At 41.6% G+C, this 72,089-nt stretch overlaps 1 protein-coding gene across 1 annotated transcript; it reads left to right on the top strand.

Annotated features, from left to right (window-relative positions):
• Positions 1–19,392: 19,392 nt before the first annotated feature.
• OPRK1 (opioid receptor kappa 1) lies at positions 19,393–53,855 on the top strand. Its single transcript, XM_024206176.1, has 4 exons — positions 19,393–19,456; positions 19,974–20,298; positions 45,020–45,372; positions 53,323–53,855. The coding sequence occupies exons 2-4, from the start codon at positions 20,033–20,035 to the stop codon at positions 53,853–53,855; spliced, it is 1,152 nt and encodes a 383-aa protein (XP_024061944.1). The 5' UTR covers positions 19,393–19,456; positions 19,974–20,032.
• The last annotated feature ends 18,234 nt before the right edge of the window (positions 53,856–72,089 follow it).

The raw sequence follows: 72,089 nt of genomic DNA, 5'->3' as shown, positions 1-72,089 counted from the left end.
GGAAAGCTGCCCCGGCTTCTTATCCAGGCTCCCAGGGAAGCGGTGGAGGATGAAGCTAAGCCTTGTTCCTGCTTTGGTTATCTTTTGTCTTGATACTGCCTCCTCCTCTTCCTTTTCTGGCAGCCCTCTTGTGTCCATTCTCTCCAAAATGCTTCAGCTAATAACATTTTCCACTACTGCTGCTCCAATCTCTGTCACCCAACTTTTAAAATTATTTCCCCCTTTCTACATTACTGTCATCTTGAAGCACAGGAAATTTCCATGCATCTCTCTTTCTCATTAGCCTCAATGGAATGGACATTTTGAGATCAGAATTTACCTGCTAATAGAGTTGGTCAAAAATTTCGGACAGAACCATTTTCTGTTGGAAAATGCTGATTTGACTAAATCAAAACACTTTGTGGGAATGTATCTACTGTTTTGTAAAAAATTGGACATGAAATTATAATAAAGTTGAAATGTTTTTACTTTTATAATATTATAATTTATTTTTATATATACTGTAATATATAAATAAATTTACAATTAGGACTATATTGTAACAAAAAGTTTAAAAAATCAACTAAACATTTTAATATGGTTGTTTTGATGTTTCCAAATAAAATATCTGGCAAATTTTGTTTCATGGGAAATTTTGATATTTCGACCTTGTTCCAATTTAGGATGAAAGGGAATTTCAAAATGTCAATTTCCCAGAGATCGGAAATTCAGCCTCCAGACCAGCTCTACCTGGACAATAACAGGTTTGTAGTTTTAATCTTCCTTTTGATCTCTGATGGAAAGTTTTATGTAATTTTCATGATGCAGATCATGTTATCGTTGGTAGTGATAGCTTATTAACTCCATAGGTGTAGGATGCTTAGAATTTGAGCACTATATATCAAGTTTCTGTGTGCATTCTTTTATTTGATGCAGTTTCTAGTTCTAGCTTCATTAGATACAAGTTATTCCATTCCCTTACAGGTCTCCATCTTCATCACTGCCCCTGCTTGGTTCAGACTAATTATCAGAGGCATAATGCTGTATTTTATTATCTTCAAATGGCAGACAGAAATGGGATAGATGTGATGTATGACTATTTTCTTCCAAAGTTTTGCAAATTTATGGTATGATAAATTGTGCAAAAAAATTAGTTTTCCAAATAGGAGAGCATTGTTAAAACAGCATTTATCTACTTGACGCAGTGCATTTTTGTCAATCCTTAACTGTCACAACATTTTGTAATAAAGGCATTCTCTGGTCGTTATGTGTTGATTAACCACAATATGGTGCTCAACATTTTTTCTTATAGATAAGGAAAACGTCTCCTCTCTAGCATATATATAAATTGGATGCAGTATAACGTTAGCTTAATACATTACATTTCAGATTAGCTATAAAAATTTCACTGGCTATTGCAAACTAAGTGATTTTTCCATCTTTGGTAGTATAAAGGCAATGTCAGCAGAGGCGTCCCCCCTCCAGAGTGAGTTTAAAAACTTTATTCAGTGTTGTTTATAAGCGAAGCAGCCTTGGAAATTAAAATGTTTCCTTACCAAATTTATTTTCCTCTGACACTTATTCACGCTGGTTCATGATTGTAGGGCTTGTTATGAGCACTGGCATGCCCGCATAATTTTCTTTTCAAATTCAGGGTGCTGAAAAACTGTTCTATTAATAATTGTAATAGCACAGAGGCAGTTTACCAAACACTTCTAATGAAAAGTGCTCTCAATATAGATGCCAGTGTGTTAGCTATAAAATGGTTTGTCATAAGGAGGAGAAAAAGGTAGCAAACAATAGAATTGGATATTAAGAGTGAAGTATAGACAATTTCAATCACTTCTTGCACTTGCTCATGGTATTTTTCTTGAGTAGCTTAAATAATTCAAAGGATGAGATCATCTTCTCTTAGAAGTTTTATCTGCAGATTTTATTTTCTTCTTTAAAAACAGAAACATAGTTTAATGTAAGTTTCCTTAAAAGTTGTAAGCATTGACAATTAAAGGTGAAATCCTGGGTCTATTAAGTTAATAGGAGTTTTGCCATTGACTTTGGTGAGGCCGGGATTTCATCTTACATTTTACTAGCATTGGTATTTCAAGCTACTTGAATATTAACTTACTTATGAAATAATAATTGTATTCTGGACTAAATAAATTCCAAGGCCAAAGTCCAAGTCTTTTATGAGAAATAAACTCCAAAGCGAAAGCCAGGGTGTTTCTTAGGCCCAGAAAGATTTATGATTGAGTTAAAAGGGTCACCTGTTAATTTCAGTGTAACAACAAAGAAATATCATTAATTTTAGCATGGTAGTCCCTAAAAGCCAGGATTCCATTGCGTTAGGCACTATGCAAACATAGAACAGAGATGGTCTTTGCCTCACAAAGCTGACAACCTGAGAATAAACTAAGAGATGGATGCAACAGACAGATTGGGGTAACACATGGAAGCAATGAGATGACACCAGTCATCATGATAAGCAATGGTCCCAGCATACCAGCTGCCTAACCACTGCTGAGTTTTTGTAGCCATCCTGGCAGAAAATTTTTTTAAGGCAGGCTTTGAAAGAGGATGATGAGGTAGTTTTGTGGCTATTTACTGGTAGCTCCTCCTTAGCATAAGGGGCAGCACGGGAGAAAGCATGAAGGTGCTTTTTGACAAATGTTACCGCTGAGCAATTAAGATTGGCTTCATTTGCAGAATGAAGGTCTGAGATGTATGGTGAGGATAGGCTGTGAAGGCCTCAGAAGTGATGACAAGTTGTTTGTGGTTAACAAGGTGAGGAAGCGGAAGCTAGTGGAGGGATGCAAAGAGAGGGGGCTTATAAGGTTAAAGCAATGAGCCAGAAACATGATCTTTGCAACAGCATTTTGAATGGCTATAAGTGGAACAAAATGGGATTTATCAAAGACAGAGAAGACGAGTCTACAGTAGTCAAGTCATGTGATGATCAGGACCTGAATGAGAGATTTAGTTGTATGGATGGAGAAAAAAGGCTAACTCCTAGAGATGTTACACAGGAAGAACTAGGGAGATATAGAAATACTCCTCTTTTACTCTTGCACTTTGCTGGCTACCATATATCCCTGTGAACTGTTTGGCTGCTGCCCTCAGTACTCGATAGCCCCATGCCTTAGTTTGGGAAATAACTGGACAGTGATTATGCAAATCCCTACACTATTTGTGATTGGTTGAGGATTATTCTTAGCTAGAGTCTATGGATTTGCTTTTGGATGGCTATTGAAAATAACAGTACAGTAATTATTAATATTACACTACCCTGAGCTTCTGAGAATTGCATAGCTAAGACATAAGCCCCAAACCAACAAAGCACTTAGGATAACTATAACCTAACTATAATCTTTAATGTGACTACTCACAAGTTTATGTTAAACAGGTGCTTTCCTGGATCAGGACCTATGTGTATAACTGGGATTGCCATTAAAAGTCCACATTTCCCTGCAGGTGCTACATAGTTAAGACAGGAAACCTTATCCTTACCTGCAGTGCCTGTTGTTTCAAACCCTGAGTGCTCAGCATTGGTTTACCATTGATTTACCATTGAAATTAGGCGAATGCATGCTACGTGCTTTGGAAGATCCCACTCATTGTGGCTGTTCCCTGCACAGGGGGGTCTCCTCATGACTTCTTCCCTGCCTTATACACCTTGCAGGGCCAAACGTCATCTGACCGACCTTAAAGTTCTTTTGTAATTTAGATATTTTTTAGCTATTGGCAACTTGGCTTTACAGGCAGAGGGGAAAGATAGTACTAATAAAAATGTCTAAAGCTCTCTAAAATTATCAAAAATAATTGTAGTATAGTAATATAGATGGCATAAATAAAATACATGTGTGATAGTATAAAGGTTTTATTGGGGATAACTTGCTTACCTCACAAGTTTAGGATGACTGCAGTATTCAGATGAATTATAAATCCCATTTGTGTGCCAGTAAAACCATAGAACAAATGGAAAATGGGTGCACAGCAACAATTAATTATAATTGTTGCTCTTGTTCAAGGGATCAGAAAATGATATGCTCAAAAACAGATGCGGTAGCATAGATAAAGAGTGAAACATACCCTTTCTGTAGGGTGCAAAAGAAGAGAAGAAACACTAATAATAATAAAAAGTAGAGGACTGATACCAATAGAATTCTGTGATATGAACAAGGGGAACAAGTGGTCCTTTGGACCCATCTAGTTAAAATCCACTTTCGGAAATAAAAGATGTTTTATGCATCCATCTCCAGTTCTAGGAGGAGGATTACATAGCCAATTGTTTGAAACTGAAGACATGGCTGTGGAGCCAATTGTATTTACTGCATATAACAGAAAGAACTGTTTGATGGAATGGTAAGGCCTACAGTTTGAACCTTCCTCAGTAGGGTGAGTTTTAATTTGTTGGCAGTACTTTATGTCTATGGGAAACTATAACAAAAAGTACCACCAACAAATTAAAATGTATATGTATCAATGTCTGTATATCTCCTATTCGAGGAGGAGGATTACATAGCCAATTGTTTGAAACTTTATAGTCCCGTAATCTTTTCAATGTAACATTCTTTATTTCCTGAAACTACCTAGTTGCACTGAAAAGATTACCTGACTAGGAACACTTTGAGGGTTTACTAGCTATTCCATGGATGGAGTTCATACACTGTAGTAGATCTTTTCTCAGCCTCACAGGAGTACAAAAGTTTTCCTGTGATTTAGATTTGATAAACAGATCACACATGATCATTTTGTCCAGGAAATGAAAGGAGACCTAGAAAACTTAACATCTTGTCTAGCTTTTTATAGTTATCAAAAGCAAAGTACATTGAGATTCTTAGATGGAAGATACTATGGAAGTGGTTGTTGTTATTATTATTATTATTATATTTTACTATTACTACTTAACAAATTTTGGTTTGTTGAAACAACAATATTTTTTAGACTGCTGGATGAGACATTAGTCAGCCTCCAGCAGTGTTATCATTCAATTTCTTACACTATTCTCATGCAATCTAATCAATAATTCTTCTTGTTATAAAAATACAGAATCAGCAACAAGCAATTCATGAATTTTATGACATAGCTAAATTTCCATTAGTCTTGGGATTTATAGATTGCACACTCATCCCCTTTCATGCTCCTGCACAGAACAAAAGCATATTCAGAATATGAAAGCTATTAACTTCCTGAATATGCAGGTGATGTAAAATGCCAAGGATAAAAGATTCCACAGGGATTGGTGTTGGGCTCAGTTTTATTTCAAATTCTTATTCATGATCTGGAAGAAGAGGAAAAAGGCCATTATTTAAAGCCCCTATTCCTGCTAACCTTTGCTAACACAGGAAATACTTACTCATGTATGTAGTCCCATTGACCTCAAGTGGACTATCAGTGTGAGTAAGGATTGAGCCCTAAATTTGGCAATGATACTAACAATGGGAAACATTTCAACATTTCAAATACCAGTGTGGGAAGTGAAATGATATGGAGTATTTAAGACAGGCCAGACATATGGTTAGGGACCGGAGAGGCAAAGTATATTAGACATGGGTCTGAAAGGAAGCAGATCCTACATTCTAATTCCGACTCTGGCAATAGACTTCTTCTATAGCTTTAGTTAAGTCTTAACATTTCTGCCTTGGTATCCCCATCTTACAGGAGTGTTGTGGTGATTTAAGCAGTTTGTAAAGCACTATCTATGTGCCAAAATTAATCAGAAAGCACAAAAAGGAAAAAAAAAAAAGCTCCAGTGATCAGGAATCATGCTTCTTCCTTCTTCCCACTCCCAGTTTGTTTGGACAATTTTCCTTTGCAAAACTCATTTAAATGTTGGCACTGATGCACAGACCCTAGGATGAGCAGTTGGGCTCTATTTCTGCAGCAGAAGCTGAGGAGTTGGGGAGATATCTCCACTGTAGCGCGCACTGTGTGTAACATGAGTCAGTTAAGTTTGAGTCAGTTGAGTTTGGCGTATATCCCAGAGAATCCTCTTGCTTCCCCTATGGTGTGTATAAGTTGCTTATGCATTTTACAGGCTTGATCAAAATGATAAGGCTAGCTCTTCTTTTAATATTAATGATTTGTTATGAATCTTGGTCTAAGAAGAGTTGTTCCTAATCTGGATATGGTAACATCTGATAAAAGATTCTCCAGTGGCTATATCTGCAGGTGAAACATGGAAAAAAAAGACTGGTCTTAACTGATATATATGGCTAATTAAATGATGTGCACCTCTTCAAAAAAACATCTGCTTGATAGAGATAAATTCTCAGCCTATTTCAAAAGGAATTATCTTCAGCATTGTCTATTAGCAGTAACAGTTACATTGTACCTAAATTTGTAGTAGTGGCTGGCTTTAGAAAAAGTTCACTAAAGTAATTGGACTTAGGAAAGTTCATAGCTAAATATTTATTGCATTCCTGAATAATTTCCTCTTTAAGCTATGAAATGCTTACAGTTGATTGGCATAACACACTAATCCTGGGTCATAAAAGGATAGCTACAGAATAGGAATTAAAGGGGTAATAGATGTTTCAGGAAGACTTGTGCTTTAAATGAAAGGTAAAAAAATTAAGACAAAGCAAACAGGAATAATGCTTATGTCAGGTAAATCATGCTCAATGAAGGATTAAGCTAACAAGCTTTCATATTAATCACACAGCCAAAGTGCTATAGGCAACAAAGTCTGCTTTTTGAACCATAGTGCTGGTTAGCAATTATACAGAAAAATGGCTTATCAGAGCATACAGTTACTGACAAGCTTCCATGGCAACATTTGTGAAAAAGAACCTTAACCTAAACAGAACTTGCTTATATGAATGAAACATTTCCAATGTTTATGGAACTGAGATAGCCTCCGAAGCAAGGATGGAAACTAGTGGCAACCATGGTTATTTTTGTTGCTACTGCTACGTGAGATGAAAAATCTAATGGTGATGACAAGTACTTATAAGCTTTTTTTCCATGGCACTTTCAGTAACTCAGCAAAATGGCTCTTTAGGAGAACAAATATTGCAATCTTAGGTCCCATTCCAGCTCTTATTGAAGACAAAGTGGTCTGAGCAGGGGCTGCTATCTGATTTGATCTATTTGCAGTACATTCACCACTGTATTATTCAGGTAACATACAAAATGTAGAGTAGTATCACTTGTTTGGAAAAGGACCAGACTCTACTTCTCCCTCATTCTACTTTGTATTCTTAAGGGGGATTATTCTTGGTGGTGTTTGGCAATTTTCAGACCATTCTGTAGTCACCATTATTGAGGGAAGGCTTATGCAAAAAGATGTCTTGCATTGTTCCCTAACACTGGTAAGACAAAGACTCATTCTGATATCTCAGTGGTCCTCAAAGATTTCAGGTTCCCCCCGTTACTCCTGTCTGCGTCTCCCCCTGGAGCAGGGCCATGGCTCCCGGGGGGAGAAAGGAAGAACGTGGACAGAGGTAAGGGGGTCAATGCTGGGGCCGCAGCTGGGGATGGGTCTGGAGCCGAGGCTGGGGTCAGTGCCAGGGCTGGAGCTGGGGACAGAGCGGGTGTCAAGGTTCTTTCCCCACTCTGAACTTTAGAGTACAGATATGGGGACCTGCATGTGAACCTCTAAACTGAATTAACAGCTTAGATCTGGTTTTGCTGCCACCACTCCCAAATATTAACTCCCTTCCCTGGGTAGCCTTGAGAGACTTCTCCACCAATTCCTAGTGAGTCCAGATCCAATTCCCTTGGATCTTAAAACAAGGAAAAATCAATCAGGTTCTTAAAAAGAAGGCTTTTAATTAAAGAAAGAAAGGTAAAAAATCATCTCTGTAAAATCAGGATGGAAAATAACTTTACAGGGTAATCAGATCCAAAGAGCCCAGAGGAACACCCTCTAGCCTTAAGTTCAAAGTTACAGCAAACAGAGGTAAACCCTCTAGCAAAAGGTATATTTACAAGTTGAGAAAACAAAGATAAACCTAACATGCCTTGCCTGGCTGTTACTTACAAGTTTGAAATATGAGAGACTTGTTCAGAAAGATTTGGAGAGCATGGATTGATGTCTGGTCCCTCTTAGTCCCAAGAACGAACAACCCCCAAAACAAAGAGCACAAACAAAAGCCTTCCCCCCACCAAGATTTGAAAGTATCTTGTCGCCTTATTGGTCTTTTGGGTCAGGTGTCAGACAGGTTACCTGAGCTTCTTAACCCTTTACAGGTAAAAGGATTTTGGTGTCTCTGGCCAGGAGGGATTTTATAGTATTGTACACAGGAGGACTGTTACCCTTCCCTTTATAGTTATGACAGCGGGGCTAGGTGGTGCTCCCTCTCGCCCCCCCCCAAACCTTCCTCCAAGCCCCCCCGGGGAATGCGCCCCACCATTTGGGGACCACTGTGATATCTGTACAGGGAATTTCACAGATAAGGTTCTAAAACGGAGATATTTATGCTCTTTGGCACCCAGAATTTACCTTGAGGATATCAGTCACAATCTCCTAATAAATTTCTGTTGATATGCTAGGGTGTGGAAGTAGCAGCAGCTTTTGAAATGACTAGTTTGTAGGTCACTGAGGGCTTTGAAGATTAGAACTGGTACCCAGTGTTGCCAACTCTCATGATTTTGTCATGAATCTCATGATAATTGTTTTCCTCACAGTCCCAGCTCCTGGAATCAAGTGGATATGTAACAATTTTTAGCCTTCGTTCTTAAAGAAAAAGAGAGTTTCTAGCCCTTGTGGCTGTGGAGAAAGCTTCAAAATGTGATCCCAGCAGACCCTAAAGCCTGAAAAAGAAGGCAAATAAAAAGAACACCAAATTTATTCTTTTTACATAATCTCATGATTTTAAAGCTAATCTCATGATTTTTGGTGTGCCTGGCTCCTGATTTTTTGAATGTTTGGGGTTGGTAATATTGGATACCAGAAGTGTAATGAGAATTAGATAAGTTGGCAGAAGGATGCTCCTTTCCATTTATATAGAGCAAAGATTTTACGTTGCTCAAGAAATATTTTGCTGTTGTTTTTAACCCAATAGAAGGTCTTAGATTCATCAGCATGGCCAGATTGACCAGTGTGGCTCCAGTTATCTCAGAGACATTCTCAGCCCTATTATGACTGTTACATTTTTATTTAACATCATAAATTATAAACATAGTACTTAAAAGTACCATAATTGTGTCTGGATTTGTTGTTGGCTGATAGCTCAGCAGAGCAAATTTAATCCAAATAGGTTTTGAAGCTGGACACATCTTGATAAGCTTAAAACAGAGACTCTAATTACTCTAAAACTGCCATATGAATTTATGTCATTGAATAGAACTTTAACATTTAGCAAAATGACAGTAAATGCCATTTAAAAACCACAGCCCAAATTTTCACATTTGGATGCCTAACAGAAGATACCCAAATCCATGTTTAAGCACCTAAATAAATAGCTTGTTAGTATCATCTCTTAAATTGAAACTGTTAAGTTTTCTCACGGTTTACTGAGTCTATCAACAGTCTAGCCTGAGACACTAAACCCTTTGGGGAAGGAACCTGATCTTTATATCTGCCTGTAAAGCATCAGGAAGTTTCACTATATTTTTAATAAATAACATTAATCTTCAGGGAATAAACTACTGTTAGAATTTTATTGCCTTCTCAAATAATTGTCTGTTTGATATATCACAGCTACAAATAAATAGTTTTCATAGAATCATAGAAGATTAGGGTAGGAAGAGATCTCAAGAGATCATCTAGTCCAACCCCCTGCTCAAAGCAGGACCAACACCATCTAAATCATCCCAGCCAGGGCTTTGTCAAGCCAGGCCTTAAAAATCTCTAACGATGGAGATTCCACCAGCTCCCTAGGTAACCCATTCCAGTGCTTCACCACCCTCCTAGTGAAATAATTTTTCCTAATATCCAACCTAGACCTCCCCCACTGCAACTTGAGACCATTGCTCCTTGTTCTGTCATCTGCCACCACTGAGAACAGCTGAGCTCCATCCTCTTTGGAACCCCCATTCAGGTAGTTGAAGGCAGCTATCAAATTCCCCCTCCCCCACACTCTTTTCTTCTGCAGACTTAATAAGCCCACTTCCCTCAGCCTCTCCTTATAAGTCATGTGCCCCAGCCCCCTAATCATTTTCGTTGCCCTCCACTGGACTCTCTCCAGTTTGTCCACATCCTTTCTGTAGTGGGGGGGCCCAAAACTGGACTCAATAGTGGCCTCACCAGTGCCGAATAGAGGGGAATAATCACTTCCCTCGATCTGCTGGCAATGCGCCTACTAAAGTAGCCCAATATGCCGTTAGCCTTCTTGGCAGGAAGGGCACACTGTTGACTCATATCCAGCTTCTCATCCACTGTAATCCCCAGGTCCTTTTCTGCAGAACTGTCAGTTAGCCAGTCGATCCCCAGCCTGTAGCAGTGCATGAGATTCTTCCGTCCTAAGTGCAGGACTCTGCACTTGTTCTTGTTGAACCTCATCAAATTTTGTTTGGCCCTATCCTCCAATTTGTCTAGGTTTTGTCCAGACAGACTGGATAACCATAACTGAGCTCATACATGGCATGGGTCTTTGATGTTTTTCAGTTGTATTAATGTTTTCAACTTCATTGTCTAAATATGTTAATCTGTGTCTCTAGATGACTTCAGGGAACTTGGAAGGGTGCAGTAGGAGAAAAATGTCTAAGTAGGGTGACCAAATAGCAAGTGTGAAAAACTGGGACACTTTGTGTGTGTGTGTGTGTGTGTGTGTGTGTGTGTGTGTGTGTGTGTGTGTGTGTGTGTGTGTGTGTGTGTGGAGCGGGGGACAGGCGGCAATATAGTTGCATATATAAGACAAAACCCCTAATATCCAGACATTGGTCACTCTATGTCTAAGTGATCTTCTCAGAGATCCTTCCTGTCCTGCAAGTGAAGGAAGACACAGGAGGAAAAAAGACCCCAAATAGTTTTTAAAAGGTCCCTCTCTCAGCAGGGAAGAGACATAGTTGAGGGAAACAGACTGACACCCAGACCCGAGAGGTTTAGAATGCCTAAGAATGAGAGGCCTGCCTAGGGGCTCTCCCAAGGGATGATAAACCTCTAGGTAAGATAGGTATGAATGTAGACTTTTTGTTATTTTAACAATTCATTTTCTCTTAAGTTTTGCTTTATTCCTACTGTTAAGATTCAACAATACTTTGGTTTAAGAAGGCTGTCTGATCGCAGTATTCACCATTGATCACAAGCTCCAGAAGGCAAGAACCACAGGTGCTAAACCCAGTCAGACCTGCTTGGGCAGTATGATTGAGCCCAGGGCCCAGTGTAGGAGTGGGAGAATCAGGAGAGGAGAGGTAAAGGCTCAAGGTCTGAGACCTGAGTGGGTGCACCCGGAGAGAAGATGTAAACTGTAACACTGCCATTTTAGCTCATTTTACAAAAGTAACTTTACAGTCAGTGAACATCTCTCCAATACTATTTCTTGTGTAATTTTTTTTTATTTTGAAAGTTTTAATGCTAAGGGATACATGATTCCCTATTGCCTCCTTTGGGCACTGACTACCTGACAGGCAGCTGGACTGATGTTCTGCTGAACTGGGGGTGAGAGGCAAAATTTACAGAGCATGTGGTAGAGATGGAAGTGGGGAATGCAGTGGTTAGCTTTTAAATTAGATGGGGCTTGACCTTCTTGGCTATAATGTATATATCTTTATACAATGAAAACCATTTGTTTTCTTTTTCTTCTTCATTATATAATTTGTTTTTTGCATGAAGTTTGCTTTGCCTTGGCAACTCTTTCCACTTTTGTAGCATGATTTCCTTCTGCTTGAGTTGCCCATATAATTTTCTATAGTTTTGTTAATATGAAGTTTCCCATTATCTCTTTCAGAATCTCACTGCAAACTTACAGCCAAATTCAGCCATATACAGTAGTACCTTACATCATTAGTCTCATGATTTAATGAGACTGCTCATCAAGTAAGATACTACTCAGAGTGAATAATGGTAGCATAATTTGGCCTTAGTAATTTACATGATCCATTTAGTTGCTTGCTAATGTGATCATCTCCAGCATACACAAATGTCGTTTTTAGCTTTTCTTTAAGTGATTGACAAATTGATCATAGTCCCATTTTCTTCTTGCATCATTTGTCTAAACAAATGTCTGTCACATTGGCACATTTACATATGCTGCAAAACAGTAATATGCTTTTCAGACTCGTTTCCATAATTACAGTTAATTTCAGTATCCATAATGGGATCAAATATATCTTTAATAGGCAAACTTCACAGTGTAACACTGCACACCAGCGGTTTGTCTGTGGCTCATATACAGAGTTGACATATCTCCTTCTATGTTTTTTTCATCTTCTGATGTTGCCAATTCACATGTATAATCAAACAGCTCCATTATTACAAGGCCGCAGTGTTTGTAGATAGATATTAAGGTTTGAGCATAAGCCTTTCTGTCACTTAGTGTTGGAGTACTTAAAATATAATTAGGCACACAATTAATGACCATTATTCATTTGCAGATTGCAGTCGTATTTATGGTTAGCATCCCTATGATAGATACATATTGTAGCACCTACACCCTCTGCTGTTTGTATTGAATATAGCTATTAAAATGATTAAATTTACTTTGCTTTCTTTATTCTTCACTTCAGAGAGTGAATTGGAGTACATCCTGTGCCAGCTTTGTTACAGTATTTGTGTGCATGAGGACAATGAGAATTAAGATTTCAGGACCAGGACCAAGCCCCTATGTGGCTATCAGACCCTAACATCTTTTTCTCATTTGGTGGTATTCCTCAAATACTGCCGTTTCCCCCTGCATGCTAAAGTTTCAGTTATGTATTTTTCCTTCCCTTAAATGATACTTGTTTTGCATATTGTGTGCTGCTGGGTTAGTGTCAATGCAGTTTTATAAAACCTTGGAATTCAGTTTGAGTTGTGTGTCTGAAGTACCAGTGATTGCAAAGTCACACTGAATCTTAGCTCTTTACTGATGGCACTACTTGCAGTGTTTATTGTTTTGGTATCACTGATTTTTTTTAAAAAAAAAAGTAATTCGCTCAAAATTTCTCCCCATCCCAACACTTCATGCAAGTCTCAATATCTTTGACCTGCATTGGTGATCCTGCTTGATTCCATTCCCTCTTAGAATCAAGCATGCTCTTTGTGGTGTCAAGTAAACAACTTTGTTGTTATGTGTGTATATCATTAATTAGTTAACAATTAAGATGTAAAGAGCAAGGCAATGGCACAAGAGAACAAGGAAGTGGGAGAAGCTCAGGCTTTATGAGTTGTGAGTTGCCCATGCAGAGTCAATGTATTTTTCCTGTAACCAACAGACAGATGGTGATTTGAATAAAATTGCTATTTCTTGGTAGTCTTTTTTTTTCCAGCATCTGGTATACTCACTCCATCTTATCTGTTCCTTATTTCTGTCAGATATTGGAAAAGCAAGTAAACAATCTAAGCCTGATGAAAAAGAGACTAAGAAGCACACTGATGACACAGTAGTCTAAAACACCCAAAATCTCTCTTGGTGGTTTCTGTTTAAACTTAATTCAACAAGAAAAGAAACAAGACTGAGTCTTCTGGAGTCCAATAGCTGAAATCCATCTGGGAAGAATAGTAGTCATTTTAGTAGACAGCCTGCACAACTCAGGGATCTTTCCAAAAGAAATTAACAGAACTATTTTGAGGTTATTTTTGACTGTGAAGCCCAGCAGTGACTTCTACAGCATCTCAAGTTCTACAATACAGAAGTCTGCTGAGAGATCAAATAGTATCAGCACCAGCAGCTGACCTCTCTCTGTTCTCCTGAGCAGATTATGAACCACTGACACTAACATTATTGCCATATCTTGTCCAGGTCTATATCCTACTTGATTGGAAACCAAGGAATTGGAGGATATCAGATGCTGTTGGAGTTGGTCAAACATTACCTTCCCAATGGCCTTCCTCAAAAGGAGTGGTTAGATACCAGACCATAATTAGGAGAACATTAAGGACAAGAAATGGTTTCCTGAGCATCCTTGACCACAGGTTGAGAAGTTGCTCTCTTTAAGGAAGGCACTAAAAATCTCTGCCAGTAAAGGGTTCAGGTATTCTCAGTAGGCTTCCAGCAGCCATGAAGATTTTGGATGCAAACCACAGGTGGCTGACTGCAGCTCTTCTGGAGCATTAGAACCTCTAGTAGCAGAAATTGGATGAAAGTCAATCAGGGAAGGAGGTGCATTTGCTCCCTCCTGCTTTCATATTGTTACCATAGATCCTGTGAGATTGCCCTGAATCTGGTTAATGTTATGAGAAAAGTAGATTAAAACTCCTCACAATGGGAAAGTGCCCACTGGGAAATTGCCTGAAGGCAATCTGGATTGATTGTATGGACCACCACCATCTCCAACAGTTTTACTGGTTGTGACTTCATAGAGATTATCACAGAGGAGAAGGACCTCTCTGTCCATTTGATTTAGGAATTAAATCCTTGTGTTGCAGTTAGTCAGATTTGGTGCCCAAATCCTTATCCTCCCCCTCCTTTATTGACTCAGCATCTTTACCACTCTTCATTCAGAAAATATTTGGCAGGTACTGTGTCATTGTACTTGTAAACTCCCTAGCTGGTTATGGTTTCACTGTAGGGCTCCCTCTTCTATACATCTTTCTGCTGGAGGAATTCTGGGTTCTGAAAAGAGAAGAGGAAGGTGACCCAATGCTTGGTTGAGCTTTTTTCCTGAAGAAGCAATGGATGGCAATACCAATGACTTACTTTAAAATAGAATTTGAACATCCTTCATTGGCAGGTAAAAATGGAGCCTCCTGAGAATGAAGTTTAAGTGATTACAATACGGTATATCTATCTACATGCACATGAACCATGTAGGAATAATTATTTTATGTTCTTTTCCCCCCCACAGGAACAGGATAAAATATAAATTCCTGACAGCTAGTTTTCACACAGACAGCTTTCATTTCTGAATGTGTGTAGACAGGAGAACTTGGTTCCCTTAGCAACCAAAGCCACTTGAAAGCTCTTTAAACTCTCTCTCATTATTCAGGTTCTCTTTTATTGTAGCCGTTGGTCAATCAGGTAGCAAAGAGGAGAAATAGTTATCAGGTGGACTAAAATGGAGCAACCTAGCAGATATTTGGGGTGGGGAGTGGGAGAGGGGAGCAGGGGGAGTGTGACTACTTATTGTTTCCCAGAAGACTAAAAAGTGGCCTTGCAAATGATCACAGTCCCCACACCAAAGCTCATGGCTGAAATTCAAGTTTTCAGCTTTCTTCAGAGTTTAACTTACAAACCCCAAAAGATTATTCCATCTTCGGGGAGCAATAATTGAAACTGTAGCAGAAAATGAGACTTTTTTTCATTCAACAGGGGCCTTCACAGCCTAATCATCTGGCATCTGGCAAAATGACAGAGACAGCAAAGTAGCCTGCAGAAACACCACTGTCTGCCATGATCCAGTCAGCTTTCAGAAGATGAATAGGGTTAGCATTTAGATGGGAGAGCTTAAAAGACACCTAATCTTCTGAGATGGTGACGTCAGTCCCATGCAGCAGCCTGCCACATGGTTGCTAGAGAAAGTAATGCTGGTGATTCAGTAGGTTTTACTCTTACATCTGAATCAGTACTGAATTAATGTCCTAGTATATTGTTAGAGGGCACTCTGCTGATGGATATGCCTTTTTATTTTGTTTTCTAATGAGATGATGAGCTGAGGCCCTGCCTACTTGTTTTCATTAAAGATTCTAGTACATACAGGACAACTATATGTTAATTAGGTTACAAAGTCACACGTTTGACAGGAAATGTCAGATATATGGTAACACGTGCAAGCACATTTATGTTGCATAGGCAACCATGCATCTTGCTACCTTGTGCATCCAATCTGTGCAGTGCAAGAGGCAGGGCTCGTATGGAAAAAATAGGTCATCATGTGATTATAGAATACCATAGCACATATGCACAAGGGGGAGCCAAATCTGGCATTTTTAAACTTTTTGGTTATTTGAATTTGCAACCTAAATAATATTATTTTAATATACTATTTTGTATGTATTCTCCTATTTTTAAGGGGAAAAAGTAAAAACAAATTCCACTATGTATATCAACCGTGTATCCCCACCCCCATCATCAGATCTGGAACCCTTTATTTTCATTACTGTAGCACAAACTATTACTCAAGCTGCAAGACTAACTACTGGCACTATCTGCTGGGTCCAGGGGCGTGGCATGGCTTGGATTTCTCTCTCCCCACCTCTCTACCACGCCAGGAGGCAGGGGGATCTTCAGTCCCATCTGGTGTCCCCAAAGAAGGGCATGGGCTGCTGAGTGGATTGCTAAACTCTTTTTTTCTTTCTTCCCTTACCCATGTGAGTTGAAGGATCTCCTGTCCCTTGTGATGACAGTTACGCCATTCAGTCGAGGATAGGGTTGCCAATGTTGGTTGGACATATTCCTGGAGGTTTCATCACATGACATAATTTTAAATCTTTAATTCCTGGAGACTCCAGGACAATCCTGGAGGGTTGGCAACTATAGTTGAGGATAAGCATACCTGTTTGCATAACTTTTAGTACTTGGAGATCCTTTGAGATTTATAAGCCACAACCATACTCAGTATTTACATAGAACTTAGATGGAGAATGGAAGTTGGGAAGAGAAAGGGTGGTCCCTTATCTAAACCTTTAAAAAGTTCGGGGTCAGTTATTAATTAATCTAACTGTATTTATTCACCCTTTTCATTTTAGATTTGTCTGGAACATCCAAAATAGCAGGGGGGGGGTTTCTCCATAAGAACATTTCTGATCCACCTAGAGTAACTGGAGAACAACAAACCACTTCCTCCTCATCCACCCTATCTTCAATGTAACAATCAGAAGTCTCACTTTATTGATAAATTGACCAGAATGCAGCCTATATATATATATATATATTAGTTACATGTTACCTTGTAATATGGAAAAGTTCAAATAAAATGTTTAAAGTAATTGAAAATCACTGAATTAAAGTATAGATTAAAAGTGACAGCCAGTAAATTGCCCCCTAGCCAACACTTCAATCATATAGGCACCTATTACCCCCCACCCCGTCCTGATTTTTCACACTTGCTCTTTGGTCACCCTACTTCAGTCAGGCCCAGATTAAAGAAGGTCAGGTCCCTGTGCACTGTGGAAGTTGGGGAGCCCCCACCTTCTGTAAACTAGACAGCAAAAGTGTCCCTGCTCCATATACACTCCACCCAGCACAGACCCCAGAATTTCCCTCTCCTCACCACACACACAGACACCTGAATGCCTCTCCCACCCCATATATATCCCACCAACTCTCCACCAGCCCCCAACACAGAAACCCTGACATACACCACACACATTGCAGCCCCCAACACCTCAGCTCCACCAGCCAGAGCCCCCAACATTCCAGTCCTCAACTCCACTGCTGCCCCACCCCCACTCACGCCATAGCCCACAAGCAACTCATCTGCAGCTCCTCATCTGCTGCCCCCAGGACCCATCTGGTCACTCTCCTGCGCACCTCTGGCTCAGTGCTTTGCTCTCATCCCAGGCCAGGATGGCTCCTCCCGATCCTGGTGGCCCAGTTCTGCTCATTCCCATCACCTGCCCTGCACTTACACAACCCCCACGCCACTCAGGTTTAGCACAGCTGCCCCTCTGTCATGATGGAGGGACAGCCAGGCCAAATTTGAGCAGTGCCACTCAATTTTTTTTTCTCTTGGTTGTCAGGGGCCTTTCTCAGATGGGGTGGCTGTGCAAGTGCACAAGTGCATATTGGTTAATCCAGGTCTGACTTTCGTATGTTAAGATTGGCCTATAGGCTGCAGCTGGAGGAAGAAGAGAAGCTGTGGGGAGCAGCTTTTTTCATGGCAGTCCATAGGTCATTGCTACATCTTTGAAATGCGTATGACTCACTCAGGGACATTTCTGTCATGTATTTGTTGCATCTGTTGTTTTTGGTAGTTTCAAATTTATTTAAAACACTACAGCTACGTCTACGTATTGGAGAGCAGAGAAGTATGCTACGAAACATGGTTTGGTTTTGGCAAAATGTCAAGCATTGTGATTGGGTTTTCAAACCACATCGGCCTGTGAGTTTGGCCCCCTTTCTAAGATGTTGTTAGTAACTCTTCAAATGAAATCAGAGCATGGAATAAAGTCTCTGCATTACAAAAGGCGCAAGAGGAACACACACCACCCTGTTGAACTCCACCAAAATGCACAGAAGCACTTTACACTCAGTCACCTGCCGTTGTCTTCTTTGGGGAAGCCCTGCTTGTCCGTCCTTACAAAGACAGCTAGTCTGTTTCCTCTCTCTGCTGCAGAGTGTGGGCCTAGAGGATCTTCTGTTTCGCTCACCAATTTGGTATTTAGAGAGAAACATAGTGGAGCTCTCCACCCCCAACTGGGGTCAGATTAATTAAATAGCATCCAGAATGATGTTCAGGATCCAAATACCTGCATGACTGAATATTTTCATCTGATATTCAACTTCTAGGGATTTGGGTTGTGTACTCCCTCTCCCCATATGCTGCTGCTTTGGGATATAGTTTATGGTGGAATCCCTCTAAACACATATCAGGTCCCTGGGGGCTTAGTTTCTGGTGGAATGTAATATTATGGTGTCATGTGACAATGGCAAAGACTCACAAAAGAGCTGCTTTCTTTCAACACTGTACAAGGAAGTTAATGAGAAAAAGAACAAGGATATTTTATCTAAATCTACTGTCTCACTCTCTGCTTCCCTGCTGAGCTTCTGCCTATAACTTTCCCTAGACCCCTCCTAACTGACTTCTTGCTATAGATATAATGAAATATTACACAACTTCCCAATGAGGAACCGTTTGGATCCAGTTTCATGAATCTACATTCTGTCCTCCCCAAAATATATTATGAAACACAATGTGCAAACTTTCCATTAATAGGAAAAAGTCAAAAGGGTTTCATTTGAGATTCCTCTTTTGTCCAGTGTCTTCTAGTTACCAAAATTTGGAATATTCAGTAAGGGAGCAAGTACCATTGCATGAAGGCCTTAAAACTGCCTACGAGGGAAAAAAAGGGAAAGACAACTTGGAAAAGTGTATAGAAATGATACATTCATTTAGTGTAGAACTTACTGTCTGTCTTTCCTTTCAACTTGTCTGCCTGTCAGTGTTTAGACAGAAGTCATGTGAGCTTTTGAGCTGCAGGGACTGAGATAGAGGAGAATGTGTGCGTTAATGCAGAGTGCTGCTGGAGACCTGGCAGAGTGAGACAGACAGAGAGTGTGTGTGAGTGTAAAAGGGGGAAGTGCTGGGAGTTGTAGCAGCAGCAGCTGCTGCCACCTCAGAGCTAAAGACTCGGATTCAGCTCCATCTCCAGCACGTTTTCAGCTCTCCAGAGGCATAGATGCTCCAGGTTCAAAAGTCCTAGAAGATCAGTGACACCTCCAAGAGTTGAAAGGATGCTTCTTTACTACTCCTAAAAGCATTTGGGGACTCTGCTCCTTTTTCAGGACTGAAAGAGGTAATTATTGAAATTTCGTTGATCTCATTTAAAGGAGTCACATCTGAATGTGGAAAAAACTCAGGGCAGAAAGGCACACAATCGTGGTGAAGGGGGTGGATTCCCCACCCCCCCCTTCATTGTAGTCAAGGCAGTAAGAACACCTAGAGGTTAAGACACTGTTTGACTTAAAAAAAATGTGGAGGGAGGGGGAAACCAGAGGAGTGGAACTGAGCTGTTTCTAAATTGTTATGGTCTCTCTTCTGTTTTGTTCCTAATGTGTAATCTCTAAGTGGAGGAAACTTTAGCCATGCATCTCATAGAGCATTTACCAGCACTTACCTCTTATATTAAACAATGACGAGATTTTAAAATATTGCATTTAATTAAATGGGATTTATTTAAACCTCTGCTTATTAAAATATCCCCCCTCCTCACCATTGACCCTCCCATCCCCCCCACACATGATTTTGAAATGCAGGTCTGTTTGAATGGAAAGTTTGCACAGTGTGTTTCATTCTCTCTCTTCTCTTTCAAGCCTATTTGCCTTCTGCTGTCTCCATCCTTGTCCCATCCCCCTCTCTGCTTGTGGTAACAATGGACCCTATGGAGCCCCCCGTGCACATTTTCCGTGAGGAGCCACCCTCCACCTGCTCTCCAGGCCCCTGCCTCCTCCCCAGCAGCAGCAGCTGGCTCCTGGGCTGGGCTGAATATGGCAACAATGCCAGTGGTGGCTTTGAAGACCTGCAGCAGAACCATACCAACATTTCCCCAGCTATCCCCATTATCATCACTGCTGTTTACTCTGTGGTCTTTGTGGTTGGCTTGGTGGGCAACTCTCTGGTCATGTTTGTCATCATAAGGTAAGGGATCTTGGGGAGAACTGTTTGGCTTTTGAGTACCACACTAAGGAGGCTTCAAATGATACCCCTTCGGAAGGGACGTAAGGGAAGGGGTGGGGAGAAAGCTCTTTGGGAGATATAAGGTGCATATCCTAGGAACCATAGGGAAGTGACTGAGCTGAGTCCAAGTGCTAGTTGGTAGCTATTCACATTTTTGACTTTTGCCTGGGAGTACAACTAGAAACCCAAAGGAGAAATGGATTCGAAAGTTATAAATTCTGTAGCCTGTGAGTTGGAGGAGAGGAGGTGCTGCCTGGCTGTGTACTGGAAATGTGTGGATAGAGCCCCCGCAAGGATCAGAAGCAGTTAATGTTATAGAAAACGATGAATTAGTATAAGGAAACTTCTTCTGCAAGGCATCCTTTTCCTGGGCAAGGCACCCTAAAAGAAGGGAATTGTTTATGGTTCCAGTTTGCATTATTGTATTATCATATTATCATATTATCATATTATCTTTTACTGACTTTTTTTTAAGATAAAGACTTTATAAAAATGTGGAAATTCTGAATATAAAGATGGGAGTGCTTTTCCTTTCAATTAGGCTATTATGATAGTTTCCAGGATTAAATGCCATTATTGTTTTTAGGCCTGATAAAATCAAAGTAAGCATTGTTAGGGGTTGCTTTTCATATTCCAAATGACAGGAGAAAAGAGATATTTATTTGCACTAATTGGTGTTCACGCTAAACAGCTCATTTAAATGCACTCATATTTATACTTGTATATTGATGTATATCTTTAATCCCCAGGAAATGATGGGGTGTAACTTTTTCTCTCTATTTTTATAATTTCCCTGTGCAATTACTGTATCAAAGTACGCCATATAGTGCAGCTCAGAAGGTTTATAGCTCAATTCTCTGTGAGTGAAATCACTCAACCGTTTGGTCTTCTGCTTCATAATGTATTTGAATCCTGCAATAAACACTGTGCAGTTCACTTTCTGGAGCATTTTAGTGCTTGAGTAAAATAAGTCCATATATGAAAATTAAGCTGACATAATTCAAAAGGTTCTGGTGAAGAAAACTGGCCTCGTTTGGGTCAAGCAGTTCCAAAATGAGGAAAAAAATGTCAAGATTGACTCAGATTGAAGTTAAGTGGAAGACAATGTAGTTGTTATTTCCAATGTACTTTAGGAGAAACACAATCAGGTGAAGCCCCTTGAAAATAAAAATAAAATCCCTTTAAAAAATCAACACAGTAAATAAGATGCCTGTTTGTCAATGTGAAATAATTAGTTTGCTCCAGGCTGCAAATTTTATACTGCTACCTGTAAATTTTGTCCTTTACATACAATAGAAAATAAAATCCCTAATGTATAGGGAGGACTGAGTCTTTCCCTGACACACCCTCAGTCGTAAGGGGAGAACTTCTTTAAGCTGTCAGTCTAATAGTGACAATTAACGAGATGGGCAGCCAAAATAAACTCAGAGCCTCAACCCTGAAAGCAAGCTAATATGTATTATACTGGTGTGTGTGTATTTCCTCTCTCCCTCTTACTTCTTCCCTCCTGAGATTTTTTTTTTCCTGGCATCCCCTGCTAGTTATGCATTTCTTTCTGTTCTCAACCCCAGCTTTTTTGTTGCTCTTTCCTCTTTGTGTCTCCCCTACCTATATTTCTACATGGAAAAGCCTGAGATTGTTCACAATATCTTTCCCCTTCCCCTCCCCTTATTTTTCTGTGGCAAATGGTTTAAATGTTCTGACATTTAGAATATATAAAATATATAATAAACCCTCATTTGAGATATTCCAATTGGTGTTGCATTGAGTGTCGCTATCTGATTTTTCATAATCCAGTGAAAAATATATTTTATATGTTGCAACAAACTCCTTTTCTCCACAAACACCAGCTCTGTGGGAAGCTTTGGAGAAAGTGGCGTGGGAGAGTCATTTCCCTCTGCCATTTCATTTCTTTATTCTTCTCCTTTCCCTGCTGCCCCTAGTAGTTTCGAGGGGGAGGATGATGACACATTGTTGCTCCTCTTTTTTTTTTTTTACTCCCCAGACATGTGGGGGAATTCATGTGATGTCCCTCACTGCTGTTTCTACTCTACTCCGTACAATCCCTTCAGGCCAATGCTGCTGGTCCCTTCCTAACATCAATACTGTTGCTAGGCATTGATGCTGAGATGGGGAGATTCTGGCTTACTACTTTTTTAGCTCTTCAGGTAATCAGTTGCCTAAAGGAGGCGGGGCTTTAAATAAGACACCAAATGTCATGAGACTCATGATAAGATTGTGAAAGTTGGCAATATTGTATCACATGCAGGAGACCAACAGAAGCATCGGGGGACCTGCGGAAGGGCAGAAGACGTGAGGAGCAGACTAGAGGGCTGCATAAACCAGCTAACATCCAGCCAAAAGCTGCAGAGTAGACAGGTCTGCCCTATTCCTCACCCCTCTTGGAGCTGTTAAAACAGCTTTTTCCTAAACCACACAGAAAAGGAGGTGTCTCTTAAGCTGATTTTCCTGACCCAAAACGACTGACTTAATTGGCTTATGAGCAGACTGGGATGGAACTGAGACTTTGATTCACTAGCTGTCTTCTCCCCCGCCCTTCTAGATGGCCAAATGGGGAAGAATATCTAGTCGAGCTCTCCAGAGAATGTTCATTCTGTTTCATGCAAACTTCTGAGGTTTTGAAATTTGTCTTTGTGCCAATGTGGAACAAAACCAAAACCTTTCAAAAGTTTTAGTGAAGTGGAATTTTGTTTAAAAGTCCATTGTTGGATCAAAAAGTTTGGGTTTTTGATTTGACTTTCTCTCTTTCATGTGCATCCGCCCCAGACCTGAGAAACTTTCTCATTTAAAATTTCATCAAAATGCATCTGTGAAATATTTATTTTTTAATTTTGGCATTTTTCATTAGTAACAACAACAAAAAGACACAGTTTTGTCAAAAAAATTCCAGGCAGCTCTAATATGTAGCCATTGTCCCTGACTTAGACCTGTAGTGTCTGAGCTGACTGGTGGTCTGGATTAGGCCTCTGGTCAGTAAATTCAGACTTTCAAAGACTTCTGCCTGAGCACCAGCTGTTCAGAGGGCTATAGTAACACTGGAGGGAAATGAAGTTTACCTCTCCAGAGCAGGGAAGGGGAGAGAGAGCAAGTCCTCACCTGGGGACTACATCCCCCCATGAGAGAAAAGGGAGGAATGAGAAGAGAACTCTTTAACTGCATCCCCTTGGAGATAGAAGTAGAGAAGAGCCCTACCTCAAGAGACAACAATGAGAAAGGAAAAAAGAACTAAGGGGCAAAGACAGAGTGAGGAGAAAACACCTACCACCTGGGAGATTCTAACTCTGTGGGAAGAGAGTGGGAGAAAGATAAAAGAACCCCTGATGGTGGGGGGAGGAAAGGGGAGAAATGAGAACCCACACCTGCAGGCCCATCACCAGGGAGGATAAAAGAGAGAGCTTCTGTTTTTGTGGTGAAGGGGATTGGGGAAAAGAAAGGGTGGGGGAAAGAAGGAAAAGAGGAGTGAGAGAAAGCAGACATCCAGTGAGGCCCTCATCAATGGGGGAGCCTGTAGAAAAAAGGGGAGAAGAGGTAGGTGGTGAGAATCAATGGGGAGGGAAAGAGGAGTGAATCTCCACTTCAATAGATAAGGAAGGGACAGTGGAGAAAAAGATGGAAGAAAAGGCACTATAGGGAGTAGAACTGGGAACAGGATAAAGATACCCAGGCTTCCTCAATAACACCACATTCAAAGGGGAGGTGTGGGCACGGAATGCACAAAATAAGTGAAGTCCAGTCACTGGTGCCTGAAGGGAAGAAAGGAGGTTGTCTTCTGTGACTGGCCCTGAAGGGAGAGGGCAGCTGGAGAAAAGGAGATGTCTGTGGCAGGCTCTACAAACAGCTAAACCCCAGTTAGACTGCGTGGAGAGACTGGGAATAAGGATCCAGCCTGTGGAGAACCAAATTGAGGGAGGAGCTCTAGGGAGGAAGCCCCAAGAGTCAGTGACTTGGGTAGGAGCTGGGCCAACAGGAAGAAAGTACAGAGAATCAGTACTTGGTCTACACTACGAGTTTAGTTCGAATTTAGCAGCATTAAATCGAATTAACCCTGCACCTGTCCACACAACGAAGCCATTTACTTCGACATAAAGGGCTCTTAAAATCGATTTCTGTGCTCCTCCCCGACGAGAGGAGTAGCGCTGAAATCCACATTGCCATTTCGAATTAGGGTTAGTGTGGCTGCAATTCGACGGTATTGGCCTCCGGGAGCTATCCCACAGTGCACCATTGCGACTGCTCTGGACAGCAATCTGAACTCGGATGCACTGGCCAGGTAGGCAGGAAAAGCCCCGCGAACTTTTGAATTTCATTTCCTGTTTGCCCAGCATGGAGTGCTGATCAGCACAGGTGACCATGCAGTCCCGGAATCAAAAAAGAGCTCCAGCATGGACCGATCGGGAAATACTGAATCTGATCTCTGTATGGGGAGATGAATCTGTTCTATCAGAACTCCGTTCCAAAAGATGAAATGCCAAAACATTTGAAAAAATCTCCAAGGCCATGCTGGACAGAGGCCACAACAGGGACTCAACACAGTGCTGCGTGAAACTTAAGGAGCAGAGACAAGCGTACCAGAAAGCCAAAGAATCAAATGGACGCTCACGGAGGGAGGGAGGGGCGACTGACGACTGTAGCTATCCCACAGTTCCCGCACTCTCCGAAAACCATTTGAATTCTCGGTTGAGCTCCCAGTGCCTGAAGGGTCAAAAACATAGTCGCGGGTGGTTCAGGTTATATGTCGTCAGCCCCGCCCCCCGTGAAAGCAAAGGGAAAAAAATTGTTTCTTGCCTTTTTTCACTGTCACTGTATGTCTACTGGATGTTGCTGGCAGACGTGATGCTGCAGCGCTACACAGCAGCATCCCCTTGCCTTGCCTTGCGGACGGCAGACAGTGCAGTATGACTGGTAACCATCATCGTTGTCCCATGGGTGCTCCTGGCAGGCCTCAGTGAGGTCGGTCGGGGGCGCATGGACAAAAAAGGGAATGACTCCAGGTCATTCTCTTCTTTAAGTTTTGTGTAATGGAGATTCAGTCCTGCCTGGAATATCATGCCAGCTGGAGGCTTCTGCCTCAGGCTGCTCTCCCAGTTGGCAGCACCGCGCGGTCGCACCTACCCCAGCCTACCCCTTGCTCCCAGGGCTCACAATCAGATACTTTTTGCTGCAAATAAAAAAATAAAGCTGCCGTTTAGAACTGTCCCCCAACATACATATCCTGGGACATTTTGTATTTTACCAGTGTCAACCAAAGGCCCACACACAAATGGAGATTCAGTCCTGCCTGTGCTTCTATCCTAGTGCTTATCACAGATTCCCATTTTCACCATAGGCTGAGCAAGTGCAGAATGGTGGTTCACTCGACTTCGCTGTAAGCCAACCGCCCTCCCCTCCCCTCCCCCCTTTGATCTCTGCTTGCAGAGGCAATAAAGTCAGTGTTGTTTCAAATTCATGCATTCTTTATTACTTCACCACACAAAAGGGGGGATAACTGCCAAGGTAACCCGGGAGGGGTGGGGGAAGAGGGAAGCAACGGGTGGGCTTGTTGTAGGGGCACCCCCTAGAATGGCATGCAGATCATCATTTCTGCAGGATGTCTGGGGCTCTGACCCGGAGCGGCCGTTTGCCTCTCTGGTTCTTTAGTAGGCTTGCCTGATATTCTAGGCAGGACTGACTCTCCATTAGACAAAACTTAAAGAAGAGAAAGACCTGGGGAGTCATTCCCATTTTTGTCCAGGCGCCCCCAACCGACCTCACTGAGGCCGGCCAGGAGCACCCATGACAGCAGCAGACGGTACAGTATGACTGGTAACCGTCTTTGCCAACTTGCAAAGGCAAGGGGATGCTGCTGTGTAGCGCTGCAGTACCGCGTCTGTCAGCAGCATCCAGTAGACATACGGTGACAGTGAAAAAAGGCTGAACGGGCTCCATGGTTGCCATGCTATGGCGTCTGCCCGGGCAATCCAGGGAAAAGGGCGCGAAATGATTGTCTGTCATTGCTTTCACGGAGGGAGGATTGACTGACGACATTTACCCATAACCACCCGCGACAAATTTTTGGCCCCATCAGGCATTGGCATATCAACCCAGAATTCCAATGGGTGGGGGAGACTGCGGGAACTATGGGATAGCTACCCACAGTGCAACACTCCGGAAGTCGACGCTAGCCTCGGTACATGGACGCACACCGCCGAATTAATGTGCTTAGTGTGGCCGCATGCACTCGACTTTATACAATCGAATGCCAAAAATCGAATTCTGTAAATTTGGAGTAATCCCGTAGTGTAGACATACCCTATGAGAAAGCAGGGTAGAAGAGTAGCTCAGGAAGGGTGGAAGACTCATTTCTTTTACATTTCCTTTGGGACTATTGTTTAAATTTATCAGCACCATGTTCTGAGAGAGATGATGGGCAAGGTGTTCTGGGGAGGCTGACCCTGCCACAGAGGCCGTATCAGAGCCTAGATAGCAGAGTAAAGAGAGACCCTTCACCACCATTGTAGGACTCTATATCCTACTGGTGGGAGGTTAGAAGTGGGAGAATGCCAACTCAGCCATAGAAGTGAGGTAGAAGATAGAAGATAGAAGAGGGAGCAAGAAGTCAGTGGTACTAGTGGAGAAGTGTGGCCTGGTGGATTGGGACTCCAGAGTCGAGCTGGGTGAAATTTTTCGACAAATACTGTAGTTTGTTAGTTGAAAAATGAACTTTTGGGTCAACTAAATCTATTAGTGAATTCATGCTGAGTTTGCTGATTAATTTCAATTGAAGTTGAAATGGTCAAAATATTTCAGTAATGTTGAACCAAAACATTTCCTTTCAACCCAAACGTTTCCTTTTTACTTTCATTTTGACAAAAACAAAGGAAAGGATTCATAAAACGACTGAGGCAGAGGAAGCAACTGCTCTCCCCTTATACACTTTAGCCTTGTCCCTTATAAATTTAGGGGTATGTAGCTGGGTTGTGGGAGATCCAGGTTCAATTCCCTCTTCTGCCTGATGAGACAGAAGGATTTGAATGTGGGTCTCCTACATTGCAGAAGAATGCCTTAACCACCGGCCTATAGGATATTCTGACATGGGGATTTCTCAATCTCTCCTCTTGAAGCTGTTCTGCTTTTTATAAATGATTAGTCACTGGAGCAGGGATTTAAACTGGGATCTTCCAAATCCCAGGTGAGTGCCCTAACCACTGGGCTAAAGTTTGAGGGAGTGGGTGGCACCATCACCGCCTCTCCTTCCTCCAGTCGTTTTATGAATCATTTCCGTGGCTTTTGTCAGAATGCCTGAGGGTGAAACTACATGAAATGTTTCCTTTTAACATTACCAAAAGATTTTGTTTTGACTCAAAACTTTTCAATTTGTTGAAAAATGTCATTTTTGGTATGACCCAAAATTAAACTTTTGTTGATTTTTTTTTAATTGCCAGTAAACTGGAAAATCCATTATCGGCCCATCTCTACTCTGGAGACCTGGTTCCTATTTCTGGCTCTGCCACTGACCTGGATCCTCAGCAAGTCATTTCACCTCCTTTTGCCTCAGTTTCCCCACCCATAAAAGGGTTCTAATATTTATCTCCCGTGTAAAGTGTTTTGATATCAATGGATGAAAAGTGCTATATAGAATCTTGGTGGTATTATAAATTGTTGGGGTTCCTTCGAGAACTCTTCCACCCAGCTGCCCGAGAACTCAGTTCAACTCCACTCTTCTCACTCAGAATCATTTATCAGGCGTACAGCTAATACAGCAACACAGCTTTTGGCATACAGCAAAGCTATGCTGAATTGATTAGACTCAAGCACAGGGGGTGGGTATCAGGTGTACCACACATCCAAAGTTACACAGAAAACATCTTCCTATATATGTATTTACACATTACCTGACATATACTATACATTGCATCACACGTTTTGGGATTGACTTGGTTACTTTATAGAAAAGAATTCCTGTACCGCACGCTCTGTCCACGTACAACTTAGTTTTTAACCTCATCAGAAACTTTTCTGACTGGCAGTTTCAGCTGGTGTTTCATTTATTTTTTCCTTTAACTTAGCACTACAATTTATTACCTCCCTTTTCTGTGCCCAGGTTACATCCCTACTAGTACATCGAGAAGCTGTTGAGCCCTATTTCCTTTTAAGGGATTTTAATTAAATTATTCAGAGTTAAACAATTTAAATCAGATTGTCCCTGTGCCTGTAGCAGCCGGCATAACTGATCATTTACAAACATGTTCATTGGGAAGGGCCCATTTCCTTTAGAAGGGTGGTAAACTCTTTGTGGGGGGAAAAACATAGTGGTGGTAGCTGTCATCACTTAAACTCCTTTTTGCATCATCTGTTTGGTTACTAAGGATTTTACCTGGTGTGACAGCACCAAGTTATATTGCTGTAACTGGGTTTCATTATCAAACCAACCATTCTCTTTCTTAAAAAAACCCAACACAGTCAACATCCTCTTTAACACTTTATTACTTGTACTACCCCCAACTATCTAGTCCCCTCCGAGCTCTGCAGTGTCAATTTGTGCAAAAGCTCCTTTTAACTCTTTACTCTTTTCCTTCAAATCACTTATTTTTCAAAGTGACACATTTCTCAGCTGATTATTTTCAGTGTCTCTGAACTTATCTTTTATGGTTTTTTGCACTTATCCCTTAACTTAATACTCTTTGCCTGAAAAGCTGTACTCACTAAATACAGTCCTTGAAGGATGGCTGCTTTTTACTTTGGATTTATGCAAAAAGGTAATAGACACTGTTTTCTCTCTGTCCCCTCTGGAATCTTTTCCATTTAGTCTATTTCCTCCTCTACAACTCTGATTTCTTCTTTGTGCTTTTTTGTGTTCACCCTTCTGGGTAGCACATTTCATTTGTAAAGTTTTAGCCACCAGAAATAATCTTTGTAAAATTGCTGTTGCATCGATCTGGACTCAGGATTCAAAACAAAACAAAACAAACAAAAAAACTAGATACTATTTTTCCATGGCTGCCAATGGGTCCTATCTTTTGAAAATTTCAGTGGCACCCAACAGACCTTTGCTGTGCTCTGCAAATAATTTATTTATTTATGGCATTCAACGGAGCTCTGCTGTGCTCTGCTAAGCATTCTTTTTTTGTTTAATCTAATACCACTCTCTGGATTTCCTTTTTCACCCGAATACTTCTCTAGGGTTTACCCTTAGATTTAACTCACTTCTTCAGCGTGGGGCCTCATATTTAAACCTTTAAACCCTTCCAATGCCATTTCCCTTAATGCTAGGTTGCAACCCTCACACTAAGGGATGTATACATTACCTGCTCCAGATGAGGGGATCTGAGTCAGTGTACCATGGTGTTGGGGTTCCCCCGAGTCCTCTTGCACTCAGTTGTCCAAGAACTCCATTTTAGTCCAGTCTCTTCACTTAGATTCCTTTATTTAGCATACAGCAAAGCTACACTGACTGGCTTAGACTCAAGCATGGGGGGAGGGGTGTAGGGCATACCACACATTCACAGTTAAACAGAAAATCTCTTCCTTTATATACGTTTACACACATTACATTGCATTTACTATACATTGCATTACATATTTTGGGATTGGCTTGGTTACTTTGCAGAAACCAATCCCTTTACAGCATGCTCTGCCCAAACACTGTCCATACACGATTTACTTTTCACCTCATCTTACATTCCAGGCCTTTTTTGTCCACTGTTATCTTGCCCATTGTGAATGATTCCATGGGTGTTCCCCCTTATCTTAGGTAGTACAGACATTGTTTCCAATCTACTGATCCATTTAACCTTCCTGATACGGTCTCCCAAGAAATGAGGCTTCACCCATGTCCAATTACTCATGTCAGGCCAGGCCTACATAAATCACTTGAGCAATGTTTATATTACATTACAAGTGTCTATATTACATTTCTACAGCAAACCATTTTTGAGCTATGACAACATCAAAGACCTTATAATATGCTTCTAAAAGGGAAAAACACATTTTTAAAATTTCATATGCAAACAGGCCTTGTCCCTTTCCACCAAAACTTTTCCTGCCTCCTGCAAATTCGACTCTGACTAGGGACTTCACAGGAAAAATTTCAGGCAAAACGGTGCTTTCTTGAGACAGCTAGAGGAGATGAAAAGGCGTATTTGTAATGGAAACTGAGTTACAACTTTAATTATGGAATTGCTATCACAGTGTTGTACACAGCCACCATGGGAGCTATGTGTCTGTTGTTTCACTCATTCTGGATTCACCTCTTCAATGTGCTCTGTCTTGATTGCCCCAGGAGGTCACCTACTCGGAAGAACTGCTGTCATCAAACTCCAAGACAGCCAATCCTGTATTTCTTTGAAAATTATTTCGCAAGCCTCCAGTGGTCTGAATAATTCTCTAGGATTAAAAACAGTTTTAATAACAGGCAGTGTCATAGCTATGTGCGTTCATTCCTAAGGGAAAAGAGGAGCTTGTACGGCTCTGGTTTGTCTAATGTCTTAGGGGAAAAAAAGCATCATTGAATTTAATGGCATCCTGTGTTACAGGAATACTCTATTAAGAAATGTCATAATGTAGTCAACTCTTTCTCAGATTACTTTTATGTGCTACTGCTATAAAGATATTCTTTGTCCCTTATCAGTCTCTTACTACTTTTTTGTACTTTCATTAACCTGCGTGCCCCCCACCCCCAAATGTTTCTCCATGCCTCCTGGGGGGGTACGGGCATGCCCCACAGTTTGGGGACCACTGTCCTCGGAGGTGGTGCTATTAATCCCATTTTACAGATGGGGAATTGGGGCCCAGAGAAGCTAAATTACTTGCTTAAGGGCACACAGAATGTCTATGATGGAGCAGGGACTTGAGCCAAGTCTCCCACATCCTAGTTTAATGATCTAACCTCTGCCTCCTTGGTGGATCTGGGTGACACTTGGACTTCCAGTTTGGAAAGCCAGTATTTTGAAATTAATTCCGCATTGGAAAGAAAACAAGCATTTTGGAATTTTTCCATTAAAAAAAATAAAAAAATATCAGTTCTAGGTCAACTGAAACATTCCATTTTGATGAAATTTAAATGTTTTCTTCCAATTTTGTCTTTTAAAATTGTTTTATTTTATTATAATTTATGACAGAATATAAAATTTGAAACAAAAATCATTTTGAAATGAAAAATCAAGATGTTCCATTCCAACAAGGTCAACCTATTGAAATGTTTAGTTTCAACTTTTTATACATCAAATTTTGTTGAAATTGACATGTTGCCATGGAAAGTTTAGATATTAGGTGAAATGACACTTTCTGATAGAAATTTTTTCTGCTGGACAATTTTTGACCAGCTCTACTCCTTGGCAAGTTACTTAGCCCCTCTGTGTCTCAGTTTTCCCATCTATAAAATGGGGATAATTCTTATTTATTTACCTAACTGGTGTACAGCCCATTGCCTTATTGTTTCAAACAAAGCTAACACCACATTTACTAGCACTCTCATTTGTTGAGTTGGAAAGGTGCCTTCCCAACAAACACGTGCATCAGACATGAGTGTACCAACTGAGTTAGCTTTGAGAGAAGAAACTTGGGCAAGGAAAAAGACTTTAATTCTTAGGATATATACATTGAGTGAGGATGGGAAAGGGAGGTCTTTGACAAAAGTTGATTTCTGCACATAAAGAAAATGATTTAAAAAGGAAAGGAGGGAGAGAGCAAAAAGAGGCACAATGGATCTTTATGGCCCTGCTGGGAAGCCTTGTTTACTGCTCTAACCATCAAGTTTGGAATATTCTTCCTGGAGCCACAGGCTCAAATCTAGTCAGGTTCAGCCTTTCATTCTCGGGGGAAGGTAAAATGAGTTCCATACAGTTTACTATTTGGACCGTTCAGACAGGTCAATATACCTCCTCTCCCCACCAACGATGCCCACGTTCCCAATACTTAAACATACCCCTTTCCCAGCACTCCACTCCAAAGGTGTGAAGCTTCTGGTGTACATTTTAACTCTCTCAGGGGCATGCACCAGTGTGAAGCAATCAACACATACACACACACTTTGACAGCCTAACATCCTTTTATATTTATTTATATATATTTATATATGCATTTTATATTTAATCATGAATAGTACAGGGAGAGTACAGAACACACAAAACAGTAAACCATCCTAAATGCAATGTCCCTCACTAGCTCACCCTTTCCTTGGGGGAATCGCCTGTGTTCTGTCAGTTAGGCAGGCAGGCAGGGTCCTCTGCCCCTTGCCTACTCCCTGCAGCAGCCTCCCTTGTCTTAATTTGGTGCAAAATGGCTCTCCCCCAGTTCCCTCTGTGAGTCCCTTTATAGACGCCTCCTGAGGTCACCTGCTTCTTCAGTTCTGCGATTTGGTACTTTTTTCATTACTTCCAACCTGTTCCCCACCTTCAGAGCAGAGGAGGAGGTGTCTTGTGCTATGTACAGCAAACCTATGGTCCAAAGGTGCTCTACTTTGTTCAGTGCTGATTGCTCACTATTGTCTCTGGCCCGGCAGAGACGTGACACAAACCTGCTAGCAGGGTGGATCCACATACATGACAGGCTTTCCTTTACACAGTAATTTCATGACACAATTCATATAACCATTTCCAATTCAGAAGTTGTGCAGACAGAATCCCCAATTTGTCACAGCACATGCTGCGGGATTCTCAAAACCTAGCCATACAACTAGGCTGGTAGATAGGAGCATAAATATCTATATGTAGTTTTGAGTGGGAATTTTCAAAGGTCCTTTTAAGTGTCTATTCTTAAAAATCTGACTACATAGGTAAGTGCACAGACAATGGGAGCTTCAGGTGCTCAGCACCTCTGAAAAGCAGGCCCTAGTTATCTCAAGTTGGATACAAGAGCTGGCATTGAAAACTGTGGCTTAAGTTACCAATCACATAGTTAAGTGCACAGACATTGAAGGCTAGTTTGGTCAGAAGCTGAGGGTACAGGAACAAGTGCCTGACAAGTTAATGGTGGGGTAGTTTGGTGGCACTCTATTTCACTGCATAACTTACAGCTGAGTTTCCTGCTGCATGGAGGCGCTACAAAATTAACTATGCCTTCCTCTGTGTCACATGGTTTGTTGCATGTGTAGGAAAATGTCCACAGTTTACTTTTCTTAATTCTTATATGTTTAATCAGAAATGCTTAATGTCTTCGAAGCATTTTCTCCCAAATCTTGTGGAAGAGCTGCAGAAGACACCCCGAATCTGCTCTTGGATCAAGCACTCTTGGACAATGGTGAGCACCCTATCTATTATTACATTCCTGACCTTTGCTAAATGATTTGTATTGACAGTGGGAAAGAGGGGGCATTGCATGTTGTTTGCTAGGCAGGTCATACAGTGATACACATTATGTTGCCTTGCAGGTTGAGAGAGACAAAAAAAATCTTCATTTCCCCTGAAGTCATCAGTGCATTCCTCATCATAACAGTGATGTTCTTCAATAACTTTTATGGAAGATCTGCAAAATATTCACTGGAACTATTCAAAAGAATATGTCCTGGGGTTATCACCACTTGGAGAGGGATAGTGTCATGTGGTGGGGGCAGACAATACCAGGAACTGGCAAGTAATGTCAGCACTCATCTGGAGGATTTGCTCCTGAAAATATTTGCTCCTTTAATACCAGAAGTTTGGAGACATTTCAAAATCAGGATCAATGATCTGCCACTCAGTAGCTGATTCACTTTCCCCCTTCTTCCTTCCTCTTTCATCTATCCCACCTTGTCTTCAGCTGTCAGGGAAAACACCAGATTCCATGTAAGCAGCTGATTGAGACTGTTCTACATAGCTGCTTCCATGGGTCTTGCCCATGGACAGATATCTCATAAAGTCCAACTTTTCTTTCTTAAATGAATTGTTTGTGAAGAACCATTCCTGGATGGAATCCCCTTTCTATATGCACTGGAATGATGTGGTAATAATAGAATCATGCCGGGAAGAGTCACCAAGCTCTGTTGGAGAAAGTTTTCCTCCAAATCTTGTTGAATATTGGAGGAAACCTGTCTCATGAAGTATATGCAAGATTATGTATAGTCCCAGCAACATACCGGCTAAACAAGGTAAGGCTAAATATTTACCACTTCATCTACTTAGTCTTTTGGCTCCTTTTCTGTTATAGTGAGGCTCAGTTGCCTCCCTCCGAGCGGGAGAGGGGGAAACCATTACATGCCCTTTGGAGGGCGGAGCTTAGATCGCCCTGCCCCCCTCACAGGAAGTACTGGGGCATGGCCGGAAGTATAAGAGGCCAGTCCTGCAGCACAGTTGGGGGAGAGCCTGCGAAGGACACTCTGCCTGTTCTCCCGCGACCCCGAGAGGAACCTGCACCTGGTTATTCCCGATTTCCCAGACGCTGACGAGGACCTGCCTGGAGTACCTACTGCCGTATATCCCGAGGAGCCGGAAGAGGCCTGGAGGCCACAGGTACTAAACCCCGGGGAGGCAGGAAGTGGCCCTGGGGCAGCCCTGGAGCAGCTGGCTGCAGAACCAGGGGTGGCTCAGTCGGTGTGTTGTGGCTGGATCCCCGCTGACGCAGAGACAGCCAATCCTGCTCCTGCCAGGGCCCTGGGCTGGGACACGGTGGAGTAGGGTGGGACTGCGTCCCCCTGCCAACCCCACCCCAGGGTGGCTGATCCCCCTACACTGTGCAAGGAGGTTCTAGCTCTGAAGAGGAGCCTCCCTTACCAGTAGCCCTGAGAGACTGTTTGTTTGCTGGCTGCCTGAGCTCCGCCCCAGCTAAAGCCAGCCCTGAGAGACTGTTCTGCTTGTTGGCAACCTGAGCCTACTCAAATCCAGGCCCCAGCTCACCTGTAGACTGTTTTGGTTTGTTGGCTGCCTGAGCTCTGCCTGGGCCAAAGCCAGCCCTGAGAGATGGTGTTTAAGGGCTGACTACTTGAGCTATCCAAGCCCAGGCTAAAGCCTGACAGGGATTGTTAATCACCCAGCCCTGTTGAGGGCTCTTGGCTGTCTTGCAGACTCTGGTCCTGGCCAGACAGGGCCAGCCTGAGTGGCCTCCTTCCGAGTGGGAGAGTGAGGAACCATTACATAGTCCCATCTTGACTGTGTCAAGTAATTTCTGGTTCAGGCCAAACCCAGTGAGGCTGCAGTTCTTGGCTGATAACTGCATTCCACACAGAATCATGTGAGAGAGAGGCAGATTCAGTGTTTTCTCTGAAAAGATTTTACTATATCCTCTGATGAGACTGGGGAGGGAGTTGCAATGTAGAGTTGCAGTCTCAAATAGAGGAAGGGGGTCCTAGAAGGTCTGTACTAATCAGGAATAAAAATGGGAAATGACAACATCATATTCTAAACACAGACATCAGTTCCTGGCCCAGCTAAGTCTTCTTTGTGCTGTTTGGCATGAAAGAGTGCTGGGGAGGAAAGGGGAGATGGCCAGAACATCATGAGTTCTGGCAAACATGTAAGGCCATAGGAAGGCATTATAAGTCTGCACAAATTAGAGCAGTCCTGGGGCTGCTCAAGCTTGTGTGGGGCCAAATTGTCCCCCAGCATCCTCAAGGATGGGGAGGATGTGAAGGTCCTGTACATCCACCATTGCCCTCCTCACATCTATGCCAAGTAGAGCTTAGCCAAGCCCCAGACAGTTTAAATGCGCTCACCGAACTATGCTTTCAAACCCTACTTGATTCGTCAGAAAGTCTTCACCATAATGACTGCTAAGGGCATTTCAGGCAGGAAGGGCATCCACCAGTGCTGGTTCATGGTATGTGACAGAGAGAGTGTGTGTGTGCAGGTGAATTTCCTCACCCAAGGCAGGATTTTTTAAATCTCTCAGTTGATGATCAGTGAATATGAGAATCAGCTGCTGTTGAGATGTCAGGACCTCCTTCTAGAGGTAGTCCCAGAATAACTGGTTTGTCAAACACTGTCCAGAAGGGGAAGGCTAATTAGTCTCCAGAGAAGATCTGAGTTTGGCCCAAATGATCCAAGAGTGCTATGTCTGCCCTGAAGTGTCCCATAAGGAAAGATTGTGCTTGATGCAGTGAATGCTATGGGAGATAACTGGAGAGGTATGGAGGCTATTAAGAAGTGGGTGGTATGCAACAATGAGGTGAGGAAGATAGAGGAATGCATAGAGGCCAGAGGTAGATCCCACGTGATCTCTCTCAAGTGGAGACACTAGAGCTGTACCCCACCCAGACCATCATCAGGCTATGGGGCCTTGAGACCACCCTAATGAACCAGCTCTTCCCAGATAAATACACATGGAAATGTAAGTCATATAGTGTGATTTTTATTTCTCACAACTTCTGAGATGTATAGCGTCTTATGCTTACTACTCTGAATGTTCCCTGATACCCCAGTGAGCATTAACGGAATGCCTATTTAAGATGCAACTCCCACTGTGACGTTCCCCTGGTGTTATCTGTACCAGTGATCTGCTAGGTCACTCTAATCCTTGAATCTGGGAGACAGCCTTACCCTGCTCTGCTGTGAGAACTCCCACTCCTGGGCTGTTCACGCACAGCCTCTGGCATGTAAGCTGCTCCCAGCTATGTGAGTGAGCATTTTTGGCCAGCCGCTGCTTGGATTGTGCAACCGAATGACACTAGCCAATATCTCCGGTCCCAGACTCAACCCTAGGAACCTCTGTCTTGCAGTATCCAGTTGTGCCCGCTGGACACTGCAAGCTTATATGAGTTCGACAATTTAACAAAGAAATTGATATGTACCAGGCTTGTTAACCCACGGGGAGTCTCTGACATGCTTCAAACCAAATGCACTGCTTCAGGTAGAATAAACAAACAAATTTATTTACTACAAAAGATAGATTTTAAGTGATTATAAGTCAAAGCACAACAAGTCGGAGTTGGTCAAATGAAATAAAAGCAAAATGCTTTCTAAGCTGATCTTAACACTTTCAATGCCCTTACAAACTTAGATGTTTCTCACCACAGGCTGGCTGGCTTTCCCAGGCTTTCCCCTTGATCAGCGCTTCAGTCGCTTGGTGGTGGTGTCTGTAGATGGAGGTGGAAGAGAGAGGAAGAGCATGGCAAACGTCTCTCCCTTTTATCATGTTCTTTCTTCCCTCTTGGCTTTGGGGGGAGTCAGGTGAGCATTACCTCCTCGTGGTCCCAAACTGACCAAGGGAAGGGGGATGACTCACTCGAAAGTCCAACAGCTCCTTTGTTGCTGCCTAGGCCAGTGTCCTTTGTTCCTATGAGGCTGGGCTGGGTTTGTCCCATACATGCCCTGATGAGGTGTGAACTGCCCCTCTGTTTCTGGAGAGTTTTGCCTGGGCTTGTTTTAAGCCATGAGGACACATTTTCAGCCTCATAACTATATACATGAAATTACAACCTATAATATTACTATAACAACAATGCTCAGTCATCATGAGCCTTCCGAAGACACCCGACATGATAAACTTTGCATTGGATACCACACGATCATATTATAAGGATGAACATGGGGGTGCAGGGTGTTCCCCCGAGATACAGAGTGTCACAGCCATGTGTCCTAATTTTCAGCTATACAGTAATCAGATGGAACATACCTAATGTCAGCTACCAGTGCTCTCTTCTATCTCCACGGTAAGGTAGAGGCCACGTGCCTTGCTCTGAGAACAGGCTGAAGATGTTTCTCCATGAGTAGTATTCATGCAGCATACACACCGAGCCTCTGTTTGTGTGTATTGAATTTTCCCCCCTTTTACTCTCCCCCAGAAACAGCCTGACCAACGCAGTTCCCTTCATAAGATTGGGCTGCCACTAGTCAGGATCTTCAGAGGTAACCATTCCCTAGCCCTTCAGATGCCACAGTCCTTGCAAAGGAAGAAAGGGGGAAATGGCACTCTGACAACCTTCTACTGGAGCCATTATTGCTTCTCCCCATGAGCAATGAGACCTGTGCCCTCCACCAGGTGACACCTGGCCCACAGCATCCATTCAAGTGAAGGATAGAGTTCCTCCTTGTTAGACCAACAACTGACGCGTACGACACACCTGGTTCTTCAGGAACTGCCAGGCAGAACCTGGAACCTTTTGTCCCAGAGCCACTGACACATACCAAGGGAGGTTATGGTGTCCTGCAACAAAACCTCACTGCAGGAAAGAGGAACGTTGAGGCTGAAGAATGCTACGTGGACAGAGGAGCAGCATTCACTAGGGAAGTGGTGAACTGGACCCATGTGAGTGCAGAGGATCTGAGTGGGTTATCCAGCTCCCTATATACAGAGTTCCTGACTAGTGTGGCTGTTTCCAAGAGCCCCCATTTTGCCTTATATTAGAAGTTCTCCTCCTGTCAAAACTGGAGGACCGTGATGACTGCAAGGCTAGTGAAATGGCAACATCTCAAGATTTGAGCAAGAGAAAATTCAGCTATTGCAAGAGAAAGAGATCTGCAACCAGATGGTTTAAAAATTGTAATTTTTGTCTGTTTTTATTAAAACCTATTTAACTTAAATCACTATGTTTTTGGATAAAGGAAGTATTTCTTAAAATCTAATATCTTTCTCCTTTCAAGTATGAGACGTCCTTGAGTCTGATTGCTTTCTCAGCAAAACCATGGGACACCAAGCTTGACATTACTGCTATTAGTAAAGGTAAAACAGAAACTTTCTTCTTAATTAAAAATGAACAACGCCTTTGAATCTTCTTTATCCAAAGGTGTGTGCGGGGCGGGGAAGGGAGATGGATTCATAATGCAGTGTGGCTTTGTCCTCAGTGAGTGACTTAGACCATGTTTCAAGTTTTATGAGGCTTCTCCTGCCCTTGAATGTACAAATCCCGTACTTTAGCTCAAGCATAAAAACTCAAACTTTTTGACCTGAGTTCAAGCCCCATAGATGTCTGATTCAGGGGTGTAATTATAAATGGAGGCCCATGTGAGGATTTTAACTCTTGTTGACCTTTCAAAGTTGGGATGAATTTCTACAATCAGGGATATGTGTAATTCATATCAGCATGGTGTGGCTCTTTATCTTCCTCTAGGGCTAAACCATATATACAGGGTTAAGTCTATTATTTCATTTGAGCTATTAGACCTAGTCCTTTAGCTGTTGCATCTGAGGTTCATGCTTTTTGATCCAGAGTTCCCAGGTTGACTCCCGGCAGATGACCCAGCCAGCACTGATTTTGCAAGGGAACTGACCTATTTAAAAAAATCCTTTGCAATTTATATTTAATATTTTAATAACAATTTTTGTACAAAATTTTAACTAGTTACAATAAGATTTATAATAAACAAGTAAACATTATGGCAAGGATTTTAAAAATGAGCATCTCAGGTTTTGCTCCTAAATCCATATTTAGGCAGCTAAATAAGTGGCCTGATTTTTCAGAAGTGCTGTATCAGTGGGAGCTGTTGGGCACTCACCACTCTTGAAAATCAAGCCACTTATTTAGGTGCCTAGATACAGACCTAGGAATCTAGCTTTAGGCAACTTTTTTTAAGTCTTAGCCTATAATTATTATGTTAAAGCTAATTCAGTGAGAGGCAACGCTTGAATTTGTGTGATAACAATAACAATGATTACTATGAACGTGTGAATTTGTTTTCTGGGCTCCCTACTACTAAAAAATACTGATTTTTACACTCTATGCTGGCTCTGTGTTAAGTTTCATATTGACGTAAGCTTTTTAAATGACTTTTAAGAGTATAAAAACATTAGATTCATTCTACTTCATATGTCCCCAGTCTTTCACTATGTTCTGATTCAATTGGTATTGACAAAAAAAAGAGGAGTCCTTGTGGCACCGTAGAGACTAACAAATTTATTTGGGCATAAACTTTCGTGGGCTAGAACCCACTTCATCAGGTGTATGAAGTAAAAAATACAGCAGCAGGTATAAATACATGAACGATGGGGGTTGCTTTACCAAGTGTTAGGTCAGTCTAATGAGAGAAATCAATTAACAGCAGGATACCAAGGGAGGAAAAATAACTTTTGAAGTGGTAAGAGAGAGGCCCGTTACAGACAGTTGACAAGAAGGTGTGAGTAACAGTAGGGAGAAATTAGTATTGGGGAAATTAAGTTTAGGTTTTGTAATGACCCAACTACTCCCAGTCTTTATTCAGGCCTAATCTGATGGTATCTAGTTTGCAAATTAATTCCAGTTCTGCAGCTTCACGTTGGAGTCTGTTTTTGAAGTTTTTGTTGTTGAAGAATTGCCGCTTTGAGGTCTGTTATTGAGTGACCAGAGAGATTGAAGTGTTTTCCTCCTGGTTTTTGAATGTTATGATTCCTGATGTCACATTTGTGTCCATTTATTCTTTTGCATAGAGACTGTCTGGTTTGGCCAATGTACTTGGCAAAGGGGCATTGCTGGCACATGATGGCATATATCACATTGGTAGATGAAATTGGTATTGAGTTTACCCTAAATATATAAATATTGAGATCTGGGGCCTTTCCCAGTTATGCCTCTTGTCTTTGCCCCTTGCTGCTGCTATCCATGGGAATTTCACACAAGGGAGCCTAGCACGATAGCATCCATCTGTAGCTTAAAGAAATGTTTGACATTTGTTTTTTGCATGTTTTAATTCACTGCGACAGCTGTCCTCCTATACCACTTCTTTGCTATGCCGCATTCTATTTAATGCATTTTTACTTCACATATTAACCACTATCGTAGAATGTTGTCGTAGTATATTTGTCATTCTTGCAAAACAAATTGATCTCATACTGAAGTGGAACATTTCAGCCTGAAAATGTTATTTTGTCAAAGTTATGTCTGGATGAAAAATGATTTTGAGCCGCCTTTTTAGCTTTAACTAAAATCATTAATGCAATACTATAATTTCTAAATCCTCATTCTCTTTGTCACTGCTTGCAATAGTATTGTCAAAGAATCCTTACATATTAGTAATGTATAGTGATACTTTTCTGGAATGTGTACCAATTTGTTAATAACACTGTGCCTACCAAACCTCAAATTTCCCTGTAGGTTTGTTAGCTGTTATTCCCCCCCACCCCCGTTACTCGCTGTCTTGAACAAATGTATAAGTGTTGATGTGTCCTGTTAAATAGCTGCTACATCCTACTCCAGAAGTGAGTGCATTGCAGTGATGGGTGAAATAAGAAGTGGGGTAAATTTTTCAAAAGTGCCTACGTGACTTAGGAGCCAAAGTTCATTTAACGTCATTGGAAGTCAGTAGGCCTTGGGCTTCCAAGTGCTGAAATTGCTTAGATGCTTTTGAGAATTTTACTCATAATTTGTAAGCAGACAAATGGCATTTCCACTCTGCTCCTTACAAAGTGGACACACTTTCCGATCATTTTTCTTCCTGGGGTTTGGTAACTTAAACAATAATATCCAAACATAAATTTAAGCCAAAGTTTTTCCTCTGGGATATCTCTATTCCTCCCAGGTATGTTAGTACCAGAGAGGCTCCAGCCACCCCTATTATATGCTAGCTGGAGATAACAAGATCCACCTACGAACATAAGACAGCAGAAATTATTCTGCATCTTCATACAAGCTTCTAGCATCTGAGCTTATGTTGACTGAGGAGAGGAGCCTTTCACTTTTATGTAGGATCGTCAAAACTGCCACTCTGTTACATTTCTCATTATATCATGGACTATATTTGACCCTCTTTCTGTGCACAGAACTTCCATTGAAGTTAATGGGGGAAAGGGGCTGGGGTTGTACAAAGACTGAGGGTAAAATATGATCCACAGTTTATACATATTTTCTTAAGGCTCTTTGAGAACTTTAAATGAAAGACAGTAAATGTGAGTCATCTTATATGTGCTGCATTAAATCCAACTCTGCTCTTAGTCCCGTACTTGACATTTTAAAACAGATACTGATATTTTCCTCAGAGCTGAAGTTAAACTATTGGATCAATAATTTTAATTTTCTGCGGCATCCCTAAACTTTTTTTTTAGGAAAACATGACGTTTTAAGTCAATACTTTCACCCTGTACAAGTGCAGGCCTGTGCAAAGCAAGGTACTTGGAAAACCAGACTTCCCATATACCACTGACTTCCATTGTCTGAGGTCATAAAAAAAACCAGGGGAGAGAGAGGACAGCTAGTCAACCAGATATCTGTTCACTTTTTTGTCATGTGTTGGAGAGTACAAGTAATACTTCTTTGCTAGTAAAACTCGATCAGCACATTATGGCATCTTTCTGATTGCTTCTACTGTGCATTTACTAATTGTCTGTCAAAATGTCTTCCCAAGAAGCTGTCTGACTCCAAATCAGACGCCATAGCTGATAATAGAAGCATTTCTGAATCTAGCAGCAGGCAGTCACAGCAATGAAAATGAACCTAACTCCATTCCATGTTTTTTGCTGGTAACTGATCTTATGACACCAATAATGATAAAGCTAAAGGGGATAAGGTGCTGGGCCAGGATATGTCTGTGTGTGTGTAGAGGGAGTCCAGCTCTGACTGGTGCTTTCTCTCTCTTCCCCCACATCTTTCTCCTGCTCCTGGTGTTGGGAGAACTCCAAGGGGTGGAGGAGAATGGGCCACTGGGGCCATGTGGTGGGTTAAGGGGCTTATGTGGGGGCATTTGGGTTGTCTGTCTGTTCTCCCCACCCCCGGTTCTCTGCTCCAACAGCTCTCAGGTATTCTCACTGCAGTGTGGGCTGCTTTGGTGGAGACATGAGCCTGACTTTTGAACATTCAGTGACTTTGGCAGGCTGCCAAACTTTTTTTGTGGTTGCAAGTGAGAGAATGAAAATGGCAATTTGAACACTTTCTATCTCACCCAAATCTGAATGGAATTTCATGGGATAAAGAAACGGCACTTTTGTAGCTCAAGGGGATCCCCCTGCTAAGTATCAAAGGCCTCTTGTCAACAATGATGACAAAGTAAAAGTCACAGGAATCCTCTGTAATGTAAAGTGTTAGGCAACTGCTACCAGCTCCTTCTATAATATATTGGTAAAGTATAGGTTATTGCTAGGCTACAATGAAGCCAGGTGCCCTCTCACCCAAGGTCACTAGAGCTTCTGGGTGAGAGATTCAAGTTCCCTCAACTTGCAGGTTCAGGAGACTAGCAGAAAAGACAATTTTTCCTTCTAATCTATGAGAGTCTTTGGACAGCAGTAAACAGTCTGATCCCCCATTGGGCAGGAGATCTGTGAAAGACATCTGCTACTTTAACCTGATTGGACACTGATCCCAGGGCCATTATGCCCATAAGCCTTAGCTTGGGGGCACACTTGTGGAGAGGTAATTGTGTGGGAGGGCTCACAAAAGTCTTCTCATTACTAGACTTCGTACATTTACTTTTATATTAAAAATTAAAATTTTAGGAGAAAGTGGCTGTGTTACAAAGTGTGGTGCTCACAAATCCTAGGTTTTCAGGTACAAATCAGTTAATTATACACCCAAACAGGTAGTTAGGCACATTAATGCCTGTTTGCACACACATTTGAGATCTGTGGATAGAACTAGTTTGAACAAGGAAAAGTTGTTGTGAATCTTATAATACTTTCAGATCTATAGAGAAAAAGTACTCTCTAAAAGAAAAGTAGTAGAGTCAAAAGCAGATCCAGATTTCCTGAGACCCAGTCTCTTGTACAATCAGCAAGACCACAACTGTCCTGGAATAATAGTGCCTGACTAGTGTTTATCAGCATATTCTCATCAACAATGATGAGAAACAATCAATATTCTGTTGTGTGCCACCTCAGAAACTTTAAGGGCCCACCGTTGAAAATGTGGCCACCATAGTTTTGTATGGTATTGCAGGCCACGTTTCTTAATCGGTGTTACACAAACCAATGAAATATCAGTTTTGCTTGAATGTATATCGAGAAAATAGTATTATGATTAATGTAATTTTTATGGACTCTAGTAGCCTATTTAACCAGGTATCTTATTCTACACTCTACAGGCCACTCAGCTTGTGTAAATTGGCATAGCTCCAGTGAAATAAATTAAGAGATGCTAATTTACACCAGCTGAGGATTTGGCCCTGCAAGAGTAACGATTAATGATTTATTCATGCCGTAGCATGGTGAGACGAGGATACCCATTACTTCTGTAAAAAAAACCCCAACAATAGGCAGTAAGGGTACATCTAAACTGCAATAAAAAAAGCCATGACACCAAATCTCAGAGCCCAGGTCAGTTGACTCAGACTCATGGGACTCAGGCTGTGGGGCTAAAAATTGCAGTGTAGATGTTTGGGCTCAAGTTGGAGCCTGGATTCTGAGACCCGACTCCCTCTTGGGGCTTCAGAGCTTGGGCTCCAGCCCGAGCCTGAACATCTACACTGCAATTTTTAGTCTCACACTTTGAACCCTGCAAGTCCAAGTCAGCTGACCTGGGCCAACCACAGCCATGCTATGGATCTTTGATTGTAGATGTATTTTCAGATGCTTGTAAGGAAAGGAACTGCTAGAATTTTCTATCACTTGCAAATGAAGCAAATTATTTTCTCATTTATTTGTAGTTGGATTTTAGAGGATGAAACTAAATCTAGCATCTTTATAATGGCTTGACTAATTTACATGATCCCATTAAAATTACTCAAAAATCCATTTTTGCCTCTGGCAAGTAAATCTAATTGGTGATACAGCAGCAGCAACATAGTTGAGAGACTAAATGTAACATATTTAATATAATCCCCCAGTCTTGAACATGCTTGCATTTTTGTCCAAAAGATTGTTACCACACAGTTACCCTAATACACTAGCTTCATATGTGAATGTGTTGCTATAATTAAGATTTATTTTTCTTGTACTTCAGGTATACAAAGATGAAGACAGCAACGAACATTTATATTTTCAATCTGGCTATGGCAGATGCTTTAGTTACTACGACTATGCCTTTTCAAAGCACTGAATACCTGATGAACTCTTGGCCATTTGGGGATGTGCTGTGTAAAATAGTTATTTCAATTGACTATTATAACATGTTTACCAGCATATTCACATTGACCATGATGAGTGTTGATCGATACATTGCTGTGTGCCACCCCGTGAAAGCCCTGGACTTCCGCACTCCTCTCAAGGCAAAGATAATCAATATCTGTATCTGGCTATTGTCCTCATCTGTTGGTATATCTGCCATAGTCCTTGGAGGCACCAAAGTCAGAGAAGGTGAGCATAATTTTGATAATTTTAAACTCAAATTCTTTTGCTTCTAAAATAATATAAATGTAACTTGGAATACTGAGTAGAGTGGAACCTTATCGAATCCCACTTCACTAATTTGTACATCATTTAAATTGTACATAAAAAACCCGGTCACATTTTCTCAGCAAAATTGTAATAGTGGAACACTTCTCTAAGAACTCATATTTCTAAGACTTCAATACTTAAATATGCTACAGAATATTATAGTATGAAATATTAAAGTTAAAGATAAGATACACTGGTCAACTAAATGAACAAATGACATTTTATGATGCATTATCCTGATAAGTCCAGGAGGAAGAAGTCAGCATAAATGTCTGAGATTTGGCTGGAGAACTTCATGAGAGAAGTTTCAGTGGAGATCAAAAATGGAAGCCAGATTGGTGTTTGAAGAGCGTCAAGCAGAATTAGAAGTCAGAGGGTGATTGTAAATAACCAATTCAAGGAGCTTAGAGAAGAAGAGGGGAAAGAAGATAGGTCATAGTAGCTGGAGAGAAAGGTATGACAAGGGAGGAGTTGGGAGTAGGAGCAAGATAGGGCAACAGAGAGGCATAGGGTCTATGGGACAGGTACTATAATGGGAACTAGCATTCTGAGTAAGGACTGCAGGATTATCCCTTAGAAGCAGAGTTTCACTGTAAATGGACATGCATGCACAAATGAGTTTCAGTGAATCTGAGTATTCTGTTGGCCTAATAGATCAGTGCTTTAAACACATGCCAAGTGGGTGTAAAGCACAACCATCCTGATGAGGTAGAGTTGAACACTTAATTTGCACAAGCTACAAAGTAGAAGGCAGCAGAGAATCGGGCCCTATAAAGCAGAATGCTCTATATTCCAAATGGAGGAACATCTGAGGAAAAAATGGAAACATTTTGATGCCATGCTTCTCCAATGAAAGATTTAAATGCATAAGATTAGTAGCTCTTGACTTTTTTAGGTAGAGTCAGAATAAGTACTACTTAGAAGACCAAGAAGCCATGTATTGTAATCTATATCCGCGTTCCTCTAAATATTTGTGTCACTTGGAAGATTATGAATTCCAGTGCATATTCAGTGACTTCAGATTCCATCTTAAGTAAATGTAAGCCATATTATGACCCCTCTCGAGAAGATGAGGACAATTGTAGCTCTTGTGCTCTCTCTTACTCAAGAACTTCATTGGGTTAGCACTTTGAGCCACCCAAAAAGTGGGGAGGATGGAGCAGCGATGTGCTGTGGCCATGACCCCACCGCTATAGCATCAATCAGCAGACCTGGTCAGCTGTGGAGTGGAGCTCATATTGTCCCTCTTATGGGGCGTAATAGTAGCTGCATATCTCTAAACACTGTGGAACTCCAGCAGACAGGAATTTATGAATTTTATGGAAGACTGCTCTACCCATTTATGAAAGCAGCTGCTACTGATTTCAATTTCTGTTAAATCGTTTGGCATAGATCCATGCAAACAAGCATTAGCAAGTTCAGAGAGGAAACTTGTTGCTATTGGTCTGCACTGGTGTGCAAAACGTATGGATTTTGTTCCTGATCTTGGGATGCATTCAGACCTTTGGAAAGAAAGTGTCTTCTCTTGCTCTGCAGCAGTGGTTCTCAACCTGCGGCCCAATCAGCACAGAGCTATGGTCCATGTGACATCCTCAGGGCTATATAGCTAGTATTGGATGTGGCCCACAATGGTAACTAGGTTGAGAACCACTGCTTTGCAGGAACTTTTTTGACTAATAAAGCATCGACAGTCTCAATAAAGCAATAACTGGCTCTGGAAAGAGTCCTTTCCTGGTAGCCTCAGCTGGGAAGAATAGTTGTCTGGCTTGCTTATATAATATTTTAAAAGATGCGAAACACTTAAGTCAGCAAGGTACCTAGGAATGTGCGTAGCTTTTTAAGCACAGGAGTAATCCTATTCACTACAATGGGGTAGAGGTGCTTAAGAATTAGTCATGTACCTAGTACCTTGCTGAATCATATGAGTGAGCTTCTTCCTCCTGAAACTGGAGACTGATAATTGTGCATAGTGAGATTGAGCACTGTTTGCAAATGCACTTCAGTGCTGACTGCAAAACGCCTGCATTTCTAATTGTCAGCCTCATTTGAGTAATTACGGCCAACTATATTGTCTGGTGCTTATTTGAATTCAACAAATAAATCGGGAGTAGGATGAACAGAGCCGTCCCTTGGGTATGGTGAATCAGGGCGACCGCTGCAGGCCCTGTGCTTTTGGGGCCCTGCGGTCCGGTGCGATTGGTCGGCGCGTTCGGTCCCAGAAAGACGGGTCGGTCCCGGAAGTGATGGATTCGTCACTTCTGTCCTGGGCTCCGCAACCCCCTAGGGACGGCCCTGAGGATGAAGTGACCATGCTACTTTTTTCACTTCCAACCAAAGCTCAGGTTTAACCTCTAATTCTCCAGTGGGGACAAGTATTTCTGGGTAGGACTCTGTGTGGTCAATTTAACGTCTGAGCATCAAATGACCTTGCCCATCTCTAAAAATTATTCTCTTAGATTGTCTAGCCCATCTAGTTCTCCTAATGCAGGATTATTCTCAACAGTGTATTTGCTAACACTTTCTTCCTGCAGCATAAGTTTGGTATGTCTGACCTTAATAGGGTTTCTCCTTTACTGACAGACCAATCTCTTTTTAAAAAATGTGGAATTCTAGTTTCTTCCAAGGCCCTGATCCTGCAAACTGGCCATGAACAAATTCAGGCTGGAAATTAGAAAAAGGTTTCTAACCATCACAGAGGTGAGGTTCTGGAACAACTTCCCACTAGGAATTGTGAGGGCAAACAATGTAGTTAGTTTTGAGAGAGAGATGGACAAATTTATGAGTGTGTTTGTGCAACAGGGTTTCTTGTGATGGTGGGGGTAGGGCTCAATAGCCCTGGGTCTTACTTCTGGATTATGTCTTATGTTCCTAAGGTTTCAGAGTAGCAGCTGTGTTAGTCTGTATCCACAAAAAGAACAGGAGTACTTGTGGCACCTTAGAGTAACAAATTTATTTGAGTATAAGCTTTCATGGGCTACTGCTGGAGTGTCCGGCTTTTAAATATTACCAAGTTGGCAACCCTAGTTGCTTGGCTTGCTGGTCCTTGCTCACATGCTCAGGATCTAACTGCTAGCCATATGTGGGGGGTCAGGAAGGAATTTTCCCCTAGGTCAATCTGGCAGTGACCCTGGGGGATTTTCACCTGTGTGGCTGTGGGTCATTTGCCAGGATTTTCTGGGTTTATTTTACTTTGCCATTTCCCTGCCATTGTGGGGACCTTGGGTAAGTTATAGTAAATATTTTACTAAAATATATTTAGCCAGGGTGGAATCTGAGTCAATTCCAACAGTTTCTTATTATGTAATTGAAAAATTTAAAAGAAGATACTGGATCGAAATCCACAACAATGTACAATATTCTGCACTTTTTTGAGTAATTGAAGTAATTTTTAATTTAAAATTAAAGGAATGTGGATTACTGATAAGTGTACATGTTCTTACTGAACTACTTTGTCTATATATTCAAAGCTAATTTGGTAAGTAATTGGTTTTACCAGTTCTTTAAATTTCCAACCTAGAAGACTTTAACCTATTAGAAGTTCAAAGATCTGAAAATAGCAGCTTTGAAATTCACATGCACAGAACTCATAGAAACATGAAAAAGGAAATGTGTAAATTGAATATCTTCCAAATGTTGCTCTAATAGGTTTGTTAAGTTAATAATTACAAATGTGCAGGAACTTTTTTGGATTTTTTTTTTTTTTTTTTTGGAGGGCTTTGAAATTTTGTTTTGTTCAAGGAAAAAAAAAGAAATGTTTTTGAATGCCATTGGGGTTAACAGGGAATTTTAAGTATGAAAGTAAAATAGAAGCAACATTTCTTATTTCTCTCACAATGTAAATCACGTGCTATACAAAGCTCATGAATGAGTTTTAAATCTTTTGCATGAGAATCTAACATTAAGTAACTTTTGTGCTATAGCCTTTAAACAGGGCCAGTCTTAGCATGTTTCCAAGTTAAAAAAAATATTTTGCTTCCACCTTCTTTCTCAGCTCCCTCCCCCCACAATAATGTATTAACTGTGATACTGCTTCAAAATAACAAATCCAGGGACTTGCTATGGTTTTCAAGACCCACACAATGACAGCTCTGGATGACCATGAGGACATTGTGAATAATCTGAGATCATTAGGAAATGCAGGGACATGTTTTCAAGCGTAATGATCATTTTAACATCATTTTGCTCTTTTGCAACAAGGAGAAGGTCTAGAAACTTTTCCCAAAAATGAAAGCTAAATCTAAAATCAAATTCTCCTTTGCATTTTTTTGTTTCTTTGGGGAACCACAGAGGCCACCTCTTTCTTTAAATACAGACAGTGTGAGGGAGGTCTATATTGTGCTTTCTGCTACTTAAGAAATGCATTAACTGTATTGCACAAAAATGAGTTAGCTAAAAAATATAAACACTTGTTCCCAGACTCCATAAAGCTGTCACATTTATTAATTAAGAGAGAGAGTAAAAAGAACTGAGTTGACATCTAAATCAAATATTTGCTGTAATTTATATTGCAAAAACATGCAATACAATATCAAAAAATGGTGAATACTAGAGCTGAGAGGACGGAGGAAGAGCTGTTTCACAAAAGATTTTGAAATTTGGCTTCATTCAGAATTGGAACAAATCCTGAAAATTTCAAAATTCTCCATGAAGAAAAATTCTGAAAAAAATTAGTTTCAGATCAATCAAAATTTGACAACATTAAATTGAATATTTTATATTTATACATCTATTCTTGTAAATATTATAGAATATATAACACAATACAAGTTACATAATTTTGAAAAAAGTCATTTCAAAATGAAAAATCAAAAAGTTTCATCCAAAAATGTTAAAATAGGATGTATCAACACTTTCAGACGTTTTTTCCCTTCAATTTTTTTGTAAATGAATTTGCAACAAAATTGACCTAATTTCATTGTGTTTTGATTTTGACAGAACTGCATATTTTGACAGAATATGGTTCCATCAAAGTTTCTCTGACCAATCCTAGTGAATAGTCTGTTGTAGATTGTTAAGAAACAATGCTGTACAAATAATACATTGAATCTTGGCTCCTTTTAAATCCTGATCCAGTAAATGCCAATGCATAACATTTTGCAGAAGAAGAATGATTCTAGTGGAGGAAAATGAATATGCACAGATGTAACCTTTGGGTGGGCTAAAGTTCACTTCATTGCCCTTTTCCAATGCCTAAAAAAACCCAACTACCACAGAAAAGCAGCTGGAGACTTAGAATTAGTCTCTAAGGATTTTCAGTAAGGATTGCACAGGGTCAGCCTCCCCACATTCAAGTCCCCAAAAGACCAAAAGGAATGAACTTAATTAAGTACAACTGTATAAAGTCTTATGATTAAAGAAACATAATAAATAATAATAACAATGTTTATAAGATGGCTATTTTATAATCCACATACATTATCTTCACTATTATACGTAAATGTAAATAAAGAAAACAAATTAAATCTAAACAGGTCAGTCCCCGCAGAAACACAGTGAGAAGAAACTCAGAGTTACCAAAAAGCTTAGGTTGAGTTCACCCGTGTCTCAGAGTCTTTGAAACTCAAATCTATAAATCTGCTGAGTCAAAAGCAACATCTTCCTTCCACTTGCTTGTAGGAATCTTCAGCTGGAATCCATGCAGACTCTTCCCCTTCCTCTGCTGAAATCACAGTTAGCCAGTCAGCTAACTGATTAACCAACCACTCAGTTAAGTATATAGATTTTAAAAAAAAAACTGTCACAAGAAAAATGCAAAAAATGAGAATAGTAAAATAAATGACTTTTTCTCCATCATCACATTTAAATAAAAGAAAAGTTGGTGAATCATATTAGTTGAGACAATTTAACTACATTCAAAATTTGAACAACATTCAAAATATTCAATTAAAATAAAAGAAATGAGTTTTCCCTCCCGATTTTCCCTTTCTATAATTAACATTGCCCATGCTTCTCTTCTGGAGGGTTAACAATATCACTAACCTGCTGCAAAATAATTCAGAGCTAGGAAAACACTCTGCTTCCTTCTCCTCGGCTCAGCTTCTCCCAGCCTACACAGGACACATGGCCTTTTGTATAGCAGCTGCCTTGACTGCTTTCCCTCATGGAGTCTGACTCCAGCAGCTAGGGGTTCTATTGAGCATACCCCAAACTACCACACCCAACTCCAGAAACTTCTGGATGTGGAGTGCTAATTGTGCATCTGCCTAGCAACAGTGACCCAGACACAGCTGACTCCTATCCACCCCTCAATAGATCTCGTAAAGAGATATCTCCCTAGTAGGCACATGGGTTCCACAGACAGGAATGAAAGCCAAACTACTAGTCATAGTGAAAAATGCCCAGGAAACACTAGTGGAGACTCTGACCCTTTGTCTTGTTTTCCCATTTATCTTGTGTCTTGTTTTTCCTTGTGCTTGGTTTATATGATGGAATACTACACTGAGGTAAGCAAGTGAACTTAAGAATATCACACTGACTACAAGCCTCCTGTATGATGAAGTAAGACTAGAACATAAAATAAAATGTCAGCATGTGACCCCCCATTCATAAAATTACAGCAAGAACAGAAGTGAACTGATGTCAATGGGGTCAAATCCTGCAGTCCCTACTCAGACAGAATTCTCAATTAAGTGTTCTGCAAAAGGAGCAACTCAGTTAGACTCTGTGTATACCAGTTTGCTTTACCTATGATTCATTTAAAAAAAGATATTATTTCCAAGGGAATGCAGCACTTAGACTGCATAGCATTTGCACTGAAGAAAGCACGTGGGAAAACATTTCTGCAAACTAATTGTCTCATTGCAAGATTATCTCATGATGGCAGAAATCTCACGGGATCAGCTAACCTCATGAGATTTCCACCATTCAGGAAGGCAGAAATCTAGCCTTTTTTGGTGGAAACAGCATGAAAGCAGCCACAAGGTTTCAACTCAGTTGAACCGGTGGTGGAGCTAATAAGGAGGGTGTGTGTGTGTGTGTGTGTGTGTGTGTGTGTGTGTGTGACTCTCACGCCCCTGCTAGCCTTTGGATGTATGTGTGACAGCTTTCACACTGGGCTTATGGTTGAGTCCATCCCACTCTCACCTGGCAGAGGCGGTTCCTGTCCTGCGGAGCTGGGCCCAGCTCCTCACTCTGGGTGCTGTGACACAGTTCACAGGTTTGTGTGGTGCTGAGACCCCATGTGCAACGTCGCAATGCCACTCACTTAAATTTGGCCCACACAGACCTCCATCATGATGGAGAGGTGGCTGGGCCAAACCTGAATGGGGCTGTGACCCTGTGCTCCAAGTCACAACACCATTCATTAAAATTTGGCCTGGCTGCCCTTCTTTCATGATGGAGAGGTGGCCAGGCCAAATCTGAATGGTGCTGCGGCACCAGGCTCCAATGGCCAGAGTGAAGAGCCAGACCTAGTCCTGTGGGACAGGACCATTGCTTCCCAGCAAGTGTGAGGCCTCCAGTTCACCAACAACCCATTGCCCCTCCCTCAGTTGCAAAACCTGGTTCTGCCACTGCATGGAACCTGGCCTCAAATCAAATTGAGTTCCAGAACCTAACAACTGTTCAGTGCATCTCTATAGATTGTATTTTTGTGCCTCTGTAGGTTTTATGCCACTCTTGTGCACAAAAGTTTGTATGTAATGTAATACATTTTAAAATATTCTCCAACTAGTCCTGAAAGACAGCAGTGGAAAACTAGTTTCAATGACAACTGAAAGCAATTATTGGAGTGATTTAATGATAACTCCATTTATTTGTATCACATTACATGGTAATCACTTTTGCAAGCTTATACTGTAATACAGATATAGGTTGGAATGTCTAATAATAAAGCAATTTTTTTCTTCTTCTTGCCTCTTCCATTTATAGATACTGCTAGTACTGAATGTTCTTTGCAGTTTCCAGACACTGATTATGTGTGGTGGGACATCTTCATGAAAATCTGCGTCTTTGTCTTTGCGTTTGTTATTCCAGTTCTCATTATCATTGTTTGCTATACCCTGATGATCCTGCGCTTGAAGAGCGTACGACTTCTCTCAGGGTCTCGAGAAAAAGACCGAAACCTTCGTCGGATCACCAGATTGGTTCTTGTAGTTGTGGCAGTTTTCATTATCTGTTGGACTCCCATTCACATTTTTGTGCTGGTTGAGGCACTAGGGGATGTGCCCCATAGCACTGCAGCAATCTCCAGCTATTATTTCTGTATTGCTTTGGGTTACACCAACAGCAGTCTAAATCCTATCCTGTATGCTTTTTTGGATGAAAACTTCAAGCGCTGTTTCAAGGACTTCTGCTTTCCCTTTAAGATGAGGATGGACAGGCAGAGCACCAGCAGAGTCAGAAACACAGTCCAAGACCCTGCTTACCTGAGGGAAGTGGATGGGACAAACAAACCAGTATGACTAGTCGTGGAGATGTCATCTTACTGTCCTCAAGGAAGAGGAGAATCGAATGATCTTGGACTAACTCAAATAACCACTGTGGTTTGAGACATTTTTGATAATATTTAGGAATTCTCATAGTTTGAACTAAAATACGTTATTTGCTTAGGACAGAGAATTCCCCAAAATAAGCTCAAAGAAAAAAGAAGACTGACTGCCAGATTTTGGAACCATATTTACAGTGGAGATGAGCAAGTGGTAAAATACCCACTTTCAGCAAGGTAGGAAGTGCTTCATATTGTATCAGGTGACTCTGGACAAGAAAAAAAATTGAACTGTTCTTCTTATAGCATATATCTGCCACCATCTAGTCTATGCCAAGCAACATTTGGTGATAACACTAAATCAGGTTATGGCAGAAACTCTGTTTTGACCTAAAAATCTTTGCTTCAGAAACAAAAAGAAGGCATCTTAACTTATTTTGCTGCTTTACAATTAATAGTATCAGTTCTGAGACTACAAAACATGGCAGAGCTATGTAATCAAAATTCTCATTAACTACTTTGTGTGAAATAACATAAGTTTGTCTGTATTGTGGAAATCCAGTTTAAGCATGATCTGCCTTCAGACCAAAATTATTTTATTGTGTCTGTGTATTGTGAAAACTTTTCAATGTTTAAAAAAGTCAAGATTTAAAGATAATCCTTAATATATTTTAGCACATGTTAAGTCACATACGATGCGTACTGTTTTTATATGTGATTCTCCAAAAGATGTATATTTATTGATTGTGGATATTCCAGTATGCCTTTCAACAACTTGTTTTTCAGCAAAATACTAGAAAAATGCAAAGAATTCTTGACTGGTCACTAAATCGTTAAAAAAACAGTATAACACAATACCCAACAGTAAAAGAGCAAATAGGCATGGCTAAAATTAATATTATGTTAGCTGGTCTTGATCTATACACCATTTAAGCAAATTTTAAAAAGCAAAGAATGTATACGATGACTGGTTACTAAAAATGTAGTAAATTGACACAAAAATCAATGAGAGTTAATTGTATTTATAAGTACACACTATGGCACTGGCTAGAGAAAGCTCTCATTACACATTTAGTCACATTGATACATTTAGCCTCAAAAGAGTCTTATACATTGAGTAAGTAATACTACCTCCATTTTTCAATAAACGCATAGAAGCCAAGGCAAAGAGAACTTAAGTGACTTGCCCAAGGTTATAAGGTAAGTTTATGGCAGAGCTGAGACTAAACTACGGAACATCGTCTCCCACCCATGTGCTTTTAACTACTAGAACAACTACACCATCTAGGATCTTAATCTTACTCCCATTGAAGCTAATGGGAGTGTTGCTGTTGAGTTCATTGGGAGCAGAATTAGACACCAAGTGAACACCAACTGTTTGATCATTTTCATCATTCATAGTAAAGACATGAGGTCACCATCATAGTTTACAGTGCAATTCAACTGGAGGCTGTTTTGTTGGTGCCTTAAGCTGCCTCTTAACTCCAAGCAGACATGTATGATTTTAAATAAAGTTACACATGCCAATATTTTCAATAATGGGTGCCTAAATGTAGGCTCCTATGTTCATATTTAGGTACCTAAGTGAGTGCAGAGTCCATAGACTGCTAGGTGCCCAGCACTTTTGAAATTCATGCCACTTACTTAGGCACTTAAGCACTTAGAATCCTAACTTTAGGGACCTATTCTTGAAAATATTGGCCGCAGTATCTGGTTAAATCTAGCACTTTCTGATTGTGCCTACATGGCCAAAATTTAATCATTTTTGTTGCTCTCCTCTGGACTTTCTCCAATTTGTCCCCTGAAATGTGGCATTCAGAACTGGACCCAATACTCCAGCTGAGGCCTTATCAGCAGGGAGTAGAGTGGAAGAATTACTTCTCATGTCTTGCTTACAAAACTCCTGCTAATACATCCCAGAATGATGTTTGCTTTTTTTGCAACAGTATTACACTGTTGACTCATATTTAGCTTGTGATCCACTCTGACCTCCAGATTCGTTTCCGCAGTACTCTTTCCTAGGCAGTCATTTCCCATTTTGTATGTGTGCAATTGATTGTGCCTTCCTAAGTGGAGTGCTTTGCATTTGTCCTTATTGAATTTCATCCTATTTACTTCAGACCATTTCTCCAGTTTATTCAGAGCATTTTGAATTTTAATCCTATCCTCCAAAGCACTTGCAATCCCTCCTGGCTTGGTGTCATCCGCAAACATTATAAGTGTTCTCTCTATGCCATTATCTAAATCACCAATGACGATATTGAACAGAACCGGATCCAGAACTGATCCCTGTGGGACACCACTTGATCTGTCCTTCCAGCTTGACTGTGATCCACTGATAACTACTTTCTGGGAACGGTTTTCCAACCGGTTATGCAGGCACCTTATAGTAGCTTCATCTAGGCTATATTTTCCTAGTTTGTTTATGAGAAGGTCACACAAGACAGTATCAAAAGCCTTACTAAAGTCAAGATATACCTTGGCCTTTTTAAATTTTGTTCCTACATGCTTGAGTTGTTTATTTATATTCATCCTTCCTAATTTGACATAGTTTCTGTAGGATGCCTTTCTGAGTTTCAAATAATTGAAGATCTCCTGATTAAGCCAGGGTGGTCTCTTGCCATACTTCTTATCTTTCCTATGCAGTGGGATAGTTTACTCTTGTGCCCTTAACAATGTCTTTTTCAAAAACCTGCCAACTCTCTCAAACTGTTTCTCCCCTTAGACTTTCTTCCCATGGGATCTTACCTACCAACATCCTGAGTTTGCTAAAGTCTTTCTTCTTGAAATCCATTATTTTTATTCTGCTGTATTCCCTCCTACCATTCCTTAGAATCATGAACTCTATCATTTCATGATCACTTTCACCCAAGCTGCCTTCCACTTTTTAATTCACAACCAGTTCCTCCCTATTTGTCAAAAATCAAATCTAGAACAACCTCTCCCCTGGTTGCTTTCTCCACCTTCTGTAATAAAATTTGTCTCCAATGCATGCCAAGGACTTTTTGGATAATCTGTGCCCTGCTGTATTATTTTCCTAACAGATGTCTGGGTAGTTGAAGTCCCCCATCACCACCAAGTCCTGTGCTTTGGATGATTGTTAGTTGTTTAAAAAAAACGCATCCACCTCTTCTTGGTTAGGTGGTCTATAGGCCCCTGTCATGATATCACCCTGTTTTTTCCAACTTTTATCCTTACCTAGAAGAAAAATTGGGTTTGTTTAGTCTTGGGAAGAGAAGACTGAGGGGGGAACATGATAACAGTTTTCAGATAAACAGTTTTCAAATAAAAATAAACAGTTTTCATTAAAGGCTGTTATAAAGAGGCGGGTGAAAAATAGTTTTCTTTAACCTTTCATGATAGGACAAGATGCAATGGGCTTAAATTTCAGCAAGAGTGGTTTAGGTTGGACATTAGGAAAATCTTCCTAACTGTCAGGGTAGTTAAGTAGTGGAATAAATTGCCTGGACAGGTTGTGGAATCTTCGTCCTTGGAGGTTTTTAAGTACAGGTTAGACAAATACCTGTTAGGAATGGTCTACTTATTACTTAGTCCGGCTTTGAGTGCAGGCTACTGGAGTAGATGACCTATTGAGGTCCCTTCCAGTCCTACACTTCTGTGATTTGATTTGCATGTGCACATCTGTGATTTGCAGACGTAAGCCAGGCACCTGCAATGACTGCACATTCCCAACTCTGAAAACCTGGCTCATAATTCGTTAGTTAAACTTTGCCTAAGTGGCTGTACTCCTTTCTAAATAATCTAACATTCAAAGAGAGAGTGAATTTTACCCTGAGCTATCAGATGTGCCTAATGTACTAAGGGCAAAATTCTAGTCTCTAAATCTCAATGTGGATCTACATTCTACTGCATATCTGCCCTCCTCTATGAAGAATTCTTAACTTGGGTTCTGTGCAGTGTGCAGAGAATACACAATTAGGTTCCACATTGTGGATCAGAGAGCCACAGGATATATATGAAATGGGTTTCGTCCTTCATATGGCATTAACAATGTATAACTATAATTTTTTTAATTTAAATAATATGGTATGCGAAAGACGACAATTGAAATGTTTGGAAAGCAATCCAAAAACCCTGTTCAAAAGAGAAAATCATATGTGAATGGTAAAGCATTTTCCAGTTATTTAAAATAAATATAGGGTTATTCAGTAACTCCATAGTATCATCTGGGGAAATGTTGAAAAAGAGGAGTGAAAGGACTTGACCCCATGAGTTCTTCTCATTCTTAAAAAAAAAAGAAAGTGTATTTGTGTTCACATTTTGCTAGTGTACTGTATATATGTACATGTGTTTAAAAAGAGGTGTTATTCTCTGCATTATGTGCATTGCCCTGCCTTGTAATGAAAAATCAATGTAGCTCTTAAGTTGTAAAATAGAACTCTAATAATCAAATTTGTGTTTTGACTTGGTTATTTATTTAAATCACTTGACCTGCCTTAGTGGAGAAAGATATCAGCGCGTAGTAATTTTTGTATGATATGCAAATGTTATACTTGCTGAAGAATCATACAAATGTTCTTAAGGCTGTTTTTTTCCTTGGAAGATTAATGGATGAATCAGTCTGGATAAAGAAGCAGGGGGTGAGAAAGTCATCTATGCTAATTTGCAACAGCTGAAGATGTGACCTTACAACATTTACTTCATCCTATTTGCAAGGCTAAAACATTTCTTAGAGGAAACATGAAAAAAGTGGATTATGCAGAAAACACATTGCACTAGTTGCAAGGTTTTGGTAATGCTTCCAGAAAACACAATTCCAAGGGATTATTACTGAATTGTATTGAAACTTGTACACTTAGGCTATGTCTACGCTACCACTTAGGTTGGTATAACTTATGTCGCTAGGGGTGTGAAAAAACCACACTCCTGAGCAACATAAGTTACACCAACATAAGCGCTGGTGTGGACAGTGCTATATTGGCAGGAGGGAGCTTCTCCCACTGACATAGCTACCGCCGCTCGTTGGGGTTGATTTAATTATGTCGATGGGAGAGCTCTCTCCCGTCGGCATAGAGCGACTACACGAGAGATCTTACAGCAGCAACTGCATTGGTACAGCGGTGCTGCTGTAAGCTCTCTAGTGTAGACATAGCCTTAGTCTCTTTTTTGAAATCTCATCTAGACCTCTGTGTCATAATGGGTGATTGCAACTGGAGAGATAGGTCTGACTGCATGGTATTCCATATTTATATCTTCTAGGTCCATCGCTTCTCTGATACCATGGTTAGCTTTCCCAGTGACTGGGGTGGGGAGAGGTTTCCTTTTCTGCAGTGTGGAGCCAGGGTTGCTGGCTAGGATCACCTGGGTATATCTCACTTAATCAAATTCCCTTGGGCATTGGTGCACCTCACTCCCTCCTATTCTGTGCCTGTGGCACACAATAGTTTAATCTCCTGAGGATCATAATACTTTGGTCTAATGCCAGTTCTTGGGTTAAGGTGTAGGTGGCTGGGTGATGTTGGTGGCCTGTGCTCTACAGGAGCTCAAACGTCGCTAGATGATCTGGTGGTCCCTTTTGGCCTTAAACTCTGTGATTTTTTCTTTGGCTAACCCGATGCTTTGGTTTAAAATGATCTCACCCACAGTAATTGAACAGTCATGGACTGAAAGCATTATAAGCACTAGGCAACACTTATTGTTATAAGCTGTAGTCATTTTTGTGCACACTGCGAAGAATAGACACAAGCAAAGAATCCTTAAAGATGTAGTTCATGCTTCCCTTGATTCCCATACCTTTACTTAGCTCAGCCTTCTTTTTGGATAAAGATAACCCCCTCTTCTCATGATGTTTTGAATTCCCCAAGAAATTATCATTAACAAAAAGAATTAAAATCCAGGTATGTCACAGTACCATTGATATGTTGCTTCGTTTTACTTACTGCCATGTATCTTACATAGATTGTACATAGTGACCAACACTACTGGAAACATCTCGATACCTAGGCTTAGTCCTCTCCTAATTCCACTCCCAAACTAAAAACAAGGTCATGTTGCCTTCAGTAATAATAGTTAGATGTGCCACTGTTTCTTATTATCTATGAATAAATTGTGCCAGAAGACTTTTTCTTTTTGTTTTTTCAGCCACAGTTATTTTTTCTTATTAAGCTAATGAAGGCAGAGAGAGAGCAAGAGAGAAATTATTTAGCTAATTTCCAGCCAGTTGTAACTCAGAGACAGAAAGAAAACATTATTAGATTACAACCAGTCTCTACTAACACACAGCACCAGAAGATCTCACTTATGCAAGTGCCTTTGAGTGAGTGAAGGAAAGTTTCCCCTCACAGATTAAAAAGGCTACTTTTGTGCATTACTTCTGACACCCTAAATAAATAAAATGTAAGAAGAAACAAGTTTCAGGCATTATGCTATTTGGTCATCTGCTCAAATAAAATTTTAAAGAGTAACTATACATTATTCCTAATAAACAATGCAACCTGTTCTGTCAGCATCAGTGAATAACAACATTGAGCACACTTTCAAGTAGTGATCACACTAGTTTGAGGTGATTAGTTTGGTAGTTAGGGTTCAAAAAAGAACTAGATAAATTCGTGGAGGATAGGTTCATCAATGGCTATTAGCCAGGATTGTAAAGTTATTTGGTTTATTTGTGATGGGTGTTTGGAAACGCTTTCTTTAACAAGCTGCCCCGACATGAAAGGGGTATAGTAACCCTGTGCGCGCGGACTCTGGGGTACGGGACAGCTCGTGTGCAAGTCAGTGCAGTTAATGTTCAATGCGCGTGCAGAGAGAAGGAGAGAGCTCCAAGAGGCAATGTCTCTACTACCTACCTCCTGATCGTGATCTCAGTCCTGACCCGGCTGCTGTTGGTCCGAGTTCCTCCTGTGCTTCCTGACGTCCCTGAACACCAGGGGCGGCTCTAGCTTTTTTGCCGCCCCAAGCACGGCAAGCAGGCTGCCTTCGGCGGCATGCCTGCAGGAGGTCCCCGGTCCCGTGGATTCGGCGGCTTGCCTGCGGGAGGTCCGCCAGTCCCGCGGCTTCAGTGTACCCGCTGCCAAATTGCCGCTGAATCCGCGGGACCAGCGGACCTCCCACAGGCAAGCCACCGAAGGCTGCCTGACTGCTGCCCTCGCAGGGACCGGCAGGGCGCCCCCCGTGGCTTGCCGCCCCAGGCACGTGCTTGGAGCGCTGGTGCCTGGAGCCGCCGCTGCTGAACACAGTGGCAGGTCCTGATCTGACCTCCCAGAATCAAGGCAGAAAACCAGAGGAAACCCTTTCTGGATGATTTTGATCTGTAAAGTACAAACGTCTCCATATATTATACCTTAGGGGAAAAGGAGTCTGGGCTTCACGCCCTCACAAACCTCCGAGTTATATCTTTATGTATCTTCTTACCCCATATTTAAAAAACCACTTTCTAGCTTGTTTAATTTGTTCCTTATTAGTCTTTCACAGTAAAACCAGCAGGTGACAGATCCTGACTCAGAGATAAATCCGTGCCTGTGTCTTCTTTAGCAGGGGTCCTTTAGTATTTTTCTAAATTACCCGATTACAGGATGGGCAGGGATGGTGTCTCTAGCCTCTGTTTGCCAGAAGCTGGGAATGGGCGACAGGGCATGGATCACTTGATGATTACCTGTTCTGTTCATTCCCTCTGGGGCACCTGGCATTGGCCACTCTTGGAAGACCGGATACTGGGCTAGATGGACCTTTTGTCTGACACAGTATAGCCGTTCTTATGATACTATCTGATAAAATTTCAAAATAGTAAGAGAAGAGGCAACTTTTGCAGAATTTCTGGCCTACCCAATACCAGAAATCAATGAAAATCCCAGGGGGAAAACCACTTCTTAGGAGCTATGTAACCCACTCTGGCAGACCTAAAAATGTCAGATAGTTTAAACAGTCAGAAAAAAGTGCAAACGCATTATAGTTACCTTTCTCAGACATAGTACCACCATTCAGTAAGCATATGTCTCAGGATGGATGCAGCGTTTTGTCCAGACTGCTAATATAATCATTTTTACATGTTGCCCAACCAATTTTCAAAGCAGGGTAGTGAGAGATCTCCTCTCAAAATTAGCCAATCAAAATTCTCAAGTAAAATTTCAAATCCCAAGGAACAGGGAAGAGATTTGAAAAAGCACCAAGGGGACTTAACTGCCCAATTCCCATTGAAAATCAGTGGGCCTTGGGTGCCTAATTCCCATTTGTGCCTTAGAAAATCTCCTTCCAAAATGATAAGTTATATGGCACTTCATTCCAAACTTGGGAGATGAGACTCAGACAACCTGGCCCAGATCCTCAAATCAATGGGACTTAGGTGCCTAAATATCTTTGAAGCTCTGGGCCCCAATGTTTTTCTATGCCTAGCTTCAGGAAGAGATAGGGATGGCTCTGATTTTCAAAGAAGAGTCTTAGAGTTTCACGAAACAAAAAATTAAAAAAGGTAACTGGAGCTATATTGATTTAAACCTGGTAAAAGTCTGGCTCCTGATGTTGACTTTACAACTGTTAAAGAGTTGTCCAGCATCCTGATCATATTGCTTGCTCAAGGAGAGATGACATCCAAAAATGGCTGGCATTAAAAAAACAGGACATGCATCTCCCTATCCATTAGAACACTTAAAGCTATTTAAAGTTATTATAGGTGTAAATGGGTCACTGCTGAAATGGAGAGATTGCTTGGTGGAAACATTTTGCTATTAATTCCACCCAGCCTCTTTTCTAATAAAGGGGGTTGGAACTATTACTCCTAGGGGAATTCTGCGCCAATGCGCAAGCACAGAATTAATGTTCCCCACAGATTGTACTCTTTCCCCGCAGAAAAAAATGGATTCATATGCCCCTTCTGGGCAGCAATCATGGGTGTGTGTGTGTGTCTGTCTGGTTCGAGTAGCCAGGGGAGATGTAAATTACTGCCTTGGGGGTGGGGCTGGGCTTTCTCTGTCCCTCTCACTCGCTATCATGGTGTGCCGAGGGCTGGGGACGTCCTTGGCTGGTGGCTCCTACTGTGTGCCAGGATCCAGCTGCTTCTGGCTGGGCTGAGGGACGGGGAGACAGGACTGCCTCTTCCCCGCCACAGGCCACTCCTAGGGCTGGAGCTCGGTCAGACTCATCTCCAGGAACTTCCCCCAAGTGCAGGAAGTTCCATACCCCCTCCCACTTCCTGCCCCCATTGCTCCCCAGCCCTGGGGGGAGGGGTCAGTGTGTGGAGAGGTGCCCTCCATCTGCCCAACTCCCATGCATCCTGACCCCTCTGACACACACCCAGACCCCCCTTGCCAAGCCTCATGTTCCTGCATCTGGACTCCCTGCACCCACACTCCCCCGCCAAGCCCCACCCTGCCAAGCCCAACCCACACTCCCCCTCAGCACCTACCATATTTTCCTTATGGGTGCTCCAGTCCTGTGGTTCCAACCTTGCTAAAGACTCATGTGGATGTCAGTGCAATACCACAGGCTGGGCTTTTTTTCATACCTAAGGCCATACCCCTCTCTTTAGCATTTCTTATTGGCTAGCTCAGACGGCTCCCCATTCAGCTTCTGTGAATTCGATTCTTAGGTGCCTAACTCTCCCCATACATTGTATAGGGATCCTGGGCACCTAACCAGGGGCTTAGGATTCCACTGGGTGGCAGGGTAACCAGGGTTAAGCATTGCAATGCTGAGCCTAGATCCCCTTTGTGGGTCTAGCCCTAAGTGTCTTGACCCAAAGTTAGAAAGACTTGGTGTCAGAATTGCTACCTAAGACCTCCCAGCCTTTAGTCAGACATAGACTGAGGCTAGAGCAAAACTGAGTAACCAGCAAGGGCAGACCATGCCAATATAACATACATTTAGTTTAAAAACTGGATTAAAGTTTTTTCCAAATGTCAATTAAAAATGTTTAAGCTCCCTTTTTCTCCGTGCCGTTGACATGAGGAGCATAGGGACACCTTCTGATCATTTGCTGTTTGGCTTCCTGCAAAACAATTGTGGTCACCTAGTAAGAATGCTAGTCACACACTTGTTCACCATTATTAACTCCATTAACAATAAGGGAAAATACAGCTGAACAAAGCTAATTTATCTCTCAGAATGGATAAAGAGTTTGTTCTTCCAATAAAAACCAAGGTTAGCTGTTCATCTGTTTTCTTTCTTTGCTGTTTTTATGAAAGATTAAACGAAAACTTTTAGTTACAAAGGAGATGTATGGGCTTTGGCTCTTTTGTGACTATTTACTGTTTGTAGCATGCAACTATAAGACCTCTTTCAAGTTAGACATATGGCTCTGTAATGAAAGAAGATCTAATTATCTTGCAATGGTAACTTCAAAGCACTGATCCTAAAGTTAAGTTTTAGTTTTGTTCTCTGGTTCAGTCCAATTATTGATTATGCACAAAAACAAAAGGTTTAAGCTAAATAAAATGACTTTTATTTCCAATAGCCTTTTTTCTGCTCCACCTACCTACAAAGATATAAAATTTCTGAACTTCTAGGGTTCTGTTATACATCAGAAACTGATGAAGAAAACAAAGAGTAAGAATAATTGGTCCAGAGGGACCTAAACAAGTTAGGCCATTGATCAACACAATGGCAGAATACAAAGAGTGAAATGTTGGTCCCATTAAAGTCAATTCAATACTCCCATTGACTTCAAAGGGACTAGTATTCCACCCAGTGTTGAAAAATTAATGCAATGCATATTGGGACGAATATTTTCAACTACTCATACACCTTACTGGATTCTAAATTAACTATAACACCTCAGTAGCTGGTTGAAAATTCAACAAAAACGGAAACACTTTGTGACAATGTATTTATTTTTGTTGAAAATTTTAAGAGGAATTATCACAAGATTTCATTTTGCTACAGTTGAAATGTTTCATTTTGACTTACGTTATAATATTTGAAACATTTATATTGAGTGCATATGATAAAATTGAAACAAATTATGATAAGGTCAAAACAAAATATTTTGAATTTTTTTCATGAAAAACTAAGACTTTGACTTTGTCCCAATTTGGAGCAAAACCAAATTTTAAAATCTCAAGATTTCCTATTGGATGGAAATTTCAGTTTTTTGACTATCCCTGCCACATAGGAAAAAGTCAGAGGCATTGGTATGGGCAGTTTGTTGTAAACCTCTGCTTCATGTGCAGTGGCAGTCAATAAAGAAAATAAAATGTTAGCATAGGCCTGGCTTGACGTGAAAGCATGTTAAGCACTGAGTGACCACTGAACACCACAAGCAGGATTCAGAAAAGGATTACTCATTTAGGTTGGATAATAAATAAAGGCAATGGAAATCTTCATGCTTCAGGGCATAAGTCAACACCTAACTGACAAAGCAGAAGCTTCACCTATGGGATGTGTTGCTGTAAGTGTAAGCATAGTGTTACCGGCACACACCTTTACTTTTCCATGGGCTCACGGCATAACCCAGTTCATCTAGGCACCCTCTCCCTTACCCAGTTCCTAGGGGCTCAGGGCGTAACCTTATGCGGGTTTGTGGGGCCTTTTACCAGTGAAAGAGCCTTACACAGTAATATCCTTAACCTCTATTTATTAACAGTTACCGAAACAGAATACACATGCTAAGCACACTATTCCCAATAAGGCAGATGAACTTTTTTTGGTGGCCAGTCAAGATTAGATCATCTGGGAACTCTGGCTTCTGCACAGTATGATTGGCAGGGTGTTGAGGGTCTGGCAGCTCTGACCTTGGACTGTGTCCTGGAGTTAGGTTCCAAAGAACTTCATTTTGGACCCCAGTTTATATAGTTTAACTTGTGTCCTTCTTAGCTATACCTTAACCAATCATTTTAAACTACAGTACTAAAAAACAGCATTTTTCAAAATCCTAGCCCATTGGTTAAAGAATTGTTTTGTAATCAGACCCCCACCATCTGAGCTGATTTACACCTAGCAAAATTTGTTATGCAACAGACAGAAACAATTAAGAATCAGACAGAGACCATACAAATAAACAATAGAGATGTAGGGACCATAAAGGCAAAACAATGAAGCAGAGATTTCACAATCACAACTGTTGATAAATGACTCCTTGCCAGACAGAATACAGTCAAAAAGAGTTGTCTTTAAACATCTTAAGAGCTGTTTCTTTTTCTGGTGATGGTAGGTAGTATTAGGATGGGAGTGCCTACTTAAGATCCTGTTATTGTATTGTTTTGATGCAATTTAGATGGAACATGAGGCTGTGACTTGCTGCTGTCCTACTGTGGCTGCTGCTTACTGCAGAAAAAGGCCTCAGACTTTACAATGGATCCAGTTAGTTCTGTTCCAAGTTCCAGTTCAGAGCAGCAGGGCATTCTGGGAATTGTAGGCTAAGCTGCAATGCATGCTGGAAAAGAAAGCATAAGTTATAAGAGGCAGCCTCCTATAAGCTGTTTTCTTTTCCAGCATGCATTATTAAATATTTTCCTTTGGATTGATCCTAGAACTCCAGATGGAACTTCTCTTCACTTCAAAGTAGGGTTTGCAAGATCATTCCCCAAGTGTATCAAATGGAGATCTTCATGTACTATAAATAGAAGGTCTTCAGTCACAGTGTATGATAAAAAAGCCACTCCTCTCTCCTTTCTGTTTTGTTATACGACACTTGTCTTTGGTACTTATTTTGTGGTGTATCTTTTTACTGTGCATATAGAGTCAAATCAATGTGAGACTTGTGTGAGCAAGGTGTGCAGGGTTTGTCGTTCCTCCTTCAAATAGGAACACAACTTAATGTGTTAAGGCGATGATTCCATCAAGTGGTTCTAGTGGCATCCAAAGAAAACACAACTCATTTTGTACTGTCTTTCCAAGAAACTCTGCTCCAAAATGACTTATAGAATTCACCATTACAAAACTAAAACAAAAAGTGAAAGCAGAGACATTAGGATGCATGGGCCAGCAGGACGAGAGGAGTTTCAGACCCAGGAAGACTGTTTTAGATAGCACAAGCTACAGAGAAGAATGTTCTCATGCCCCCAGTTTCCCCCCAAAGGAATGAGATTGTTGGTGTCACTAGGCATAACCCTAGGTAACTCGGGAGGGTGGAAGACCACAAGTGTCGATGAAGCCTTCCTGCACTAGGCCTAAATGAACCAAAGTTCCTCCATGTTTAACTCTAATCGACCTCAAAAGCCAGGGGCAGAAATTGGAATGTGTAACAGCCAGTTATCAATTGCAACCCCACTCATACCGGTACCAAGCGGTAATAATGAGGTCTGTATGTTTCTAGCTGAAGGGGAGATAATAAATCAAAGGGAAACAGGACCAGATAACGGTTTAGAGAAGTGTTACTAACGAGCTAGACTTATAGCTGCCAAAATGATTTAACTGCTTAAATGTAATTGCTTGCTACTTGCTTAAAGTAAACCATTATAGGAGAAAGGGAGGGTGAAGTGGGGGGGGGGTGAAGGGAAGAGCCTGGCTGCAAAAGAATAAAAAGGGAAAGCTGCTCGTCTCAGTGTGCTTGATCTGAGACGTGCCAGTCTCCTTGCACCGCTTTGAGATCTCAAATAAACTTTGTTTGCTTCTCCACCCTGGTGTGTTCATTGGCGCGAAGCACACCGGGCAACGAACCCCGCTGTTGCTGTCCTTGGGCCCTCTGTGCCGGCAACAAGATTGTGCACAAGGAGAGAGAGGAGAGTTCTGCTAGGCAAATAGGGAAGAAAGGAAAGGCTAGACAAGGGTTTTAAAATAAAGATACCAATTTTGAACTAAAACCCAAAATGAATGGCAAGCTAGAGAGATTGTTATGGATGGGACTAATGTCCTATCTTTTTGAGTATGTGAGATTAGAGGCATTATGTACATGCTGGATAATAGAGAGCTGGTATTTGGGAAAATTACAAAGATAGGAAATGGTGCTTTCATTTTAGTTTTTAAAAAGAACAGTTTTTTGTCTGGCTAATTTTGCAGGAGGTACTTTACATTTGTATATATTATGATGCACTTTAATGGATAGACCGGAGTTTTTAAAACACACGTTACCAAAACCATTCATATTGTCATTCTACTTAGTACAAAAATGGTGTACAGGTGAAAGAAGCAGATGACAACCATGTCTTCTGTTTCAATACTTGTCCTTGTGTCACAGATGCTTAGTAATATCACAATTAACTTAAAAATTAAGGCTCATTCTCAAAATAGCTTAAATTCAGATAACAGCATTTGCACATACAAACAGTATTTATTTGTAAACCTGTCATGCAAAAATACTTTCATGTACATGAAAATTCTATTTTTGTATGTAACTGTTTAAGTATGCAAATTCAGGCCCTGATCAGCAATGTACTTAAGCACGTGCTTATCTCTAACTACACAAATAGTTCCAAAAATTAGGCATATGTGTAAGCAACTTGCTGAATTGGGACCCCAGATAACATTTTTGTATTACTATATTCAAAAAGCAATTTTTTTATCTACATCTTCAAAATGATTGAAACACATTTTCACACCAAAACACTCAAATGATTATATACCATTTGCAATATGAAATCTAGACATGTTACTCCTTCTATGACATATGTGCACCACGCTAACTAATACTATACACCTCTACCCCGATATAACGTGACCCGATATAACACAAATTCTGATATAACGCGGTAAAGCAGTGCTCCGGGGGGGGAGGGGAGCTGCACACTCTGGCGGATCAAAGCAAGTTCGATATAACGCGGTTTCACCTATAACGGTAAGATTTTTTGGCTCCCGAGGACAGCGTTATATCGAGGTAGAGGTGTACTCTAATCTTGAAGATACTTTGATATAGTAAATAGATGGAAACTTCTTATTCTGACATCAGGTAAAGTGCTGAAGCTCAAACTTTAACAACAAATGTTAACACAGGCAATGGAATGCCACAAAATAACACTAAAAGGAGAAATATTTTTATGTCTCTATCTGTTACAGTATTTGCAGCCCCAATTAGTAGTGCTATGAGCCTTGTTATGCTATCTAAATCAGAATTTGGCAGCTTCAAGAACTTCCTTGGGCTAGCTCAGAATTGTGCACCATCTGGTAATTAGGAAGCTTAAATGTTTATCATGGGTTTCAGAGACTTCTAAGCACACTATTATTTGCCCTCAATGATGCATTCCTTTGCTAACAAGGAAGTAAACATTCTCCTCTTTTACAGCTGAATGTAAAATTCTGAGCAAAAGCAGAGCGATTTTTGGTAATCCTGAGGACTAGCAATGTTTTTTGTTATAAACAAACAGCATTTGCTGTAATGTTTGCTTAATGCTGACACCCCTGGCTGAGTCATCATCTGCAGGGATCAAATGTGAGACCTCTGGATCTTCATACATCAGCCTCTATTTCCTGTGCTAAAAGGCCCAGCTCTCAGCCAATACAGTGGCAGGCTTATTAACCTATGTGTGGCCATCCACCACAGAGGTGATAGTTGCCTACACCAAGCAGGCATGGCTTACATTCCACAGGCTGGAGGTTTTTTAGTTCAATTCCCCATACAGGGCACCACTTGTAACAGATTTTCTTCGGCTATCCCTCGATGTGAGGTTGATGTCTGCCAAAGGGGTTCATTGATGGGTTTTTAGGTGGCTAAGAAGCCCAATTTGTGCCCTGCAGATTTTCCCACAGAAAGTGACAGTGACAGGTGTGATCTTGGAGGAGACATAGTTGTGGGCTGGAGTGTTGTGCCCTCTTTCCTCCTTTGCTGCTTCTCTGTCTCATGAGCACGTCTGTTCTCCTCAAAGTGGGCTGTGGCTTGGTGCATGGGTGCCACTACTGTGTTCTGTTCCACGCCAAGTCCTCCCAGTTTGTTGGGTTGATGCCTCCCTTTATAAGGTGTATTTTCAGTATGTCCTTGAAGCACTTCCGCTGCCCTCTGTGAGCACGTCTTCTTCCCTGACTTAACTGAGAGAAGAGTACTTGCTTCGGGAGGCGAGTGTCAGGCATACGTACACAGTGACCAGACCAGCGGAGTTGGTATTTCATGCCCTGCGCTTCTATCCTGCTGATGTTGGCTGCAGAGAGAACGCTGATGTTTGCGCATTGGTCTTCCCAGCTGATCCTAAGAATCCTTCTGAGGCAGTGCTGCTGGAACCACTCCAGCTGCTTGAGATGTCGTCTGTAGGTTACCTAGGTCTCACACCCATAGAGAAGGGTGGGGATGACAGCTGCCTTATAAACCAAGTGATCATCATCAGCAGAGAGTGAAACTGGGACCTCTGGATCTTAAGGCATCAGCCTCTACTGCCTAAGCCAATGGTCCCCAAACTGTGGGGCGTGCCTCCATAGAGAGTGTGGAGGAACATTTGGGGGGGGGGGTGCGGCAGCGCCTGGCCAGGCCCCACAGTGGTGGGGAGGGAATGCCATCTAGCTCTGACCCCAGCTCTGACCCCACCCCCAGTCTGACCCCAGCTCTGCTCCGGCCCCACCCCTAGCATTGGCCCCAGCTCCCTGCCCCATGCCTGGCCCTGCCCCCAGACTTGGCCCCCGACTGTGGCCTGGCTCCAGCTCCACACCTGGCTGTGGCCCTGGCTGCTGGACCCCCACTATGGCCTGAACACAGCTCTGCTCCCAGCTCCGGCTCCAGCCCCAGCCCTAGCCCCGGCCCTGGCCCTGCACCAGCCTCGGTCCCCACTTGGACTCTTCTCTCAGCCCCACCCCCAGACCTGCCCCAACCTGCAGCCCCCTTACCTCTGTCTGTTCCTCCCCCCGCCCAGGATTTGAGGTCCCTCTCCCAGCCCCAGGTCCCAGGGTGTGTGTGGAAGGTGAGGGAAGGGAAGGGGGGGGGTGCACCCTGAAAAGTTTGGGGACCACTGGCCTAAGATAAAAGACCCAGCTTTCTTACAGTGGCTGCTATCATTGGCAGGTGAACCCACTTCTCCACAAGTTGTCCAACTAGCTGGAACCAATTGCCAGTTGTGGATGTGGGGGAAATATCCCCGGACATCAAATCTTTAAAATCCCTTAGGGTATTTCCTTCCTGTGCTAGGAAAGGCTGTAACTTGGCATTAAAATCATAGGTGCGGAGCCATTCTTGCTACATCCTGAACCACTGTCCTGGAGGATGGCTATACTTCAGATGTTAGTGCCTCCTTTGGTACTCTAGTGGCCATTTAGTACTGCAGGGCACTATATCAAGGCACTGGGGCCCCCTGTTCTGGTGCTGGTGGTGTGGTGTGACTCTTCACCAGACCTTCACAGTGTTGATAACACTCATAATCTGTTCCTTTGGAGTTTCACAGAGGATTCACGTTCCCATAAAGGGTTTGTAGGGCTCCAAGCCTCCTGCTTTGCTCCACTCACAAAGCAAGGTGCTCCCTATCTTCTACTGTAAGGCCTGATTGTCTAGGTGACACTGGACTCACTGCTCCCAGGCAGAGCAACGGCTTTTGAACTGACACTACTTGCCTTTTAAAAACTTCTAGTAAATTAAATCCTAGGAGTGCAGCCATCTGTGGCCCCTCTCCTGAATTATGGCTCTAACCTCCTCCCTGCTGCTTGCTATGGGGAGTGGCTTCTCCCATCTCCTCACATTGGTTGGGTTCTGGGTTCTTTTTCTGACACCTGCTGCCTCCACCCAAGGTGTCTCCTCATTGTGCCTGAGATACAAGGGGTGCTATCCCCTGGGAAAATGAATAATGCTACTACTTGGCACCAAGTATAAAACACAGTACTCAAGAAACAATAAAGCACATCAGTGCAACCCTAGCAAAGAAATGATACAGCCCAAAATAAGTGTACCAAGGGACTTTATGAAGAACAGGCAAATAGGGGCTGGCAAAGGAAAGGGTCAGGGGTTAACTAATAAGCATTAAGCATTAATGAATCAACACATGCCCCTGACCCCCTTCCAAGGTGGGCGGTACACTGACGATGAGTCTGGAGACAAGTGTTGCAACACTGTGAAGTGTTGGCTAGCTTAAACAAAAGGAAGGAGTCTCCTTACTGAGCTACTTACCCTACTAGGGTAGAGTCCCCTCCTGTCTCCCTGGTCTGGAGTCCTGTGGGGGTCTCAGCTGGCTCTCACTAGCTGGTGCAGGGGCAGATCTCTGCCCCTCTTGATGCAGGTCTCTGCAGGGCTGGAACTGCCTGACCCATGCACTAAATCCCACAGCAGTTCAAAGACTCCCTTTGTGGAGAGGGGGCATTAATCAGAGACTCCCTGCGCTGTTCTGCTTCTGTCTGAGGACCCAAACTGAAACCTCAACACTGAAACCAAAACTAGTTTCTTGCCTCTAGTCAGGCTGTCCCCTCGCACTGAGAGGCT

This window comes from Terrapene carolina, unplaced genomic scaffold, assembly GCF_002925995.2.
Source record: "Terrapene carolina triunguis isolate 2854851 unplaced genomic scaffold, T_m_triunguis-2.0 Scaffold58, whole genome shotgun sequence".
In the NCBI taxonomy this organism is placed as follows: Eukaryota; Metazoa; Chordata; order Testudines; family Emydidae; genus Terrapene; species Terrapene triunguis.
The sequence above is the reverse complement of the archived record's forward strand: the minus strand, read 5'-3'. Positions and strand labels throughout refer to the sequence as shown.

Coding starts and splice junctions, on each gene's coding strand:
- OPRK1 (XM_024206176.1), top strand. CDS start 20,033: ATGGACCCTATGGAGCCCCCCGTGCACATTTTCCGTGAGGAGCCACCC. Junction 20,299..45,019: donor GTCATGTTTGTCATCATAAG/GTAAGGGATCTT, acceptor CTTGTACTTCAG/GTATACAAAGATGAAGACAG. Junction 45,373..53,322: donor AGGCACCAAAGTCAGAGAAG/GTGAGCATAATT, acceptor TTCCATTTATAG/ATACTGCTAGTACTGAATGT.